The 60,948-nt window shown below is 43.2% G+C and overlaps 1 protein-coding gene, 1 non-coding gene and 1 pseudogene across 3 annotated transcripts; 1 reads left to right on the top strand and 2 right to left on the bottom strand.

Moving 5' to 3' along the window:
- Positions 1-11,153: 11,153 nt before the first annotated feature.
- LOC144141369 (arylsulfatase B-like) lies at positions 11,154-55,593 on the bottom strand. Of its 2 annotated transcripts, none has more exons than XM_077672956.1 (11): positions 55,500-55,593; positions 31,066-31,170; positions 27,342-27,501; positions 26,015-26,127; positions 24,652-24,762; positions 21,600-21,725; positions 21,188-21,311; positions 16,905-17,198; positions 14,024-14,294; positions 12,500-12,674; positions 11,154-11,469 (listed from the first exon to the last, which is right to left on the bottom strand). In XM_077672956.1, the coding sequence occupies exons 2-11, from the start codon at positions 31,168-31,170 to the stop codon at positions 11,344-11,346; spliced, it is 1,605 nt and encodes a 534-aa protein (XP_077529082.1). In that variant the 5' UTR covers positions 55,500-55,593; the 3' UTR covers positions 11,154-11,343. The 2 variants fall into 2 exon arrangements, with proteins under 2 accessions (XP_077529082.1, XP_077529083.1); XM_077672957.1 differs by having other exon boundaries at positions 11,359-11,465.
- On the bottom strand, positions 39,060-40,176 carry LOC144141761 (uncharacterized; annotated as a pseudogene).
- An 867-nt stretch (positions 55,594-56,460) lies between the features above and the next one.
- Trnag-ucc (transfer RNA glycine (anticodon UCC)) lies at positions 56,461-56,532 on the top strand. The gene has a single exon. It is a non-coding gene; the product is annotated as a tRNA-Gly (tRNA).
- The last annotated feature ends 4,416 nt before the right edge of the window (positions 56,533-60,948 follow it).

The raw sequence follows: 60,948 nt of genomic DNA, 5'->3' as shown, positions 1-60,948 counted from the left end.
ATGGAAATTGGCAAAAAATATTTCCCATGTTTAAATCCACAACAAGCACTCACCATAAAACTATCGTCCGATTTCATTGCGCCTCAATCATGTAAAATTCTCGAACATATAGTCTTCAGTCATAATATGGAGGTTCTTGAATGTTATAACATTTTATGTAACGTCAAGCATGATTTTCGTCGCGGCTTTAGTACAATAACTAAGGTTGCTGAATTTTCCCATGACATTGCCCACGCTCATGACTAAAGAAATCAAATTGACGCAATTTTTATAGACCCATCTAAGGCTTTCGACACCGTTACCCACTCAAAACTTCTTCATAAACTTGGCGTTATACTTAACAACTCGGCTTTAAGTTGATTGAATTGCAAGCTTCTTACATGATCGCTTCCAGTATGTTTCGTTTAACTCCACAAATTCGTCGGTAGTACATGTGTCATCCAGAGTTCCTCAGGGTTTGGTCCTTGGGCCACTTATTGTGTATAAATGATCTGCCTAAATATATATCCGCAATCATCCACCTCTATGCTGACGATTGCGGGTTATACAATGTTTATAACACGAATGATGATCATATTTTACTAAACGATTCTTTTGCTCAATTTTACAGGTGGTGCCAACACATGGCAAATGGATATTAACTTTACAAAAACAGTCATTTTATGTTCTAGTACACGCAGTTTCGTTTTATTCTTTAATTATTCTTAAAACGGATCTTTCCTACAGCGGGTGAACGAATATAAGTACCTGGGCGTCATCTTCATACCTACCTTGTCTTGGTCAAGGCACATTGATTATACATGCAACAAAGCCCTAAAAAAGTTAGGCTACTTAAACCATACATTGCGGGAAGCTCCACTCGAAACAAAATTGCTAACATATAAAACTTTCATCCGGCCCATCTTAAAATACACTTGTACCACCTGGAATCCTTATAAAGTATCCGAAATTAACACACTTGAATTTGTTAAGAAACAATTTCCCTCATTTTTTTCCGCTGTTTCGAATGGAGCTTTTCGCTGTCATACCACCTTGCTACCCTAGAATTACAACCACTGTCGGAGCGCCGTGAAGGCGAATGTCTTAAACTTTTACATATTCTTACGAATACCCAGCGCTACTCATTACAGAACAGCTATTTGTCGACCGATAAAATTATATCTACTAGAAATAGCAACCAACTCAACCTTGCAACTTTTCATCCACGAACTAATATATTTAGGTATAGCTCCTTCCCGCGAACAGTTGAAAAATGGAATCTAGTACCAGGTGAAATAACCTCTTCACCTTTCAAAAAAGTTTTGCAGAATTTAAATTGATTGTGGTATGTCAGTTTTTTTATAATTTCAAGGTCTTGCCGTACTTATTATCTATTAGGTCTAAACTTTATGAATCAGTAACTCTAAATGTGTTGTGTTTTTTTATATGAGTTATTCTGTGCAGAAAAGTGATTTGCATTCTATGTACCAACCCACTCCTGCGATAGCCCTACTCGGCTGCAGTATGTATAAATAAAAAAAAATAAATAAGTTATTCTGACTAAAGTACTGCCTCCCGTACTCCTCATGCAGGAGCTGCGCAGGTTGTTAGTGTAGAGCCACCAGGTTACATTGAGTCACCCGCAGCGGACATCAAGAACACACAGGAAGCATTAAAATGTTTTTCAGACTAACCACTTAAGGTCAGTTGTCTCCTGCATGTATATATTTCGGTTGGTGAACGTGGCAGAAGAGCGTGCCCACATTTCTGCTGCAGATGCGGAAGCGTCTGGTAGCCAATGAGCCTTTTGTAATTCCGATATCTGGTGACTTGATTGCCATTGTCAGAAGTGCCCGCTCGCATGCTAAATGCGTTTACCATTAATTAAACGATTTGTATTACCAACTGACTAACAACAAATTAGTTGTCTGCGTTGAAGCCCGAATGGACAAATTTGGGGCTGTAGCCTTTCAGAACACAACGAGTGTTACCATAGTGGACTTTATAGACCTGCTGGCATTGCACCTTAACTGAACGCGTGCAGTATGGCCGGATAGCACGTACGTTTAGCAATGCGGGGTTTGCAAAGGATCCTGCATCGCACTCGGGTATGTTGTACAAGCCCAACAAGATCGACGCTTGTGTGCGCTGCTGCATCGTGAAGAAGTTGCAAGGGCATTCCACTATGTGGATGGTTTCCTTGTGCTTATTGCGGGTGACAAAGCAAGTTTTCTATTTCATGTAAGGAAGGTGCTAACGACGTTTAAAAGCTACATTCGTGTTTTTGAACTGCCGTACCTACTGCCTGAAGGAACCATGCTGAGGTTTATCGACGTGAAGCTCTTTTTCACAGGTGAGCGTGTTTGTTGGAGATAGGTATGTTGGTTTTGTTTTTTTCCCTGCAAATAAGATATTCCGGCATTGTTCGCTATATGCCCCACTGCTTTGTAAAGAGAGTTGGGTCCTCGTCAATATGGCTGTGACCAGCTTTTTGCCCTCTTTCCTGCATTTTATGTTGCTATTGTTAAGATAATGCAAAATGAATGAATGAATGAATGAATGAGCCGCGCGCCAGTTAACCGTTGCTACGCTTATCGTTGGGGAACTCTCGCTTGATAAAGCGCGGGGTTGGAAAGCTATTTTTGGGCATAGCGCCGCAACGTTTTTGTGCGCTCCTGATTCAAAAAAGCTTGTTGCAGCAGGTTCTTGAAAGCTTCTTGCCAGTGTCTAGAAACAGAGGAATAGAAAATGAGAAAGTGGTAATTCAGTAGAAAAGAGTAATGATTGCGTCCGAAAATCATGTTCGCCGTACGCTGTGAGGCGAGGGGCATCTTTCCCTACTTCTGCTTTGGCAATACCCAATAACTTTCCATCCCATTTCTAAACCTCTCAGCCTTCCAAACTAGCAATAAATAGACGCGTGAGCTCGAAATTTCGTACGTGAGTATTTAGTATGGGTACCACAGTCAACACGGCCCGATATGTTTATTCAGTGTTTTATCACTAGAAAATGGGGTGGGAGCTAAACTATTGACCTATATAATTGATTCGAAGGTAAAGTTTTAATGAAAGCGCAATATAAATCTAGAGATATAAAGAATTCGGTTGACCGGCTTTGTCTGATATCTTGCCTTACATTTGTATAGTTATTTGCTGATGCGAAGTAACTGTTTTTACAAAAACCGCGAGTTACCTGACGCCTTTTAGGAGAAGAATATTTCGTTGTTTAGTATGAAGAAAACTGGTACGCATACATGCGCTCTCCTGGCTTTAGGTCTCCTAGTTTTCAGTTTAGAAAAAAATTGTAGTATTTATATATACTACAGTTGTAGTATTTATATATAGTTGTAGTAGTATTTATATATTAGTAGTAGTAGTAGAGTAGTAGTAGTAGTAGAGTTGTAGTATTTATATATACTACAACTGTATCTGACGCTTGAGGGTGGCAGCCCACCCTTAAGAGTCAGATACAGTTTAAGTATATATAAATACCCCAGAAAGTGAAGGAGAACACATTGCCCAGATAGCCGAATTGGTAAGGCATTCGAGATCTAATCGAAAGGCGTGGGTTCGGTACCCACTCTGGGCGCGTGTTTTTCTTTCTTTCTTTCGCATGTAATTAATAAAAAAAAATATTGCAACGTCACTAACAGTAAAAAAAAAGTCAAACCATTCCCCTATGCCTGCTTTGGCGTTGTAGACTGCCAGCATTTCTTTCTGTGTTTCCTAACGAGCCCATCATTTCCAAACCCTATTATCGTGCGAAAGCTTAGCGAGGGCCTCGGTTCTGGCAGCCTTGATGCCAAGGTAGCATAAGAGGGTTTCCCGCCAGTTACCCGCTTATGACAGGCTGTAGACGTTCGCGTCACGCCCCGGGGGTTGAAAAAGAAGGTCCCCTTCTCCCTGTGTTGTATCAGTGGCACTGGCTACCACCCTCAAGCGTCAGATACAGTTGGAGTAAATATAAATACGCCAGAAAGTGAAGGAGAACACAGTCGCCCAGATAGCCGAATTGGTAAGGCATTCGAGATCTAATCGAAAGGCGTGGGTTCGGTCCCCACTCTGGGCGCGTGTTTTTTTTTCTTTCTTTCGCATGTAATAATAAAAAAAAATAGTGTAACGTCACTAACGGTAAAAAATTAGTCAAACCATTCCCCTATGCCTGCTTTGGCGTTGTAGACTGCCAGCATTTCATTCTGTATTTCCTAACGAGCCCCTCATTTCCAAACCCTATTATCGTGCGAAAGCTTAGCGAGGGCCTCGGTTCTCGCAGCCTTGATGCCAAGATAGCATAAGAGGGTTTCCCGCCAGTTACCCGCTTATGACAGGCTGTAGACGTTCGCGTCACGCCCCGGGGGTTGAAAAAGAAGGTCCCCTTCTCCCTGTGTAGTCTGAGTGGCACTGGCTACCACAATCAAGCGTCAGATACAGTTGGAGTGAATATAAATACCCCAGAAAGTGAAGGAGAACACAGTCGCCCAGATAGCCGAATTGGTAAGGCATTCGATATCTAATCGAAAGGCGTGGGTTCCGTCCCCACTCTGGGCGGGTGTTTTTTCTTTCTTTCTTTCGCATGTAATTAATAAAAAAAATAATCTACATCTAAAAAAATAGTCAAACCATTCCCCTATGCCTGCTTTGGCGTTGTAGACTGCCAGCATTTATTTCTGTATTTCCTAACGAGCCCCTCATTTTCAAACCCTATTATCGTGCGAAAGCTTAGCGAGGGCCTCGGTTCTGGCAGCCTTGATGCCAAGGTAGCATAAGAGGGTTTCCCGCCAGTTACCCGCTTATGACAGGCTGTAGACGTTCGCGTCACGCCCCGGGGGTTGAAAAAGAAGGTCCCCTTTTCCCTGTGTAGTCTGAGTGGCACTGGCTACCACCCTCAAGCGTCAGACACAGTTGAAGTAAATATAAATACCCCAGAAAGTGAAGGAGAACACAGTCGCCCAGATAGCCGAATTGGTAAGGCATTCGAGATCTAATCGAAAGGCGTGGGTTCGGTCCCCCTTTGGGCGCGTGTTTTGCTTTCTTTCTTTCGCATGTAATTAACAAAAAAAATAATGTAACGTCACTAACGGTAAAAAAAAACTCAAACCATTCCCCTATGCCTGCTTTGGCGTTGTAGACTGCCAGCATTTCTTTCTGTGTTTCCTAACGAGCCCCTCATTTCCAAACCCTATTATCGTGCGAAAGCTTAGCGAGGGCCTCGGTTATGGCAGCCTTGATGCCAAGGTAGGATAAGATAGTTTCCCGCCAGTTACCCGCTTATGACAGGCTGTAGACGTTCGCGTCACGCCCCGGGGGTTGAAAAAGAAGGTCCCCTTCTCCCTGTGTAGTCTTAGTGGCACTGGCTACCACCCTCAAGCGTCAGATACAGTTGAAGTAAATATAAATACCCCAGAAAGTGAAGGAGAACACAGTCGCCCAGATAGCCGAATTGGTAAGGCATTCGAGATCTAATCGAAAGGCGTGGGTTCGGTCCCCCTTTGGGCGCGTGTTTTGCTTTCTTTCTTTCGCATGTAATTAACAAAAAAAATAATGTAACGTCACTAACGGTAAAAAAAAACTCAAACCATTCCCCTATGCCTGCTTTGGCGTTGTAGACTGCCAGCATTTCTTTCTGTGTTTCCTAACGAGCCCCTCATTTCCAAACCCTATTATCGTGCGAAAGCTTAGCGAGGGCCTCGGTTATGGCAGCCTTGATGCCAAGGTAGGATAAGATAGTTTCCCGCCAGTTACCCGCTTATGACAGGCTGTAGACGTTCGCGTCACGCCCCGGGGGTTGAAAAAGAAGGTCCCCTTCTCCCTGTGTAGTCTTAGTGGCACTGGCTACCACCCTCAAGCGTCAGATACAGTTGAAGTAAATATAAATACCCCAGAAAGTGAAGGAGAACACAGTCGCCCAGATAGCCGAATTGGTAAGGCATTCGAGATCTAATCGAAAGGCGTGGGTTCGGTCCCCACTCTGGGCGCGTGTTTTTCTTTATTTCTTTCGCATGTACTTAATATAAAAAAAATAATAATGTGACGTCACTAACGGTAAAAGAATAGTCAAACCATTCCCCTATGCCTGCTTTGGCGTTGTAGACTGCCAGCATTTCTTTCTGTATATATATATATATATATATATATATATATATATATATATATATAGAGAGAGAGAGAGAGAGAGAGAGAGAGAGAGAGATCTTGAGGTTTGTTGGGCCGTATAAAAACAGTGAAAAAAGTTGACTGACACGTTTCCCCTTTTTGTTGGCAGCAGATTCGGAGTTAGAAACTGCTTCTTCAGGGCTATATTTTAATTGCGTACATTTCGCCTCTATACAAAAACTCCTGTGAGGAAGGGTCACTTCAATCTTCCCTCCAGGAGAGGTCGCTTGTGAGGGGTGTTTCAAACAGTTTGAGAAAGTGAGGCATTCCAGTTGGCTAGAAAGGTAGAAGGTGAGGGAAGGGCAAAGAACACGGACGGAAAGGCAGCACGAAAACACAATAACAAGAAGCACACAAGCAAACACAAAATCAAAAACAAGAGTGAGTCTTGCGTGCTACGTAAATGGTGTAAAAACAGTCATCGGGAAGGGAAAAGGGGAATAAAAGGGGGGTGAAGGAGAACGGACAAAATATGGCGGCACAGGCTTAGATCTTCGATTCGGTCAAACTGCAAGGCCGCATGCATGCACGGCCCGCCCAGTCGACGCGTGGTCCCCACACCATACTCGAAATTTCCTGTGCTATTTTCGGTTTTTTTACTCCTGGTTAAGCCTACAGCAGCTCTCGTCTTGACGCCACTTCGACGAAACCGAGTGGTGTATCAAAGCTTTGCCCCGCGGCCAGCGAGCCGCGGGACTCGTAACACTAGGATTTGGTTTCGTTTGCGGCGCATTCTTCAGCCGTTTGTCTGTCAGCGGTGCGGCTGTCATAATTCAGGCCATTGTACGTCGGTGGCCCCGCGGGGCGCGCTCACAGCTCTTCAATGTTACTGATGAGACGAGTGATGGATGCCGAAAGGGTGGGTGAGGGGATGGGGCGTTCTATCATGTTTGTATTGCTTGACTTAGTCCCTAGACTAGGGTTTCCTTTTTTCCTTCGTTTTTTTTAGTTCTATGCACGATCCCGGTTCCACGCTCACCGCCTCCACCGCCCGCAAGTCCCCGATATTCCCGCTTTAGGCGCAGCTTTTTCCCGCAAGAATGAGAGGCGCCCGGATCCTCATTGATGTCATATGTGAATGCCTGGAAGTTATTTATAAAGTAGGCCTCCCTCTGCTGGCGTTCAAGGGAAGAGCGGAAGCCGGACTGCAGGAGAGTGATTCTGATATGCTCAATGAATGGTCCGGCAGGCGCACATGTTTGTAAAATGGTAGATCCGGCTGTGAGGTGACGTGGGATTTGCGATTGTTGAATCTGAGCCGGAATGCATTCTCGGTCTGGCCAATATAGTCCTTGCCACACATTTCGCAGTGCATTCGTATACGACGTTACTGGAATCACAGTCGAGGCTTTCTTTTATTCGGAAGGAAAATTAGGAAAAGTTAGATTTTGCCGTGTCGGTTTGGGTGATGGGGGCAAATTTTGCAGCGCGCTTTCCCGCATGGGCAGCAGCCTCAGTGTTGTTTCGGGACTGCAATTTTAGCCTTAACAAGCATATCTCTTAGGTTCTTGTCTTTAGCATACACTACACGGGGTGGTTCGGGGAAGGTAGCTGACAGGTGCTCACTTTGTCTGATCATGTTGAAATGCCTGCTCAGTATGTTGTTTACTCGTGGCATGTTCGCACCGTATGTTAATAACAGGGTGGTCTGCGGTGTTTCCTTGTTTTGTGAAATGTCGTTTGACAATGCTAACTGGCTGTCTGTTCGGCGTGCCCGATTGATGGCGTCATCAATTGTATTTTCTGGGTAATTTTGATTCAGAAGTGTGTTTTTTAAATTTTGCGAGTTTCTGTCAAATTCTTGGACATAAGAACAAGTTCGGCGGTATCTGTATGCCTGCGAGTATGGTATTCTAACTTTGCAATGTCGTGGGTGGTTGCTGTCAGAATGCAGGTACTGTTAGCGATCTGTGGGTTTTTTGTAGACGGTGGTTACGAGGGAGTTGCCATGTACCCGAAGAGTTACATCCAAACAGTTGATAGTGTCTTTAGATATGTCGTGGTTGAACTTGATTGATTGATGGAGACAGTTAAATTTTGAAATGAAGTCGAGAAGGCTAGCTTTGTCGTAATTCCATATCATGAATTGTCACCTTGGAAACGCCTGTAAAACAGTGATGTCTTTTGTTTCTTCAGAATGAAAGGAGTTTCCAATGATGCCATAAAAATATTGGCGTAATTTGGAGCCATCTTGGTTCCCATCGCCGTGCCAATGATATGACGAAAGTGCTTTTCGTTGAATTAGAAGTGATTATAATTTAGTACAATGGTTAGAAGTGTTGCGAGAGTTTCACTCTTTATGTCTGTTGATGGGTTGTTTTAGCCGGTAAATGCTGCCACGGTCGCGGCGATGCCTTCCGAGGGGGGAATATTGCCGCATGCCTGGGAAAATCTCCCTGTTTGGGTATGTCTTTCTGAACATTGTGTCTGAGAAGAAAAAGAGGCTAAGGTGCTACCACGGCAGCTCTGGTTGTGCGTCAGCTTCGGTGCCGTCTGCAGGTCTTTTAAACCGAGTAAACACTGTTTTTCTACCTTTATGCGTGACAATATTTGTGTACATCGAGCAGACGTCCAGCGTCTCCCGAAAACACCCTGGGGAGATGACGATACCAGCAATTTACAGTAGAAAATGGCTGGTATGTTTGATGTAGGACGGGAACGTAGGGGGGATGTCCTTAATTATGTGATTAATGAAGCACGAAATTTTTGTCAGTCACCGTCCTTCTACTGGATACAATGCGTCTGCCCGGGTGGTTGCTCTTATGCATATTGGGTAGCAAGTAAAATCGACCAGGGACAGTCTGTTCTGTTGACATAATTTTGACCATCACGGCAGTTATATTACCTTCCGTGTCATGAGATCTGAGGGTGTTGTGAATTTCACTTTCATAGAATTTTGTGGGGTCATTTGGTAGGTCATTATAGAATTGTCTGTCGCTTAGTTGTCGCATTCCCTCTTCCAAGTATTCAGACCTGTCAAGTATAACAATGTCTCCCCTCTTGTCTGATAGTTTCATAATTATGCTGCTTTCCGGTTCAAGAGAATTTAAAGCTGCTCTCTCTTCTACGGACAGATTGTTGCGCACGGGTTGGTGCTCTGCATATTTCCAGACAACATCCGTCAGTACAGCCGCAGTATACATATCTAAGTGCTGGTCCCGTCGGTCTTTTGGTGTCTAGGATTTTTATATATATATATATATATATATATATATATATATATATATATATATATATATATATATATATATGGCTACCACTCCAAGCACAGGAACCAAAAATACCTAAACATAAATACCCCAGAAAGTGGAGGGGAAAATCGCCCCGCAGGTAGCGTAGTGGTTATCGCACCAGACCGGTATTCTGGAGGTCGCGGGTTTGGATCCCAACCTGGCGGGCATGTTTTTTCGCCACTTTCTTTCTTTCCCCATTATTTATCTTTTTCAATGACCTACCAAATCCTCCAATTTGCTTTCCGAAGTTTTTTTGACTTCCGGCCCCTATTTCTGTGTTATTTTGTTATTTTCAATGAGCCTGTAATTTTCTATTCTGATTGGCTACATGCATAGCGAGGGCCTCTGTTCTGGCAGTCTTGGTATCATATGAAGCTTAAGAGGGTTCAACGCTGGTCGACCACTCTCGACATGTCGTAGACACTGGAGTCACGGCCCGGGGTTTAAAAAGACGGTCCCTTTCACCCCGAGTAAACCGAGTGGCGCTGGCTATCACCCCCAAGCGCAGGGGACAAAAATACGTAAATATAAATACCACAGAAAGTGGAGGGGAAAATCTCCCTTCCGGTAGCGTAGTGGTTATTGCACCACACCGGTATTCTGGAGGTCGTGGGTTCGGATCCCACCTGGCGGGCATTTTTTCTCCTCTTTCTTTCTTTCTTTCCAAATTATTTATCTGTTTCAATGACCGACAACATCTACCCGTTTGCTTTCTGAGGTTTTTTTGACGGCCAACACTTATTTCTCTCTCTCTCTCTCTCTCTCTCTATATATATATATATATATATATATATATATATATATATATATATATATATAAAGTTAGAAAAGGTTGCGGGTTCACAAGCTGGTGTTTCCCCAGCAATTTTCTCAAGCTGGTCATGCTCGATTTCCGCCACACGATTTAGGACAAACGGTCGAAATGCGTGGTAGAGTGACTGAATTTTGTTCCTAGGCATTGGTCAATGGCATGGACGGTATGGGGCGACACTCGAAGCGCCGAGATAGAAGTGTCGTCGAGAGCGGGGCGCCCAAAAACTCATTTTGCGAACTTCACGGCTGCACATCTCGCGAAAAAATTGTCCAGTAATTATGCAATGCCCCCAGTGGAAGACCGGTCAGTTTTCATGATTGTACTGTGTACCCACAATGAGCGGTTAATATTTTTTTGAGCTCAACAAACACAACCTCAGATTCGAGCCACGGAATTTGCGACGCTTTCCAGTGCGAAACTATCGTAGCGTTCCGTGACGCCCCCACGACCTTATAAAAGTGGCCACTGCCTTCCCCTCCTCATTCGCTCTGCAGCCTGTGAGGCGTTCTGACCCCAGTCGCTGCTTGGTCAAATTGGAGCGGGAGTTGCTCGCGCTTGGCAGGAACATTGAACCGCCAAAGCTCAATGCCTTTTTTGCACATGAATAAAGTTTTGCTTTACTGAATACATTTTGTTTTAATCCTCGTAGTTTTTTTGCAATTAAGGCTCAACTAGTTTAGTTTTCTCTAGTGGTCGCCTATATCAAAATACCATAACGAAATTTTTAGCCGTCCCGCAGACTTCGTTATAACAAGGTATTACTTTATCTATATATATATATATATATATATATATATTTATATAGTGCGAAATGTTGCGATTTGTATTGTGCGCTTTAGCGCTTAATCACCAAAAAAGCTTGGACAATAGAATTTAAAGCATCACATGAACACTACTGATACCCAGCGACGCGCATAAGCAGAAAAAACAGAAACATTTGTGTTTTAATGTACTTTCAATGGTCAGGTATTGTTGTCATTCGTTTCATATATTGTAAGTTGTTTTTTGAGTGGCCACCTTCAATGGCATCATTCACAGAAGGATAATTTCCTTGCATGGGGTATTAAAAGCTACGAAGGTAGATCACCTGTGCTTGTCGGTCAGTTTTTATGTATTTCCGGCTACTACATTTTGGGAGTGTGTTACTGACACACAAGCACAAAACTACAACCATGGTCCCCACGTTCCGTTGAGGTTTTCGGGGTACCCTCTTGGATCAAGTGGCCGGTTTCTTGCTGGGATGGATGAGGCTAAGTATTTGTCCAGTCTCTTTTGGAGGGCGCTCACTATCTGTCAGAAAACAAAAAAAAACATTCCGTCGGTTAAGGATCCATATACTGATTGGGAAAGCCAACGGTTTGTGCAAAGCTATTCAAACACTTTAATTATAATACTGACGACATTCTTCTCGCAAGGGCGTTAAATTTATGTTTTTGGCAACTAGACAATAATTAAACTTTTAAACATGCCAGTATTATATTGTCACATACAAAAGTGGTAGATGAAAAAATCAAAACTTTAGACAAAATTTTAGTATTGAATGCAAGCGGCACACTTATGAAAATCTTTCTTGGGTGGTTGGAAACAGTAAATCTGTTTATGCACCAGAGGAGGCGAAACACGTGTATATATCGTTGTGAACTCCTTTATCAAGATGTTGTATGCGAGAATGATGCCCTACGCACATACCGCAACTGACTGTACCCAAACTTAGGACATCTTTATCACACACGACGTGTTTTTGTGCAGGAGCGGGGGAAATATTACACTTCAGCGAATTCTTCGCATCTTGCTGGTTTTACGTATTCTAGCTAAAACCATTCTAAAACTTTCGAATTAAGCAAAAAAAGAGGTTGTAAGCCTAGTGCTAAAAGTCGGTTTTTTTTGGCGCGTATTCGGCGCTTATCTCTTCGTCGTTTGGTGTATACAAACACAATTTCTTCTTTGATCTAAAGTATGTTATGATTACTTTGAATGTTAGAAAAAACCTGCGCTCTTGGATAATGTGTTGTTTCGGCTACCTGATGCGCAGTAACACATGGCGATGCATTCAATACCTGAAAAACACAATGTAATGATTTATTGGCCACTGCTGGCGAAACATTTGTCCATCTAGTTTCACTTTAGAGGTAGTTGTAAAAAACGTTTACTTTGCTTTTGAATTTAATGCCTCACAAATATACTGAATGGGTGAAAGTTATGCTTTTGCAAGTACAACCGCTTTGTTGGCCTGTATTTCTACCGAGCTCAGAGAGAAATGCAGTTCGGCATGCAAGCAGAAGAGCAACACAAATTCTTTTGCTTTTAAACCATTGCTTACCTTGCTGTGCGTCGATGCCAAATTATTCAACTCACAGGGATCCTTCGCGAGGTTGAACAAGTACGGAGGCTTTGCGCTGACAAAATTTGAGTTGTTTCCGGACCGATTACACTTCACCGTCGCGTGCTCCCGCCACTTCGACGGGAATTTGATGCTTGTAACGTTGTAAAGGCACCTGTACGGCAATCGCAACGACAGGTTCAATTACATGTCCAAATTTCCTGCTACGCTAAAAAATGAAGATATTTTACACGCATTTACTTAATTTGATGCCGAATTTATCCAAATATTTGAACGCTCAAAATGACCTTGTGGAAACAGAACAGAGAAGCCATCAGCGTGTTGTATTGCTTGGAACACGGGTCAGGATCTTCACGGCCGCGGGCCGCATGGTGCTCGCGGGGCAGTAATATTCGTTCCCCAGCACGTCTTCACAACCCTAACCCCTCCCCCTGTCACTTCTTATCTCAAGGGTGACACCCCAGTTATGACCTCAAATTGGGAAACACGAAAAGAATGGACATCTTCCACCTGGCATTGTTTTCTATCTTGCCACTTAGCCAGAATAATGTCAATTATTGTCAAATATCAATGTCTACTTGCTGAACTTTTTTTTTTGGCCTGAAAAACCCCGTCCTGGCTCCTTCAGGCATTCCGCCGTGTCAGCCTCTTGCAACCATGCCGTACATCTCGAAAGGTGGCCGACCGCTGGCATACAACATTGCGAAAAATTTCGGAAATCGTGCCTAACATGCAGCAGCAGTAAATATTGGCCGACTCAGCATAGGGTGGTGGTAACGTAAACTGGGGCGAACAGAAACATTTTAAACTTATGAGCATGGCCTGTTGAAAAATGAAATAACGGGTTGTAAATAAAATGATTGTGCTACAAAGGGGGACACGGACGGAGTGAGGACACACACACATGGCGAAAACTTCCAACTACCTTTAATTGCCACTGTGTCAACTTTATAGGCTTTGCAAAGGATGACTGCGCATGCACAAGCAAAAAGGGAGATTAAACGTTCCGGGATGCTGCGGCCAAGAAAACCAATTCCTTTTCGGTAAGAGCCCGCGACGAATTGGTTTTCTTGGCCGCCGCAACACCGAACATTTAATCTCCCTTTTTGTTTGCGCATGCACGGTCGTTCTTTGCAAAGTGTATAAAGTGGACACAGTGGCAAGAAAAAGTAGTTGGGAGTTTGCGCCGTGTTTCTCTGTCCTCACTCCGTCCTTGTCCCCCTTTTTGGCGCGATCATTTTATTTAACAATGGAGTACCAACGTGCCCAGGACGCTACCCTTATTCAGATAACGGGTAATTAAAACACAATTGGTGAAGTTTGTCTCTACCTAATTTACTTCTGCAGAAGTTAGTACGCGGTTAAAAAGCACACGATCAAAAAATAACAATACTTAACAAAGCTAGCAACAATTATATGTGTGTAAAATTCCCTCATAATTTTAAAAAATAGAAAACTAATTTCCGTCCAAAAGATTTTCGGGCGCCTATTTGCAATACATACCTCAGAACTTCTGCAACTTTCGACTTTGTCATGAGGAGGTCCAAGTCAGATCTAGGGCGAGAGCCGCCAGGCGTTTCGTAACGACCATCATATTGTCCGCCGTAGTGGATGCCTAGGACAAGTTTGTATTGCTTGTATCGGAGTGCCGCGATTCTTTCAGCCGGCTCGATGTTGTACAACACTTCGTTCCGAGGGGACGCCAGGTTCAGTGACAGGTGGCGCCACATATCCACTCCGTCGAGCTGGTTCCCAAGCCGTGTCGGGTCTCCACCTGGTGAAAAGTGCAGTTTTGTCTTAATACGGTTGTAAATAGTTGTATACGGCATTGCCAACTCCGGAAGTCCCATACAAATACAAAAAATGTCGCGCACAATTTCGTAATGTCGCGCAAAAGTCCCCACGACATTACGAGCGAGCAATATAAGTTTCCCCTTTAGATTTTTCCCTAGTTTTTTGCACTAATTTTTTTTTTACTTGCACCTTGCCCTTGCGCGTCGGAGGGCGCGGGCGTAGGACGGCAACGGCCTGTGAAGGGGAAGGGCAAGAGGTAAGCAAAACACGTAATAGAAAAAAGACCTTTTATAACTTCTTCTTGTGGTAAAAACTGTAAGGGCATCATCATCACCATCACTATTGTCTTACACAGTCACCTATGACGAACGAGCCGAGTAGTCTCCTAAACGTTGGTACCGGTCCTAATAAAAACCTTAATTGGTGTATTTGACTCTTCATCAAGTGTAACCCAACCAGACAGATAGTTGTTCAAGATGTTCAGAATAAAAACTTTCACTTACTGCCTTATAAATTTTCAGGCTCCTAGCCAAAGGGACAAAGTCCTCATTTCTTTACAATATTTGTTACACCTGAGATGCTAAAAATGGTTTGTTATGAAAGGAGTAAGAAGAAAAAAAGGATGGTTAAGTCAGGTCGTGGATGAATCATTGAAAACAACCACATATCTGTATTCAAAACCAGTTCTAATGTCGTTAGACGTGCCACAATGGGACAAAAAACAAAGATGCACAGGCACAGCCTATGCAAAGTTATTTCGGTGGCACACACGCAGCCATTCTTTTCCTTACTATCAATAATCCGCAACCTAGCAGGTTAAGCAAAAAGAGTTGCGACAACCGTGAGCCAGTTGAAATGCATTGTTACGTTATTCATGTAAGGTTATATTGTTTGCGTATTTGTATTTCTTCTGAGCACGAGGACACGAGATAGATTCCCGGAAGTGGTGGCCGCTTTGCTGATGGAGGCGAAAACCAAAATCGCACTTGTGTACAAGATTTCGGCGCACGTTAAACACTCCCTGGTGGTCCAAAGCTAGTGAGCCATCGTTTACAGCGTGCCTCATTGCCTGCGTTGAGTCGGCGCGTTAAACCTTAAAATCAACCAATTTGTATTTTTTTGCTCAGTGATGCGGCATCCGAGTGGGACGACAGAAACTGTTACCTAGTTGAGCGAGCTCTAAAAACCTTTATTGGCACAGGCAACAATAGCGGCTGTGGATTCATTTATGCAATGTATCCATGCAAACATACGTTTCCGATAAGCTAGTAGAGGTTACCGGACGATAGGCAACAACGTTGTCTAAGTGGGCTCGGCTTGTCGTCGTAGCTTGCTCGCTCGACCCAATTATATGCACTCGGCGTTCTATCGTCGTGTCGTAACCCAGATGCTTTGAAAGCAAAGCGGTTTATATATTCAAAGGCGTTCGAAACTCGTGAATCACTGGGGCTTGTCAAACCTCTCCTCATTGTTTAGCCCCCCCCCCCCAAAAAAAAAACTGCAGGTGCATTTGAGACAAAATATAGGTAATAACCCGCACCGCCCGCGTTCATTTAGTTAGGAACGCTCGTTTGGTTGGTTGTTACAATAGTAAGCGAGAAACGTGGCAGTGCAACGCCGGGACATGCGGGAAAAAAAAGGAAGAACAATAATAACAGAACTCCCGCTGCCGCAGTTCCAGGCGAGGGGCACACGAGCACAGCGAAGGCGCGAATTTTGAATTGGATTGGGTGGTAGCAGTGAGCGGAGAACGGTGCCACAGCCGATTAAGGCAAATCACTGCTCTATGTTCCTACAGCTTTCACAATGAGTGCAACGGCTTTAATTTTATCTTGCGTTAATAAAGAAAGCGGACGCCGAGCAGAAATTTGCTTTACAATTGCCTCAGCTTCACAAAACGTTTTTTTTTTGTACTGGGCAAGTATAGCCTGGAGCTTGTTTGTATTCTTCTCCTGCAAATTTCTTTATAGAGAGTAGGTAATCAACTCTTATTCTTAGTGTTTGGGCAGTTTATATGTCGTTTTTGATGAGCATGGATAAGTACTTTTTATAAATATAGAAGTTCTGCCATTGAAAAGATGACTAAATATTTAACAACGCCTATATAAACAAAAATTGCCTATTGCTACGTGGGGCAGAAGAGACTAGGAGAACCATGGTTGATAATGAAACGATGTATATTCAGGATGAGACGATATACTTACAAGCGGACAAAATGGAGCCTGTGCTGGTTGTATGCCACACACGGCTTCTATTCCTTGGAGTAGTGAAAGGAGAGCGCTGCGCTACACTGTTTACTCTCGTCGCAGTATGCAAAGAACGCACATTGTTTTGTCTTTCCTGAGGGTATTTGGAATCAATACTGCACATTGGCTTTAACCTCTTTGCGAAGCAGTGTTCAGCCAAGAGACGGTGAACAATAGAGTAGGGCGCGGCTTCTTTGTGAAAAAAAGTGTCCCTGCACATGCAAATCGCGACATGGATGGTTGAAATCGCGACATGGATGGTTGTGACAAAAGCAATTTACCGTGGACCTCCTCTTTTATTTTTCTGAGCTAAAAGAGTATTTATTATTCAGGGGCATGCTTACCAGCGGCATGATAAAGTGTGGGCAACCAGTCGATAATATGCATCATTTGGTGAGACACCCTTCTCCTCTTGGCAAGAAATGGCGACCAGACAAAAGTTGGCACGAGAGCAGCTCCTTCCCAGAGGCCGCCTTTGGCACCCCGAAGAGGCCAGTTTGAGCCCCGGTTGGAGTGGGGGCCGAAAGATTGCCCTCCATTGTCCGAGATGAATACTATGATGGAGTTTTCCAGCAATTGTTCTTTGTGGAGGGCTTCCACTACAACACCTACCGACTCGTCGAGCGTGTCAACCATGCCTGTATCATGGTAAAGGAGTAAAACGCAGAAAAAAAAGTTTAAACACTTTTGATGGCCGAAAATGAAATACGTTTTCAAGTGTATATAGCTAAGGGTCATGATATATGTAAAAAAGTGATATTTACCTATTGGAAGGAAGACAACCACAATGTAGTCATATCTTGCAGCGGAGACCACAACGTTTTTATTTTTGTTGTTTCAAATTTGCTCCCGAACTTTAAACGACCAAATGGCTTGGTGTGCGTGCCATTCAGCAATTTTCAAGGATACTTCGAATTTTGTAGCTCTGACGCACTATACATTTATTCTCGCAATTACATAAGGGTGCCCTGGGCAAACCTACAAGCATATCTTAGGAAACTGGGCAACTGTTTGCTTTTAATTTAAATCGCAGCATCAGCTTTTATGTTGAGCGGAGCTATCCAGGCGTTCCTAACACCTTTCGGACAAATAGCAAAGTGCAATCAAGTAAACGGCTTGGGAGAATATTAAGTGAAGAAAGATTGGTTATTTATAACTGAGCCTACGATGTCACCGGCTATACACTCACCACAAGACAGAAATACACGAAGGAATCTATTTTAATGTGCATACGTGTCTTTTGTATCGTCTTTAAGAACAAAACTTGTGTCCTTCGCATTGCATTTTTTGCAGTTGAAGTGGTTATACGTGTGCTGCCCTTGACAGCTTGTATGAGAACTTTCAAGACGTATAACGGAACAACAAAGGCCTGCGCTTGTGTGTGATCCTTTTTATCAGGAGATTCATAAAAGTAAATTAACCTCTGGGCAAGATTTTTAAGAAGCCATGGCGAGATAACAAAAATTGTGAACCTTACCACGCCGCCATTATGTATTAGTGTATTGGTAAGCACATGATCACTACCGCTATTCTGCGCCATATGAAGCAACGATTACGGTACACTGTAAGCGTTTTTGGTTTTTTGTATCCCTCAGTTGTCCATAGTTTCAGTGTTGTCGTCCGCTTCTTAAACTTCATTTCCCTATGTCATCATAAAACGAATGCTGCTCTGCACCTGCTTCGGTGAGCCTCGCGAGGATTACCAGAGTTAGTGCTTTGTTCTTTTGAATAAGACAAAATTATTTTACGCTCTTGTTGGCTATCTTGTTTCGCTTGTCAGAGGCAAAGGGTTCTATATTTTTCAGTGTATAAAAAACGTAACTCTCGCTTCGTCAATCTTTTCTGGTTGTTTTGCTTGCCGACAAGTGTATTTTCTTGTAGCAAGCCATCTATAAGTTTCCGGAACATTTACAACGATGTTGTGAAGATAGGAGCAAAATAAATTTGTAAGAGCAGGTAGTAATAACAAATTTGCAGTTTTTTTATGGCTGACGAAAAAGCACTCAAATGGCTTAAATCCAAGAACAGCGGAACTTGAAGCCACCCGTACCAGCTCGTCATCACAGAAACGAACAAAATTATTATATCACTCGCAAGCGCCTGTCGATATCCGCCATAACCGAAAGAGTTGAAACCGACAGCCACCAAGTTGCTCTGGCAATAAACCGACCACGTTTCTATGATTCGTCATCGTAGAAACACAGACACAGCACTCGCAGGAAAGATGCATTCGAAAGCACAGTCAACGATGTGCTAACACTCACCCTCAACAAAGCAATTCCCATCCCATTTATTAACATGACTAACGACCCCCAGATCTACCTGAAACCTCTCACCACTCACTTCCCGCTGTTATACATTTATTATAATCGACAAGCACGAAAACCAATATTTAAACTGTTCCTCCTCAGGTGAAGACCCAATACCACATGTACGGCTAATAGGCACGAACACGCTAGACGTCGTACCCTTGGCAGGAAACTTGTACGTTTTTGAAATGCGCGTGTAAGTCAGTTTTATCCGCTGCCGCTATTTGGTCAAAATGTCCTCCTGTATAACCTCTGCGCGACCTTCTTCCCAGTATCGACTTTTAAGCAAACCCTACCGTGCTCATCTCCTATATGGAGACTCCCGCCACAAGCCACAACTGCAAACCGCACTTCCAGCAATACGGAGTTTACACGCTACGCTCTCCATAGATTGCCGTCACAGGCTAGTTCCTGCGCCTTGGCCACTTCACGCTCGTACCGACCAAACAATCAGAGCCCCTCGTTTTTTGCCACCCATGGGCGTCCAAGCGCTACGGCACTTCGCCGCCAAGTCTCCACATATGTCCCAACGAATTTGCCTAGCTTTCCTAAAACGCCTATCACTGCCCGAGAGCTCTTTGCGAAATAAATTTCTAGTGCTCATGATCTTTCTCCCTGCATACACTCAGAATTGGTGCCTCCTGAACTCCCCCTTTTAAAAAAACAGGCAATATCAAATCCCACCCTGCTCCTCAAATACGTTTGAGAATCCTGGTCAACATGTCAAATGGCTCTTTTTACTGAGGATGCAGCAACGCCCGTAGTTGGGTTTCCACTAGAAAAAGACCGGCGTTATTTCGAGAAAGTTTTGATGTCTTTTTTTACCTCTGCTGCAAAGCATGACCGTACATCGTTATGAACATTTTTCTCCCGCCAGCTTACAACCCCGCTGCCGATGACGTAAAACCTGCCAACTAAATATTTTTGTAGGCTATTCAGTACTCGCAAATATCCCACGTAAATACCTTTTGACAAAAAATTCTTCAGAAAACCACTTCACGAAAACACGGTTATTAGCTGGGAAAGTAAGTGGAGTCAACACCGCGTATAATAAAATTACAGCCGCCATTCTCTGCCTTCCCGTCTCAAATATCGGGTACGATATATTTTTTGTTTAAATGCTGCGTATGATGGTGACTTAAGTTTTCGAAAATTGTCTGCAAGTTGTCTTTCAGTTAGAATTTCGCCCATGGTTTTCACTTTTGAAAAGGGACAAATATTGAATTTGTGGGAAATCATTAGGCAAGTGGCACTTCCTTGTTTATACGCTTTGTTCTCACCTCTGCAACATATTTATGATGTAAATGTGGTATTTCAAATTTTTTATTCAGTCGACTTTATAGCGTCGTTTTATAGTTTTCAGGTCCAAAGGTGTTCCGCTGGTAAACACTTCAGTCATATTGCTCCATGAAAAACGCTGGTGAAACTCGCATGAGAAATATTTGACGTACTCCTGTTTCCGCCCAGTGGTCGAAACTGTGACTGCGCCAAACTGCGCTCCAGGTAGAAACATTCGTTTGCACAAGTTACTGCGAGTGGAACGTTTTGAAATTTTGGCGTCGCGTGGGCAATTGGGGTTGCTGAAGCTGTTCGCTGTTTGGTAAGTCAAAAAGCCCCAAAACCACGTAATTGAAATAACATTTTGTCGTAACCGGTCGCTGAAGCTATGAAGATGAGGCAAAACGTTACAGAATCTCAATCTGTACCAGATACCTACCAATTCTACGAGGCGGCTCCTGACTGTTTGCATAAAACAGCACTTATATGCGATTGCAATGTGACCTCTACTCGTCTCCCAGAAAAAAGCTTACTATAGAGTCCCGTTTTTGCTTTCATGCAGACAGGAGACTGTGTCTGCCGCAAGATATCGACTGCGAACCCAGACTGGCACCGTATTTCGCTTTTCCAGTGTAATATTTTAATGGGATTGTTTTTGCGTACCCTATAAAAACTGTTGCAGTTATTTTATTTGCTTGTAGAAAGACGCACGTTCAGTTCTGCCCTTGTTTATGCGCTTATGTTAAGTAAACTTTGCATAACATATGAATGCCTCCTCTGCAAATCTAGCTTACGCTTTGTGAAAAAACATCTTCTTTTTACACAGCCGTGGTATGTTTAGTTAGCCCCTCTATTCCACCATTTTTAAACAATTCGTTTGACATCGCTGTCTTATTTGGAGTAATATTTGTGTTCACTAATTTCAACGTGGCAGGTTGCAACACAAATAAGTTTGAAATTGCAATGCTGAACACTCTGCACTTTGTATTTTTGTGCCATAAAAACTCACAGATATATAATGCGGATACGTTTAAATTTACCTGCGTATAAGGTGCGATTTGTTTCTCCAATGTACGGAAATTTTTCAATATTCTCAGCTGGCGCATCCAGAGGAATATCGGATCCTGAATGAGGAGCTTGGTGAGCAAAATAAAGGAATAAAGGCTGAAACGAAGAAATCCGTAGTGTGAGCAGGAGGGCGATGAAAGCACAAAAAATACCAGACGTAAACAATACGAGACGTAAACGGCCCGAAATATTTCATCACAGACGTTCCACTCCAGAAACTGTTAAAAAATGGCTGGTTGTAAAAGTCGTGGCCTAGGTGTTTTTAATTTGAAAGAGAAAAATTAAATTTTTATCGACGAGTACTTTAGCGGTACATACGATAGGACCTGATATAAACAGTCAAATTTTGTTTGTACGCTTTAAGAGAAACCATGCAAAGCTTACCTTTGCTTTGTTGTGGGATTTGATAAGATCAACCGCTCGCTCAGTGAGCAATCCTGTAGAGTATTGGCCGCTCTCGTTTCGAAGTGGCTCTGTGCCAACCCAGAAATCCAGTCCGGTTTTGTTATACTGCCGATACATAAACCGGCATTAGCAAAGGTGAAACACAACAGAACCACATTTTTTAGCAGTCAACTCACTGACTAAATCATGAAGACTCAGAAGTGTACTCAGTTGACATGAAGTCTAATTTTTATTTTTGGTTGTTCATTTCGCTTCCCAGATACTCTTAATCAAATGTGTTTACCGTATTCTCCTTCAAGCAAGTCTAGACAAGTATGCTTTAATGCGAAGACAAGCCCGCCGCACGATTGTACAAGTCGATATCAGTTATTTTTGCCTCAAACCGATAGGTTAGATTTCGGCATATTGGGTTTTTTGCGATTCGCCCTTGACGAAATGGATAATTAGGTAATTTCGTGGGAACTTTCGACAAAAATTCCTTGCTGCACTTTTTCTGCTTTCTGAATTGAATGTGCCATCACAATGAATCCCCTTTGTTGTATGTTTCACGGCTACTTCGTCTTTGCGTATGCTTCTTAGCTTTCTTGTTGTTTCGGCCTTCTGAATATATATGTGGCATGGTGTGCTTCTGCTTCATTGGAGCATTTGGTGGTAGAAATATCTAGCTTCTTCCAGAGACTGATGGCCCAGAGTAGTTTGCAGTAGTTTTTACTACAAGACAAGGCGGGAAACATGTCGAAAAAAATATGGGCTACCCCGAAGGCTACTACGTCAGGATAATCAATGTTTTCCTTCTCCGAACGACAAGTGTTCTTGTCTCGCTCGCTTAAGGGCACCTCCTGGCGGAGCCCTAGTACGCGTGCTTAATCCCAGTGGCAGTAGCCGCTTTTCAGACGTAGGGGAAAAGTGAGGCCGCCTATGTGTCGGGCATTCGGTCTAGGAGCAGTGTCCGAATGTGGTCAAACATTGTGGCAACCTCCACCCCGGTAACCCTGATTGCCCAGGGTACGTTTAAAGGATCAACCTTATATAAATGCAAGTACACCTGCCTTATATGAACTCGTTCGCAACACCGTCAACGCCGAACAAACTACATACATGTAGTCAAAAGAGCAGGGGAAGCCGTGGTGCAGGCGTACAGCAGTAGTTTTACCCCGCCTGGGGCGGGTGTGATTTCCGTTCTGATTAAAAGTACTTAACTTTCTCCGAAGAGATAAATTTACGTTGGTAATTGGAACCCGCATGAGAAGTGTCACGTATGACTGGGCAAGTGAGATAAATTTTTAAAGTGTCTGCAGTCGGTCATTTTTCTTATCGTCGCTCCACCACACCACCAACTTTTTTTTCGTAATGAGCCAATAAGCTTTCCTTACACATGCCATCTAAAATATACTTACCCCTGAATTGCTGGCTTATGAACGGCGTTTAGACCTTTGCTTAGTGAGCCCAGAGTGCATGAAATAGGGAAATCTGACGACTGAATTAGTAAAGTTCTTTTGTTTGAGAAAACAAAAAATGTAGATTAAGCTTTAAAACCTATTGCTGCTTCGTTTAAGTGACCCACGCACTCCTGTTGTAACCTGAACGCAAGGATCTTAAGCAAGTGTTTTTGGCAACCTTTCTGCCCCCTTCAGCAGCCGCAACTCACCTTCCTGACTTAGGTTATATTTTGTTCCAAGCAATTCTGCACTGAAATTTTACAGCTTTGTTTAAAGAAGGAGGCAGTGGAAAGGTTCCGAAACGCGGCTGCTTGTTACACTGGTACTAGTTCAGACTTGTCTTATTTCATTTAATATGCTCCTGATATTCTCAGTCCGAGGAGCACTCGAACGTTTACTAAATATTGCATATATACATAACGGGGTCAATAACGGAGATGCAGATTGTCAGTTTAGAGAAATGGAAAAGAGCTTTAGTTATAACCACAGTAACACCAGCATAAAAATGTCATGTTATTGCGGAATTACAAACTCCAGTGCAATGACGACCAATTGCAGTGTAAAACAGAAAAATAATGTATGATCTATGAGAAAACTAACAAACAGAATAAGTGAGAAGTCAGAACGCGTTCACGTTAACTTCTTACAATTCAGTACTATGTTTATTGTAGTTTTATATTGATTATTATTATTACAAAAAAAAGAATAATGCTTTTGAACGCTGTGAAGGTGGGCGCCAACGAAGATTTTTCAATGTTTGGTTTTGCTATGGTGCGTATTCTCGAATTAATACACGAATTATAGTTGTTAGCTCACTTGGGCATTCTACGATAGGAAGTTGCAATTTATTCTAAACATGATTGAAGCCATCCAAAGAGGGTAAAGTGTATCCGGCAACTGCGGTGGCTTGACGTTTTCTACGTACTCGGGCTTCTCAGCACGCCGACGTTGCTTCAATTTCCCCTATCCTACCCGTGATTGAACGACAGGCAATAAACAAAGCTGTTCGGCAAGTTGGTGCGTTGTTTAAAAAATAGAGCGCGACTTGGACAACGATAGTAAACAAGGACGACGGGACAAGCGCTCACTAGCAACTAACATTTATTGAAGCATTATCTCATATCTATACAAGTATCATTAGAAGCATGCGCACAAGGGTACAATAAATAGAAGGCATCAAATAAAAACACGATCAAAGTGACGTTTTCAAAACTCCAACTTTTTCGAACGGAAAAGCAAATGTGTATCGCCGACGCACTTGTCCCATTTCTGCTTAATAAAAAATGCTTCCAACAGGTTAATCGCCACTGTATTATCACTCCTGCCGAGAATTGTAGTCTGCTCAAAGAAAGTTCTGCATTTTTCCAAAGGACTGGCAGGCCTGCAATCTTCGCATGCTGCAGGCGGCCATCCCATAAGGATATAAATCTGCTACTGCTGATAACAGTGCAAATTGTCGCCTCGCAAAAATAAACCATAATCCTAGCCATATACATTTGCGCAGTAACACATATGTAGTGAGATGATTTAAATCTATGCTCACCAATTGTTAATAAACCAACCCCTAACAATGTCAGCCGAAACAATCATACCATCGTGGCAGTGTGAGAACGGTAGTCCACCTCCGCCCCGTAAAATCCGTAGAAGGTGTCGAATCCTCGGTATGTTGGCGTATATTCCTTTGCGAAATTTCCCACGTGCCACTGAAAAGAACAAATGGTAGCATGTCTTTGCAAATTAGAAGTTTACATCTGAAAACAATCCCAAATATATTATTATTTTTTCTATTGCAGTGTCGAAATCACTATTCAGTCTCAAAGAGCACGTAAGGCGAATTCACTGCAAAAAAAAAAACAGTAACAAATTTAAATTCAGGCCTATTAAATATTTGTCCTAATTCAAATGAAGATTTTGGTGTTAAAACTGGCCTACACGTACCACCAGACGAGGCTCATTTTTTGTCCACTTTTTGCACGTCTCGTGAAGCCTGCGCTCCTTTAGGCAAATTTACCACAGTAAATTACAATTTTCTAAGCCAAAATGGCTACTAACGAAGTGTGGTATTACTACTTAAACTTTTGTCCAGGGACGAGGGAAAACTAGTACGTCTGGTGGATACGTCATTTAAAATTGGGATCGTTTGGTTTTGGATCCCTGGTGAGAAGATACACCAGAACTTGTGCAAGGTTTGAAGTATATCTGAGACCATAAAAACATGTTTTGGTGCTTAGTGGCAAATGGCATCAGGACTGCTGCGTTGAAAGATTTACAAAGCGTTCCTAGTACGTATTTCTGTGTAAGGTCCTCATCCCACACCCACAAGTTTTCGCATACTGTTTCTATTGCTTCACGTAAAGTTTGACCGTCGCTCTGACTTCAGTTGGAATTAAACCAAATCCCATAGGAATGCTGTTCTCGTCCCTTTTGTTCTGTTATTGAAAACGCAAGCGAATAAAAAGTCTTCTTCGACTACATGCACATGATACCTCCAATCATACGGGGGCCACTTCAGAAGAACATAGCGCTTCATTGATTCCTTTATTAAGGCCAGTAATACGGTTGCTATGCCACACTTTGCATGGTCTCAAGCTTAATGCAGTCAACATCAGAGGAACCCGCATTTTCACGTTTAGGGTCGCCCATCGAGATATCACATCTCGCAAACTTTGGACAGTTGAGCTTCGGCTGCTGTTTTGCTCTTTCAATGCTACTAGGAAGCAATTCACAACTTCCTAAGTTCAAACATCGACTCAGAATATGTAGCCTAACTGCCATGTCTGTAAGAGCATAAAAGGTATGTCAGAACACCAGTAGAGGGTCACCATATAAGGAAATTTAATTTAGCAGAAGGTTTTCTCTTTGAAGCTTTACAATTGAATAATTTGATGATTCTTAACGTAGACGCTTTTTGATCCCCTTACAATTTCGTTTTGTTGATAATCTTAGTCTGCTCACCTTTCCAACCATGTGTGTCTCGTATCCCAGGTCCTTAAATGTCTCAGGCATTACCTTTACTTTAGGCGATAAGCCCCAGGGCTCTGCAGCGAGGATAATTGATTGCTGCATTCCTGTAGAGTGAAATGAAAACTTTTAATATGATAACAAACATCGTCCTTGCTCGTAGGTGTCCAGCATGCAATAATGAGAAAGGAAATGGATGCAGCAGTAGCACCTTCCGTTAAATAACTAACAATACGAGCCAAAATCTGAGCTCGTAATTTGAGGATAGACAAGCAATTATCACTTTTCATGCTTAAGTATTGTAGAAGCTACTTGAAAAAGGTGTAAGATATTTTGGACAACCTGTGTGCACAGTCAAGTAAAATTGTATAAAAAGAATAAACTGCAGGAAGAGAATATACAGCCAAACCGTAACTCTCCGCCGGCTTGCCGGAATTGCTATGACAGTGCTTTCTGCGTTTTTAAAAAAACAACTTAAGGCTTAGCCTTCTTCCTTTTACCAGTGATGTTTCAGCAGTTGGAATGTTGGCGTGTAATTTATTTTTGTTAATAAAGTCCTCGCGAAAGAGAAATCACGACCATAGGATACGGCGTTTGACAACCGCTCCTGAATAGGATAGGCCAGGCAATGTCTAATAAAAGACACCGACTGCTTTCGCCATAACGCACGAATAAAAAGTGGAAAATGACATTGGCTATGAAAAAAACAAACGAAAGAGACAACCTTAGGAAATTCTGAGGTAGCCCAATGTGTGATATGCGGCAATAACTACTATCATGTGGACGTCTAACGCGTTCTAGAAATGCAGAAATTGGCACATAGGCGTGTGCCTTGGAAACGTGCCTAGGTACAGTCACATCAATAATTTCTTTACTCTAGCCCATGTAGCGGGGAGCAAACCTTTTTGAGCCTCTGAAAGCTTGCTAACCAAGCAATATTTGATAAATATATTTATTTTTTAAGCTAGGGATGTTCGGCAAAACGGTTAGTTTTGCCGAATAGGTTTTCCCGTAAATCGCATTACGTTTTTTATATTGTTCAGACAATAGCTTCGCCAAATCGAAGTACGCACGGTTTTTTTTATAGCAGTCACGTAAAACAATTGCATAAAAATAAAACTCAGTCTCGATTGTTTTGTGTATGACTATCCGTCTGCTTTTTTGTACAGCGTTTCCCCGAATTGTTCGTTTTGAAGCACATTTAGTTCATTGCTTTTTCAAAAAAGAAAACGTTCACTCTAAAGCAGATACATTTTACTAATCAAATGACTCAAAGTAGCGCAGTCCATATTGCAGGAAAGAAGGAGGAGTGAGCACTAACCTGTGTGTATAGGGTATAGCCCCGTTAATAATGCCGCCCGGGATGGCGTACATGCAGTCACGGCGTAGTGGTTGTTCAAGATAATACCGTCAGCGGCCAGGGTATCAATATTTGATGTAGGTATTTGGGGCGATCCATGGAAACTCACGTCATCCCATCCCTGTATGGAATCCACCATCAGTATATTTGGAGGGATTTTCATCGCAACCCTCCCACAGTATACTGCTGGCCAAATCTTAAGTAAAATATTTCAAGCAAATTGCCTATTATAAACTTTGAACCTAATTGCATAATCTTGGAAGACCAAGTGTTGGATTGCCATTTTACTTATGCAAAAACGGGGCCTATCCACCACGGTATACGCTGTTGGCGTACTTTGCTTAATCAGCTCAAAAGTCTGAAACACAAAACAGTAGCTAAGAATACGAGTGGGAGTTTACTAAACATGACTTGAAGCCCTAACTGAAAAACACTAAACACTTCTCCTCAACATTGTAAGTAAGGCCTAACGGCACGCTTTTATTTTGTAATTTGTCAACATGGACAATTTGAATACCTCATTATTTGTCCCAAGGTACGTCAATAGGCCCGAACACGCGCTCATCGCGCGACCTATAAGTGAAATTTTAGCTTTATTTTGGTGCCCGGTTACATTAGGACCATACTTATTTTTTCTTGACGTATTGCGCGCCCACCAATTATTTCTATACACTGTTGTCTACTTATGACTTTCTACGTATACGTGTGAGGGCTGCTTGCGCGGGTGTCATATTAGGAGGTGCTGGATAAGTAATCAACCAAATCATAGTCACTTATGGATAAGGCACATAGATGGTAGACCATACGAATTCAACCAAAAAAGTGTGTATGGGTATTACAAATACCAAGGACGTTGTGCACACAAACAATCGCGCTTACAAGCAATGGGGCACTAGACACCACAATCAGCAGCAATGTACTTCGCTTTTGAGCAACACTTTCTTGTTGGACGACAAAATATATCATTCAAACCACTTACAAAAAAACTGAACATGCCTTTGCATAATCAGAGTTCACGAATAAAATAGGACTACAATTGTGATTGATTGTGCTGAAAAAGTAGTTTAATCTTTCCGGGGAAAATATGGAGTCCTAGGCTAGGAAAATCCATATTAGTCGACCGGATATAGGAAAAATCCCCGAAGTGGAGTAAGTTTCTGCGAAGGAAAGTTTGACATCCACCTCAATGCGCCCATACAGCTACAAAATAAAGCTATGCCGCTTTCTCAGAAACATTGCAGTTGAAGAAAAATTCGACCTGGTCCTTGAGAAAGCTGTGTAGCATTCCGTCGTGCTGTATGGCTTCATTGAAGTTTACGCCAAACTTTCCTTCCCAAAATTCATCGTGATGAATTGCCTTACTCTTTATGGTTATTTATGTCTATGTTTTCTGAATACGCTCATTTATGTGTTCCACCAACACTGTTGCTGCTCACTTGTAATGGGGAGTGGAAGCATTGTCAATCAGCGAATGGAGCTTTTCTCTGCATCCTGATGTTAGAGTTTACAACTATAAAATAAAGCATCCATGTCTCTGTGTTTCTCTAATTATGACGGCTCCGATATCAAGAATGTGGCGTTCCTATGTGCGACACCAAAGCATTGCACATAAAATGAGAGCGCTTCCCTTAACGCTGCCCCTGAACACCGAATTTTATCTTTGTGGGATATACGGGGATCACATTTTACTAAGCTTACCAGCTCAAACCTGAAATATGTTGCACTCGCACCATTTTTGTGCGAAAGGTGAACTGGAGCGGCGGAATGGCGCTAAGAAAGCCGACCATTGTAAGCAGTGCAAATAAAGTCAAATTTCTAAAAAAAATGAGACCACAGCACTGGAGGATACGTGAAGAGAAAGCAAAGAAATGCGCTAGCGAAGACGTTGTCATTACCGTGGTGGTGGTACTAAATAATTACGATCTTATCGGGCTGCTGCAACACATTGCGCTAAAGCGTACGTTGTATACGCGAATAAAACACGCAGGATACTTCAATGAAACGTGTTGGTGGGCTAGTTTGTTGGTACCTAATGGGAGGCTCAGCGCAAAAAACACCAGGACGGCGGCCGACGAAAGAGGCGCTGGGTCGTCTGCCACCATCCTCGTTTTCTTTCCGCCGAGACTTCTATTAAACACGCAGGCAGTTTTGCGCAATACAGTAGGGCGGCGTAGCGAAAACTGAAAAGTTGTTTCGCACTTCAAACCTACTCCTGAGGGCTTCACTACATGGTAAAAAGAAGTGCCAAGTTATCCCATAATTTTAGGTGTAGTATGTACATCTTACAGAAACTTTCCCCTTTAGGAACCTTTCACAGCATAGGTAACCCATTCTCCAACAAAAACTGGTATCTGTGATGGATTTGTTAACGACAAAGTACATTCGTCTACTAATAATATTAGCCGTTTTAAAACACCGGGCATTATCAAAGGTTAGATTTTATTCTATTTTGTACTTTAGGCTACTAGCGACAGAAAGATTGGCTGTCCAAAAAAAACGACGTTGTTGTAGCTAATAAAAATCGATGTCCGCATTTTCATCAAGTAGGATGTCATACTTGTGTTAGCACAACCTTATTGTTATAGCACAATATTCTTTAGTTGCATTAGATAAATATTTCTGAACTGTTGACAGGAATCACGTCGAAGATCAAAGTCAGAGGTGTTTATTCAATATTAAATATTTTGCTCCGGAGTTGCGGGACTCATTGCGCATCAATGCTACGTATCTTTATTGTATACTGCTACTCTTCCGTGTAAAAGTACAGCCACCGCTGAGATACATTCCTTCCCGTGCTAGATTTTATATGAGCTTGGTGAAATAGTGAGAAGGTGTCAGTGACTATCTTCTGACGCTTTGTTTATGCAGTTGTCTTTGTGTCGTGCGAAATTTTAGCTCTTTTTATAATATTGTACATTGCAATTTCCTCGCAAAGACGCTGAAGTCATTGTTCCCAAACGTACCTAGCTAACGGCGGACTTTTACGATTACTTGGCTGTCATTATTCGCAAAATCAGCTTTAAACACTTCCGATATTTCATCTACTTTGAAGGAATGCTTTTGTTGTGCTCACCACACCCACAATGTACGCTTCTCAAAGTCTGTAAAATGAGTTTTGAAATTGTCTAAAAGAAGCCTTGTTGTAGGCCAAAGTACACATTTAAAATAAATGTAATAATATGTACGGCACCTGATACATCCGTTGCTTCTTTTGACAGGTTTACCACACCGGTTGCGTGCGGGTACAACAAAATGGTAAGAAGCTAGCTTGCAGGTCCTAAAAGCATTTTTAACTCTGACAGTCTAGGGATGTTCAAAAAATTGCACGTGAAGAAATGCCTTCAAAAATTGTTACCGCGGTTTGAGATAAGTCTGAGTAAAGTTATCTAACACGAAGCTGCAGTCGGGTGATTTAAAAGTTACTAACATCTTCTCTATTTGCGAAGAGAACTTTCCAACATACGAATTGTATATATTACAAGCTTTTGATGCATTAAGCTGTAGTGTCTACGTGCTAACATTACTGTTTGATAGCGCACGCAGGGACTATTGCATTGACCAGTAACAAAATCCGAAAGAGTTGTTCTCTCACGCCCTTTCGGCCACTGCAACTTTAGAAGAAACACAGTTTTGCTTTTTATGCAAAGTATCTCTACGTTGGGGGAAAAGAATTGAAAGCACGCACCATGTCATCTGCCAAGATGATTATTATGTTTGGCGGCAGCTTCTTGGAAAGGGAATAGCCAACACAAGCCGCAAAAAGCAGCGCTAACCTATAAAGGGAAGACATCTGTGCGAAAAAAAAAGGAATCAAACAAAGGTGAGCAACAGTAATATGCGACAATACACACACGAAAAGCCATCATCTCTAACGCTAAAAACGACGAAATATGATAAAAACATTGCACAAAACTACATTGATTTTCCCAGTAGACCGATATCACATTGAAAATTATCAATGAGGGATATCAGTGCTGGCTTCAACGGAAGTAAATAGACGTAGTAAGCAATGATCCAAGAGGCGTTCTTGGAAGCTTGGCGCGGTGTTTTAAATAAAGCTAGTGTATAATCTGGGTCTGGAGTCGAGATCTCCCCTAAAGAAAAAAAATGATCTAACACAGATTTTAAAATAGCTTATCAAAATAGCGCTAAACGAGAATGAGTATATTTGCCTGAGAAGAACGGGTTAGAAGGCAACATAAGATAGATTTCAGTTGCGGCAATTATATAGAAAATTCGCTCTGTATCAATACATGTCTTATTACTTATTCAAAAAAAATACTATGCGGACAGTCACTGGGCAAAAAAACGACAATATCATCACCCAATGGCTTTCCAGTAGGGTAAATTATGGTATTTGTTCCTACGATTTCCACGAGGATGTTTAGACAGCGCGTATAATAGAACAGCCCAGTTAACGGTTTTGATAGGAGTGGTAGAAAGCAGAATTGCAACACTAAGAAATATACAGGTGAGATTGCATCGAGATATAACTTGAGGCTACTGAGTGCAGTTTTCTGCAAACGCAGGTATAGAAAACTGACAAAAAGGAGCCCCAACGGCACAACAAAACTGAAATTACCTTACCGGTTCAGTAGGAGACGAGGCGGTACCAGGAAAGGTTCAGGAGAGTGATCTAATGATGGTTTAGTGAGAATAAGGGCTTAATCTCCAAAAAATAAAAAAAAGGCGCATAGTAAGGAAGGCGGCATACAGACAGTAAAGCCCGGTGCACGGTAGTTTAACATAACCCGCTATACCAGAGTGGCGCTTTGCCACGGTGACAACGCGGGCAATGAGGTATACTCAATGAGAATTTAACAATAAAAATAGGAGAGTGAACCGCTGGTAAGGGTAAAACTGCATATAGGAAACAAACTGAGAAGCAAAGCAAAAGAAACAAAGCAAGTGATTGCGAAAGATAGGAACGAAACATTTTCGATTTCGCTGGATCAAATTGAATGCGAAGCTGTCAAAAATATATTACAGAAATAAAAAAGCACCGTTCTTTCGTAGAAGAAAGCAAAGTTTGAGGAATATTTGCAGATGGTATTAGGCATACGAGCAAATAAGAAGTATATTTTATAAATAATAACTGTACCCAATCAAACAGAAAGATGGTAACATTAAGCCCAGCATCCATGGATATCAAAAGTAGCAGAACAGTTCCACGTCAGTTTATACGTTGTGAAGTTTGGTCATTAGAGCCTACTGAGCTTACGATCCTTGCTTTCCATGGCACGCTAGTAGCTGAACAGAAAATGGCGAAGGCCATCAAAGGCACAAAAATCTCCGTCTGGAGAAGGCAAAACCACAGATGGAATAAAGGAGAGAGGACACGTTGGCCTATTCATTCTGGCAAAAGTATTTTGACGTTTAACGGCTTTGAATGTAGCTTTACCCTAGAAAAACATCAATGCAGTTCTGATTAGTAAGAACAAAGGAACAAAATAAGTTTGGGTTTAAATACCCACGAGACTACTCTCGGCCGTAAAGAAACTTTTAGGGGCGAAGCTCTTTAGGGCGTGGGTCTGTCCATCCTCGACGTATGTATGTAGCCACCTCTAGTTTAGTTCTTGGATTGTTTACTAGATGGCGTGGATACCTCTAGTTTAGTTCTTGGATTGTTTACTAGATGGCGGTACTTGTATATGATGAAAAGATGCGCTTGGATTGTTTACTAGATGGCGTGGCTACCTCTAGTTTAGTTCTTGGATTGTTTACTGGATGGCGGGGAGCGTTGTAATAAAATCCGTTCGCTGTTGGCGCGCGCTCGGAGTCGCCCGATGGATAAGGCTGCAGATGTGCGAGCCCGCGAGGCAGAAGCGCTCCGTGAAGCTGCGCGACGCCGCCGCCAAGATCCTGCCGTACGAGAGCGGGAGGCCGAAGCGTGTCGTCTGGCTGCGCGACGACCCCGCCAAGATCCCAGCGTTCCCAGCGTCACGGCAACGGCGCGAGGACCCTGCCGTACGCAAAGCGGCACGGCTGCGGCGCGAAGAGGATCTCCAAGACGTCAGAGAACGGGAAGCAGCGAGAAAGCGCGCGTATCGGCAGGCAGACCCCGATGCAGTGAGAGCTCGTGAGGCGTCTGCAAAACGCATCAGGCGAGCTCAGCCCCAAGGTGCCGACGCGCGGTTTAAGCGAGACTTTCTAGACGTTACGTTCGGACTTTCACTGAAGAGTCACGGTTTTACCGATGATTTCCCCTCAGGAGCTTCGCCCACTCATCATCTTTCACCCCATGGATATGATGTGAATTTTTTTATAAGCTAAGTGTTAACCTAATATGCGACAGCCTAGAATTCGAACAACCAAGAAAAGAGGCTGAGTAGAGAAAAGGAAACTCTGCAAAAGATAACTGACACAACATCATATGTAATAGAGCAATATTATGATAAAATCTTAACGTGTCCCTTATAAACTATAAACAGGCGTTTTATTTATTAGGAACCGCAGCAGTGCGGAAGTAATAAGCTACCAGAGAATAGAGGAGACCTACATAACGCTCTGAGACGATATATATAAAAAACGTCTGGGCAATAAAATTTATCACAAGAAAACCAAAAAATTCCCAAAACGAGAGAGATAACGAGAGAGAGGTACGGTCTCGCCAAAAGTGCTTACATCATGTTTGGACGGGACATTCAGTAAGCTTTTGATGGAGGCGCAAAGCAAAAACGCACGTGTGTAGGAGATTTGGGCGCACGTTAATGATCCCCAGGTGGTCAAAATTAATCTGGAGCTCTCAACTACGGCGCGCCTCGTCGCCTCAGTTGCGTCGGCGGGTTAAACACTACAATCAATGAAATATTGACATTCAATAAGCTTGACAGGCAAAACTCACAATTTTCAATAAACGGTGAACTCGAACCATTTAAAACTTGAAAGCGACATAATCTTGCACAGCAAGTTTACAGAACACCAAATGCCTTTGCCACTACTCTAACAAAATTTAGCCCTCGGTAAAAAATAAATATATCAGTAAACCTCAACCAATGATAAATAATTGGGCTCAGAGCGACTCTTAAAATTAGTAACAAATTTTTAGAACAAGTGGGAGATTTTAATGACCTCAGAAGCGTCGTCAGTGCTTATCCAACCAGAAAACAAAAATCATCATTCCTATAGAAATAGCGTGTGGTCTACAAGGAAAGCACTTACGAATAATTAAAAGTAATCTATACCTACATACAAAACGAATACTAGACAACCAATGCATTCTGCTGCCAATTATATATCCGGCAGAAACTTGACGCCTTATAAAGAACTGCTATCAAACTTAGTCTTCTCATCTTTACGGGGAGCGGAGCTGGATTGGAGTAGCTCTTGGGGACAAGAAACGAGCTCTTTGGATTAACAAACAAAATAAAGAAAAGTTAGAGTTCAACATACGAAAAACATCCAGACATGAGATGGTCACGTAGTAAGACGAATTGGAAACGAATTGCCACGAGGGTTACCGACTAGATAACGAACGACGGGACTAGATGTAGGGGAAGACAGTAACTTGATGCGGATAAGGAACGAAACAAATTGGAGGCCAGGAATGTACTATACTAGCAAGGGACAGGAGCGGGCACAGGTCAATGGGAGAAGCCTTCGAACTGGAGTAAACTTAAGTAAGCTTTAGATGACATGATAATAATACAAGAGGTATCCGTGAGTGTGCCCAACTCTAAATCTTACATTTTGGTCTTTCTCGCTGACGTCTTTGTTTTCATCAAGCGGAAAAATCGGGTTTGTTCTATGGCAGAATAAATTCGCTTAGGAGTACATATTCAGGCAAAGGAATAACTCAAGCGAGGAAATTTTAGGGGCGAAGCTCATCTTGCTCTGACCCTGTCCCATGCCTCGTTGGTACTCGTTGCTGCACGGCACCAGGATGATGATTGTGCAGGATCTCCCTAGGGATTCGCCAACATAAGATTGTCCAAAGAGGGCAAAACGTGAACGCCTTCGTTACTACCGAACAAGGAGGAGAGGAAGAAGAAGAGGTTGTCGTTCGTTGCCTGCGAGCACAAGACACGTACCGTGGGTACGCGACGCAAGACGCTCTGCAGAAGGCGACGGCCAAGGTGCCTGAAACGTGACACACCGAATTAGCCAACTTACCCGTTGAGAGCCTCATCGTCCCAAAAAAGTCCTACATAATCACCAAAAACATCGACGTCGTCGACGGGCTTGTCAACGAAGCGGTGGAGAAGTATCAAGCTTTGCGAGCGAGGAGGGGTGGTTTTTGCCATGGTGTTAGAGCCGCCGGCGCGGCGTGTTAACGCCCGCATTTCCCATTGCCGTGACGGATCGCGCTGGCGCACTGCGGGCCATAGCGGGCCGCTCCGGCGGCTGCGGGCCGCTGCGAGGAAGGCGCGGCGCGGGTTCGAGCGCGTGAAGAATGAACATATTCTAGCGGACTGGCCAGTTCATTGAACTTGGTTCAAATAAGACAAGAGTAGCAGTGAAATGTATTGCTAACAGAATGGTTCAAGTGTTGTCTCCTTTTCAGGAAGTAAATAGCTTACGGCGCGATCAGTCGCAACGTAGCACGTGTTCGCAATGCAATCGAAATGTAGGATTCCTACCGAACGCAAACCTCAGCATTGCGGTTAATTACGAGCGTTTCGAGAATGTGTTGTAAATGAGTGAGATCCAAGTAAACCTGTAATCTTCGCTGTAGCGAGGTGTCATTGGTACGCACTCTCCTAGGTTGATTTCTGCAGCCGATAAAGCAGGCTAAATCCTTCGTCATTGTTGCTGTTCCAGTACAATATCAGAAATAAATAAAACAAGTGAAGACAAGTTTTATTGAACTATTTACAGCAGTGGGTTGAGCTACATGAAAGAAATAAAGAACGGCGTGCCTCATATACATAAGGTGTTCTTGGCATGTAAAACTCCCAAAACAGCAACGAATAATCCGACACATGTACGGAAATTGGCCACTACACCAGCTTAGATTTCTTTCTGAGCTCTCGCGTTTTGTTTGCCCTTTGGTGTGCTTTTAGTTTGCAGTGCTGCCGCATTCTCATTGAGATATAATGCAACATCTGAGTGATTATGTCGGTCTTGTGAGCGGCACACGGAAATGAGAAATGATAGTTGTCCATCCTTATCCAGAGTTTGCTCGTAAGAAAATTGCTTGCAGAGTGCTTCTGAAAGCAAGTTTTTGTGGCGCAAACAAGATTAAAGACGTTGGTAGTAGGGTGCAGCAGGTTTGCACGAGTCTTGCAGTTTACAAAAGCAGTTTCGGGCTTTTCTGAGGTTGTCCTCTGTGAGACAAGCCCCAGCTTACACTGTGAGCAAACCGTGTGCTTTAGAAGCTTCCTACACAAATACCCTGTCACAAAATAAACAATACAATCTTCCACACTCGCACTTGTGAACACATGAGCAAACGCATCTTCGCACTCTACAACTGCGTCAACCAGACCATCAAGCTTTCGCTTCAGCTCCTCAAGTTTAGTTTCTTGGTCACAATCAACTTGAATAGCTGATTTAAAATCCTAGAGTGCCAGAAATTGTGGTTCGTTTGCGTTCTGGACCTCACAATTCCCAAATTTGGGGGGCCTAATTAGGCTGTATATGGACAGCACGTTGTAAAGCTGTAAGAAAGTCGGCATTAACGGATGCTCGTTCTGACCAGCAGCTTGGCGAATCATTCCAAAAACTCTCTCGAGCACATCATGATTAAACTCGGCTGTTTTAACGTTCTTAAAACCACAAGTCTCAAGAAGATATTTTGAAAGCTCAATTGCAGCCAGTGTCACATGCAAGCCCTCAGCTGTTGAATCTGTCAAAAAGTCCTCACGTGATATTGTGCCAGAAACAAGCTCCCTTTCCCACGTGTTCAACCAATGCAGAGAGGAAGCTAGCACCCTTAAATCTTTACCGCCTAACCTCAGTCCCTCCTTTGGATGACTTCGGTTAGACGCATCAAACAAGTCATTGATTCTTTGCGTAAAATACACAGTGGCGTTCACAGCTTGCAGACCTGACACTCCTCTGCTTGAGTAGTATGCAAGGCCCTTAGCTACACTCCTGCTGAACACTTGCATGGCCAATATGACTCTTATTTTGTCTGTGTTAGATGGGTTCATGTGTTAAAAAGTGAGTGTTGGACAACCCCTCAGGTAGCCAGGAAGCTTGGTGTCCTCAACATACAGCTTGTCGTAGTGTGCTCACATTACGCGCCCCAGGTTAGCACGCAACACCTTTTGTTTCAGGAGGTGGTTTCTTACATATTTGACCAAATGTGTTGCATCAGAAAACACATAAACACTGCGCTTATGGTGCAAAGGATGAAAGAACAAGTTTCTTGTGCACGTTAGTTCTCACTTACACAGAACTACTTCCACATGGCCCTGTTGGTTGCAGCACCATCAAACACAAGTGCATCGACGAATACTCCTGCATGCTCAACCAGCACAATAGCTTTCACTACTAGCTGTGCGAGAACTGTCCCTCTCGTTGGTCCTTTGCTTGCAAACACAGCGACTGGCTGAGAGTAACTATCACGAAACTCACGAAAGGCGAAGACCAGTTCATGATCCGCAAGTTCACCCGAAGAGTTTGCCGCTTCACCAAAGTTCGCAAATCCTGCATACGTCATTGTCTTAGCGCTTACTGATATGTCTTTCCTTAATTGAGTTTCATCGAAAACCAATATGCCATGACGCTCCGAGCATTACTTTGTGGCTATCTTCTTCTTGAAGGCCGAAAAAACGAGTGTCAAATCCACATTTGACCCGAAGCATTGACAGGTTCTTCCGTACCGTGGTCACACAAGGTAGCGGCAAGATCTCAATGTCTCTTAGAAAAGAGTACCCAGACGGGCTTCTAATATGCAAAAGCAAGCATATCAAAATCCAATGCTCAGTGTACCGTCTGCTGTTCTTGCTTCGGAATTTGGCAGCCGACACACATTCCTTAATTCCACTTGAGGTGCAGACAGCTTCAGTGCCCCCTGCTTTTCGTAAAGCACTTCCGTAGACATGGTTTGCATATTTGCTTAGGCTTGCTTCAGATCTCCACTAAGAACCTTCAAACGTTTCAACAGGCGTTCTTTGGACCTTTCCAGCGCATTCCTTGCTCTGCGGAAGCAAGCATTCGGTCACTATTTGGTACAGATAAGAAACAAAAAAAAAGGGCCCATCTGCCCCCGAGAGGGACTCGAGTAAATGCGTCGCATAGGGGGTGGGTGTATTACGTTAACGTTTAGTGTTTGGAGACTTGGTGGTAGTGAATGCGTTGTATCAGCAGCTTCTTGACGTAGTTTGAATGAGTCAAGTATATAAGGCGCGTTCGTTGCCTCTCATTCTGTGTCGGTTTTGTGGCGGAGTCGGAAGAGCACCATGTACCTCGCGTTCCGCCCACAGGGAGTGAATGCGTTCTATCAGCAGCTTCTTGACGTAGTTTGAATGAGTCAAGGATATAAGGCGCGTTCGTAGCCTTCCATTCTGTGTCGGCTTTGTGGCGCAGGGGGTAGAGCACCATGTACCTTGCGTTCCGCCCGCAGGGTCGTGGGATCGAAACCATGCGCCGGTAAGTGATATTTTTTATATAGTGTAGGGGGAGGGGTGCGGACCTGTTGTTGAGAGCGAGGAGGGTAGCGTGATGCGGGAGAGGAGTAGTGGGGGAGAGGGCGCGCCTGCGCGCCTAGGTGTTGCGGACGCACGGCGGACGCTACATGTGAGTTAAAGAAATGCTCTGCATTAAAAACGCTTGGCCAGTTGGTTCCACTTCTGTTGTCCACCTCCCTGTTCTGACGAATACGGAGTGTGTGAGAAAATCTTGAGCACCACTTGCATGTGCTGTTGTTCCCACGAACAAGAAGGGGGCGCTTTTTGTGTCGCCACCGATTGTATACATCGACAGATGCGCTCTGTGGATGTGCCAGCGGATACACACTTGTCTTTGGCCCTCCGCCACAGATGGGCATCTCATGCAAACTTTGCAGAACCGTCTTGACATCTTGCGTTGTAGCAACGTCATCCCGGATGCCAAACGCATCGACTGATACGCGCCTTCCCATCACAACTACAGACGCATGCATGTTCTGGTCAATGTCAACAACCTTTGTTGTGACCAAATGACTGCGCTCTGCAGAAGTGGCGGCGTTTGTGCTCAGGCCGCCCAGCCTTGGACTTGAGCTCCACTGCACCTCTGTAAAAGCATAATTCCGGATTCCATTCGTGTCCCGTCTGTGATAGCCCCATGATATTGACGGAAGAACTGCGGAGGCTGGCAGCTCGAAGAAGTTAAAAACTTGTTGACGAGACCCCTCGGCTGACAGAATGACTTCCGGAGCGCCAACCTCGAATGGAGCCGCATTGGTGCTTTCACTGGATGAAGGTCCTGCATGATCAAGGTAACTGTCCTTGGGATCAACTGCTTCTTCAGCATTCTCGGTCCTGTCAGCCCGATGAAGGCGCTTTTGCCTAGGAACGTCAGCAGGCTGCCTGACCGCTGGTCTTTTCCGATGTTTTACCAGTTTGGAGAGGTGTGCTGGACGATCGGGAAATGTCGACGGCACTGTGTCGTCAGATAGGCATGCTCGACATGGGGTACTCACAAGGACGTTCCCATTGTACTCAGCCGTCCAGGTCTTTGTGACAAAGCGGGGCTCGAATTATCGCTCGCACACGTGGTCCAACGCTTGAATGATCCGAACCTTCCACGGAATGGCATGTCTCTAAAGTTTCAGGCGAGCTTCGTCTTTCGGGCCCGAAAACAGAGAAAACTTTTGCTGACAGGACTTCTAACCGGTACTATACCGCGGTACAAAGCACTTTCTTCCCATTGTCGAAAAACATATATGCGCTCACAAGTCGAAAACACTACACCTGAGGATTATTCACAGCCAACAGTGAAGTTGGAGCGACCGCGGCCCGCTAAGGGCCCGCAGTACGCCACCGCCCTCTTTCAGAAGGCACGCAAACTACGGTCGTTTCCTCGATGCGCCCGCTCCTATGGTGAGGTACGCGTTCATTCACCTTAACTATTAAACGCCATGGTCTTGGCACAGCGGCGCCCGGTTTCTATCCCACGACTCTCTGGCCGCGACGAGAAGTACGTGGCGCAATTCCCACTGTACTACAAACTGAGACGCGAGCATGGCTACGAACGTGCCTTATGTCCTTCACTCATTCAGATGGGGCGCGCCGTCAAGAAGACCCATAACAATGTTTTATGGTTTCGCCGATAAGAATTTTAGCTGCACCCCTCTCATCATCATTCACTTCGTGGAGATGGCGGGATTTTTTTGTTTCTGTTTTTCTTCCGTACGTTAGTGGAATAATGCATACTATGATTGTTTTGATATACCCCAAGACAGACTTTGTTATCAATACCCAATAACCTAAGCATGTTCGGTTTTTTAATCAAAAATTCTTCCAGGCTCGATTGTGTGCCCGGCAAGTGATGATTTATTACATGTTGCAATACCTCAAGTGTATAAAAACATTGTCTACATTGCAATTTAGGGTAGCCTGCTCTCGTTTTTTGATAACAACAAGAACGCGTTCACTCAGAAAATGCAGAATTTTCTTTTGTAGCAGCAAAACATCTGCTTTGCATCGTTATCTGCCGACTCACATAAACGGAGCACGTAACCTCGTGCTTCTTGCATGAAACATAGAAATCGGCTCCAATTCACCCTCTGAAGGTGTTTCGAAAACAACGCTTGAAACCACTCGCAGAGCAATTGCCCATGCGACGTCACTTGAATTCACACACATGCCTTTACAAAGAGTGAAACCAGAGATTCTGCCAGCCGTTACCTGGGATTCACGGAGCCGGCGTCCCGAACGCAGGCGCACCGGCCATGGCCGGGCTAGAGCGGTGGACGCCGCCGCTGTAGCCCGGACGTCCGTCGGCCGAAAGAAAATGGCGAGGAGCATCATTCGAAGGGTGAGGCAGCGTAACCTAGGGCTCTTGATGTGCTAGCTCCGGGGTCTACCCTTGCGCGTCACAAGAGCTGACACCGAAACAATTCGGCATGTGAGCTTAGGGATTGTAATTTATACCAAAATTAACTAGTTAATTTGGTAAGTTTGAGAATTGCGATGAAGCTGAGGGAACTGCTATATTCGCTTTTGTCTGAACCAGTTGCTCCTTTCCACTTTTGTAATACCTCTGACAACACAACCGAATTGGTATTCACCAATTCAAGAAACGAAGTCCCAGTCGTGGCAAGCAGTGCGCGAAAGGTAGCGTTTCTCTAGCGGCCAGATGCCTATACGAGGTCTCGAAATTTTGTTTTCCCGCCATTGCAAACCTATCTTTAACGTACTTTCGCCGTAGGAGCACTTATTCCGTTGTGTCCGGATTACCTAGGAAGTGCTTTCGAACAATTTATTCAAGCTGTGAGAAGGAAGCACGCAATCGACGCGAAGCTGACCCAAAGCATGCCCAAAAGAACCGTCGCTAAAAGAGACGACAAAGCTGGGTCTGTCCGATGCGGCCGACGGCGTGAGCGCGCGGGGCACACTGGGTACATTCGCCGCGCTATCAACACTTTGCTCCGTGAATGATAATCACCTTCAGCCTACGCAGCCGTGTTGGGAGTTTCTTGTCCCGCACACCACAAAAAAATCATTGGTTGGTAGGGTTAGAAAGCTCTGCTTTAACTTGTTATGATTAAAAACAATGAAACATACGACGAATATTCAAGTTCCACGAATGTTTTTGCTCGCGATATTACTTTTTCAGAAGTGTATTTGTCAAGCGGTTGTAAGTTCGCTGTAACAGCATGCGCAACATGGTACCGTACTCGCCCCGCTGTAAACGCAGTAAGCGACCAAGGTTGTCAGCAAGGAGTAAAGAGAATGATTTTAAAAATACGGAGCTACCTGCTTCCTGGATCACGGGCTCAACGAGTGCTTACACCTTGTGGTAAGGTGTGGGATTTTAGGTTGAGTGTGCTACGTGGAGTGTCAATATGACTCAATGTCTAACACCACATTTGAGAAAGCGCGGGAAAGTGTGAATGACGGGCGGTACCAACGACGAGAATTAAGGAAAACACGGCGGCTCGTGAAGGAGGAACGAAAAACACTTCATTTTTCTTTCTTCCATTTTCAGTTCGTAATCTCTTCTGATATCGCCGGTTTTTGTTATTTTGGCTTTTTTCTCTTCCCTTATAATTGCGCATTTTATTGACACTCTTATACTATTTTTCGTTGCTGCATTACCACGCTTTTAGCGTAGCGGTAACTGGACACTTGCTTTTCTTTCTTGCATTTGGTTTTCTTAATCTCTCCTGATGTGCCTATTTCTGTTTTTTAGTTTAGTTGGTTTTTTTTTATTCGCCTGCATTGTTGACACTGTTTAGACTATTTTTTCGCCGCTGTATTTTCTCGCTTTTTACGCAGATGTACCTGAGAATTTCCTTTTTTCTTTCTTCCATTTGGAGTTCCTAACAACTACTGATATTGCTTGTTTTTTTTGTTATTTTGGCTACTTGTGCTTCTCTTTCATTCGCAAATTTTATTTTCACCTTTTATGTTGTTTCCTTATGGTTACATGTCCACGCATGTAACGTAGAGGAGCCTGAACATTTGATTTTTTCTTCCTTAAACTAGCAGTCATTAACCTAGCCTAGTATTGCCTGTTTATGGTTAATCTAACTTTTTTTGCTTTTCTTTTATTCGCTCATTTTATTGACACCCGTTTGTGTATAGTTGCGCTACTGCGTGTCCTTGCTTTTACGTAGAGATACCTGAACACTTGCTTTTTTCTTTCTTACATTTCCAGCTCGTAACCTCTCCTCGGATTGCGTGTGTTTGATTATTCCGGCTTTGTCTTGGGTCACTTTTATTCAGACATTTCACCCTCTAGAGTAGATTTGCCCTTCTGAGTGTCCGCACTTTTCACGTAGGCCTACCTCAACCCTTGCTTTTTTCTTCATTCTATTTGCTTTTCTTAACTTCGCCTGAAATGTTATTTTATTTTGAGCCTAAAAAGACACCCATGGTTTATTGATGACTTACATTCCACGCAAGCCCGAAGAGAAACGGCCTGCCCTTCTTTGGTTAACAACAGACACACGGAAAACGCATCAGCGAGGTTACGGATTAGCCCCACTCATGCATCAGACTCACACCAACTCACTAGGTCCTCGAGACCTGTCTGTATTAGGGGGGGGGGGGAGACGGCTTTTCTGTAGCTCGCATTCTAATTACACATAAAACACTCGACACAACACGACGCAAACACTTTGCAGGAGCTTAGAAAAAGAGTTATTTGTGTTATCGTTCATTAAACATCCCCCTCGCGAGGGGCACGATCAAATGCAGAGCATTTCCGGGTGCGCACGACGTTAAGTAGTTTGCGTTACGTTAATGTTGTTGCACTTGTGGCAACTGCTGAGGAGGGAGCGCTCGTCAGCAGTTTTTTCAATGAGTCAACGTTATAAGGCGCGTTGGTAGCGTCCCATTCTGTGTCGGCTTTGTGGCGCAGTGGGTAGAGCACTATGTACATTGCGTTTCGCCCGCAGGGTCGAGGGATCGAAACCGGGCGCCGGACAGTATTTTTTTTATATACTAGGGAGGGGTGTGGTGCGGACTGCGGACGTCAACGCGGGTGACACCGTTAGTTACTGAAATGCTCTGCATTTAAAAAGCGGGGATGCTCGTTCCCGTGTTCTTGTTCCTCTGGGCGGCGAGTGGGCCTGGAGCAACCCTTTTCCTGGGCCGGTGGACCTCCGGGCCAGTGAGCGGGCCTGGCGAACACCCCGTGCCCGTTCCTAAGGAGCACGCAGACAGCACCGGTACCCGCATGCCTAGAGGTCTCAACGCGAGCCTGGGAGCCTGATAGCGTGTGCGCTTGAAGCGTGGCATCAGCGCAACCCGACGCCGGGTACGCTTGGTGGCGTAGGCTCGAGGAGCACCAACGCATCAATGGCCTCGCCCGGTCCACGATCCGAGATGCATCCGCACCTGGACCGGGGTGGGATGAGACGCCGGCGGGACATTTTCTGCACACTTTTGTGTCTGCAAATGGCCGCCTGCCCTGTGAGGTAGTCGCAAGGGTACTGTTTCTGTGGGTTTTTGCGTAATCGGAAATAGAGGTGATGATGATGGGCACCGGCACCAGTGGTAAGGTGTGGTGTGAGTGCTGGTTGGACCTCTGACCTTTACACACCACCTGGCCCCCTCAACGCCCCCAACATCACACCTTGAAGTCTCAAAATTACACCTTACACCTCGGGTAGTAGTCTGCTCTCTCTTCTTACAAGGGAGAGCGTGTCAATACAGAACTTTCTCGGTGCAGTGGTAGATTGGTCAGGAGCTGAGCTATCCTTTTTTGTTATCTAGAAGAGACACGAAACAACAATACAAAGTTTTGCACTACGGTTGGAGTCATGCATTCATTGTTCGCGGGTGCACAAGTCAGGGACTGCTCTGGAGCATATAATATCGCGAGGGCTTGTGAGTACCAGGAGAGAACATGACACAAGCGCCTGTCCTTTGTTTTGTCCTAATGTTCACCGACCTTCGTGCTTTAACTTTTTCAGACGCCGCTCGCTATTTCCCCCTACAAACTTCTGTTGTTGTTTCTATGCTCTGTATCTCACCAAATAAGATGAAATGGCAGGTTGCTGACCCCAAGACAATGTTAGTTTTTTTTTTGCAGTCATCTACAGAATTGTGTACATAGCGTCACAGAGGTTAGGAGCGTCAAGTAGCGCTGAGTATGTCCACGTACGCATATATTTGTATCATATGCATTGTTTCTATATTTTTAGTACCGCAATTCGTTTGAGAAAACGAAGGCAAAGAGTTGAAAAAGCTCACCCGCTGAAGCCGTCGCGTGCGTTGGTATTTGTTTGTTTGCAGTTGTATTAATCTTACTACGCCCCAAATGGCCCTAAAATATTCATTGTTAGACAAAGGATATAAAACTATGATAAACTAACGAAAATGTTCAGTTTTTGTATTTGTTTTTGTAAAAAACCGCAGGATTGAAAAGTACACTGTTGTGTACGTAGCACCTGAAAGGGTTAATGTGTTTCACGGCTGAGTACCATTTTCTCAAACAATATATTCTTCTCCAGTGAATGCTGTTAGATGAATTCTGTCGTTCTTTGAAGAGTAGCAGTGAACTTACGCAACATTTACACCTTTCAGTTAGGTTCAGCGGCTCCGTTCAGTCTAAAGCCGTCATGGTTATGACGTTCTTGAAGCTTCCGTTTGGAGCAGATACTCAAGCTCACCCTTACGCATGGCGAAACGCGGAGCAAGCACCGAAAAGCGCATTTGCGTATGCTAAACTTGGCTCGTTCTGTATTCAAAAGCTTACGACAACTGTATATGGCACTCGGATGTGAAGATTTGCAGTTTCACATGTTTCAGATAGTCCGCAAGGCTTCATTTAAAATTGAAGGGCGCAGAACACAAGTAGGATAGAGACACACAAGTGAGATGACTTCACATCAAGTTTATTTTTCCCAATGAAGAATAAATATTGCACATGTAGAAAATATGTTCACAATTTCGAAACAAACCACAAAAAATAACCAATATGCTCCCCTCGTTTGTCAGAAACCTATCGCTTTCTGCAAGAGCAATGGGGGTGCACCGATTAGACCATGTTGAAGATGAATGATCAGGTGTTGTTTGATGACCTCCATCGGTTCTTTGGCACTTTCCTACTAGCCTAAATGTCTCGAGCCCGTAACGTGTGCCATCAGCGTCACGTTCTCTTAAGAACTAAACGGTCTCACACCAATCTCCTGTGCCATCTCTGCCGAGTGGTGGCATCCACTAAAACTTACTGCTGTATAATTGAAATAGAAGTAAGTGATCTGTGCGGAGTTTCGGCATAACGACGACAAAAAACCCTAGTTTGGCAAGTGTGCACAATATAAATAGGGAAGAAGGCACCTTCTCGCGACAGTTTTGAGCATACGCTGTCAGGACGGTTTCTGGGGAGAGGGGACCCCGTCACTGTGTCACTGGCGCCCTAAGATATTAGAGCGGAATGCGACACGAGGTCCCAGTTTCTGCATTACAACTATTGTTTAGCCCCTACGGTTTGTGTGTAGAGGACAGGTGTACTAACATAGATTCGACAAGTAGTGCCCTAAAGCTGGATACTCCTATTTACACGCTGTACCTTATACTTCTATTTTCTACGTCAGCCGCTTTCGGGTTCTTCCTTTTACAACATTTGTATTAGAAAGAAGTTGATAGATTGGGCACCAATATTATGTCGTTTTAGCTGATTTATTTTTTTTCATATTCCCACTAAGATTGCCACATAGAGAAAAGATTTTGCGGTGCTGCGCAAGGCCCACACGATCAGAATGTTGAAATTTTTAGTCAAAATTACTTTTGTCAATTCCTTTCCGAAGCACTTCACCTACAAACGGTTTTATTTGAGGTAAAGTTCGATTCAGATTTATAAGGTACTTATTTATCATTTGTATGTTAAGATCTACGAAGAATACATAAAGTTCGAAAGTGAACAGCAGGCTGAAACCGTTCGGTGCAGCCGCCACAGATTCGCACCCCTAATATGAGGACGTCATTTTGAAGACCGTATTAATAGCCGGAGTATCTCGAAGAAGTCTGTACCTTATTGCCACACGCAATTTTTCGATGATTGCCGGTCATTGTTTTATGCAAAACAAGTATTACATGGCTGGCGACAAATTTTGAAGAAGTCGCGGCAACAGATGGCGGCCAGATTTCCACAAGATGCCACAATAATTGGTCCATTTTCAAACGATAAAAAGCAGGTAAACAATGCTCGCATTGACCCCACTTAGTTACTTTGAAGCCTCCTCAACTAATCATGATAGGTTTAAAAGAAAAATGGACGTGAAGGTTATTTTGCATGGGTGTCGTTGCGGCGCTCAACAAAGGAAGACATGCGTCGATTCCCCTGCACGCATCTAGCTGCCTCAACGCACATACTGTGTATACATTCGGGCCTTCCACCTTAGAACATCGGTTAGAGAAGTAGCCGTTTGTGCGTAATTTTTTTGAGCAAGGTGAAATTGTAGTTGCGAAGTACAGTGCCCGTTTTGCGAGCCTACGGCAAGCGAACGCGTGACTTCGAAGCATGCTGGCGACGCATGGTGATAGTTGCTGGGTTTCAGACAGCTTGCCATTGCGTGTGTGCCCATTGTCCGACAGGCTCCAGCTGGTCGTAATTCAGCAAGGGCCACTCCAATTTGGACACGCCACCACCCGCGACGGGCTGTTCCTTTCTCTAGTGTCAATGGTAAGCAATGATGTGGGAGATACACACATTTTGACGCGATAAGGTATCAGCGCAGGCAGTTGGGTAATTGGAAAAAATCTTTGACAGAAACCGCGGCAGTTCATTCGGGTTGCGTTGTTTTAGTTGCTAGACGTGAGTTTCAGAAGATTAGCACAGGTCGTTTTGTGCGATTACGTAACAGCCTGAGGCTATATCTACAGCTTCAAACGATACCTCCCGCTGCGGCGGTATTGGCAAGATTTGTCTGTTTAATGTGCGTTTCAAAGTGGTCGTTGTAAGCGAGCCCAATTGGCTAAAACTGAACACCCAGATGTGACGCAACGCAAGCACGGCAGAAGTACTGGCCTCAGCCACGGCTTCTTGGAGCAGACGAAGTTTTATCGCCTTCTTGTTGGCTCACCTGTGGCACACGATTTAAATGGGTGCTATAGACATGCGGGAAATGCCTGCAGAAGCATTCCGCCTGTCGAAAATGACTGCACGGGAACTGTGCGACTAGCTTCAAAACAAGCCTGGCCGACGGCATTTTAGGCCAGTGTCGAGGCCGAAGTGATATGCGGCCTTTGTTTCTTCGCTACAGGTGGCTTTGAATCAGTGATCCCTAAACAGGAAATGACAGCTTGATAGCCACCGAGCACACAGCCAAAACTAGGAATTTTAAACTTTCATTGGTACTTTACGAATACACCTACCAGCTTAATGTTTGTAGACATGACAAGAAGCACACGCGTAGTCAAGAAACAAAAACCCCGACCACTCACACTATTTAAACTGGGAGAGTGACCTCCAAAATTCCAACGCAGTAACGAACCATTGTAAATTTAACGCGCCGACGCAACGGAGGCGATGAGGTGCGCCGTAGTGGAGAATTCTGGAATAAATTATACCTCCTGTGGATCTTTAACGTGGGCCAAAATCGCGTACATACGGGCGTTTTTGCTTTTTGCCTCCATCATAAAAGTGGCCGCGCGGCCAGGAATCGAACCCGAGTTCATGTGGTGAGCAGCACAACGTCTTAGTCACTGATCCACCGCGGAGGGTAAAAAAGTGTAAAAAACGGTACGACTACTGAGTGTTTCAAGTTTGTACAACGATTTTCATTTCGGTAGCATGGACTTTGTGTCCAGATAATAAACTGTTACGTATGTTGCAATCTTCGCACTAGCGGATATGCTGACACAAGCTTTTCTAAGAGCGCTCCACCCCCAATCAATTGTTTACGCTTTATTGCCACAGGAATCAGCTGCCTGTTGCTGCCACTTTTTGAAATTGGTCGCTTCGCAGTGAAAACCTTCAACTGCGTTATATAAAAGTATTCTCATAATTAGATTTTCAAAATACGTTCAAATAAACATATAAAAGACAACATTCAGTAAGTTCATCACTTGAACTTAAGTTTATAAGAACCGTTGCGCTAAAGTCAACCCTAACCCGCATTCAACCGCAAGTACATCACAATATAACGGACGTAAAACGGACGTTTTCAAAACGAAGAAACCGAAGAATACCACGCCAGGCCTTTCAACGCTCACGGGTGGCACTGTGGAAGATGGGTGCTCCTCCTGGATGGTGGCGTTGACGAATTAAACGGGTTCTTCTGAAGAGACGACTGGCCCGACCCCGTTCGCGACCCGTGCATGCGCAATGACCAATAATCTTAAACCCAGCAACCAGGACCAGATGTCGCCACCACGCTGCGGACCCGTGCGCTCGCTTGTCGTTGAAAAGCCTGGCGCGCACTGTATTTTGAGGATACCTATCCTCCTTTCACGTCAATGCGAACGCTGGTGTATGCCTATTCATAAGGTTCAAGAAGGAAAGAAAATTGCGATGAGTTAAGGTTATATAAAATATACAGATAACGCTTTCTGTAACTGAACACCAATGTCTAAGAATAATGGTACACGTTTGTCCAGCGAACAATTGTGCTTTTGTGTACACTGCGTACGAAGGAGGATGTCGGTATCTGAGTTACGTTTCGTCAGCTGCAAAATGAATACATTTTTATAAATATTTATTTTGCGTGCATTGGTATCTTAATCTTTGCGAGCAACTTCCCCTCTCCGCAGAGGTAAGAGCAAGCGCTTTCGAGCTGCACAAACACTTAAGATACCAAAATATCGCAAGGGTTTCTGCAAACGATTTTTATTATATAGCTTTTAGGTTTAAAAATCTTGGAACCCTCACTCTAATGACCACGATGGTTGAACGCGAATATTACTTGATTCTGATTGTAGGGTTTAACGCGGCGACGCAACGCAGGCGATGAGGCGCGCCGTAGTGGAGGGCTCTGGATTAACTTTGACCACGTGGGGTTCTCTAACGTGCGCCGAAATATCGTACACACGGGCGTTTTTGCTTTTCGTCTCCATAAGAAAAGTGGCCGCCGCGGCCGGGAATCGAACCCGTGACCTCGTGCACAGCAGCGCAGCGCCGTAGCCACTGAGCCACCGCGGCGGGTGCGAATCTTTCTTGTAAGGGATTTCTTGGTTGTGGTCTGGCTTTATAATGCGAGGGGTAGAGGGCCTGGAGTTTCACTCGGCGAGATTTCTCAGCCACTCGCACAAAGTTAGGACATTTGTTCGCAGCGGCTTTTACTTTGACTCTTCGCAGTTTGATTTCGCACACAGAAAGCTTCCCCTTCAAGTGTCGTCGTCGTGATGGAGACTGAGGTAATATTTTTCTATCATCGCACGTCCATGCACACTCCAAATCTAAACTTCTGCGACTGTGCAGAGATGTCACATCGAATACGAGTCGGCTCAAAACGGCAAGACGCACACGCTCAAATTTCCGCACAGAAAACGTTTTTTTTATTTTACTTCACCAACAATTATCATTATCGTCCATGAAAGTTGGCTTTCCTGCCGGGCGGTTTTCACGGGACATGCGTCATCAAAGAGTAATAGAACGCTTGGGTTTAAATGTGCCAACGGGGTGTTTTTGTCTGAATAATTTGAAAACAAAAAATTGCCACATTTTTTCTTAGAATTTTTATTCAATACCAAAATAAAAGGCTATTTTCAATTGGTTAGCTGATATTTAAAATTCTTCCCGAAATGCCGAGCATGTAAAATTTCAAGTAAAAAGAAGCGCCTATTAAATATACGAGCGGAAGAGTTCGCTAAGGCTCCGGATGGGACGTTTGTTTTTCTGTTCTGATATATCACAGGCGGATATAGCGATAGAAATAGCAGTATTTTCTCTATAGAGGAGGCTATTTCCAATTTGTTAGATGAGATTTAAATCCTTCCCAAATTCCAACCATGTAGAATTCCAAGCAAAATGAAGCACCTGATAAAATATACAATGAGTGGATGAACTCGCTAAGGCTCCGGATGCGACTTTTGTTTTTCTATTCTGATATATCCTAGCCGGATGTAGAGATAGAAATAGCAGTAGTTTCTCCCTCGATTGATACGCGTGTTTTCAAACACGGTCCACATGAAACAAATACCCCAGTGTGATGTTGCAGGCTTTGTTACCACTCTCACTGCAAATAAGACAAAAATACCAATTACATAACGTCTACACTTCGCCTTCGAGAAGTCTGTGCCATCGGATTCAGCCGTAAACAATTTACACAAAGTTTTTCAGTTAGCACCAAAACAAAATTTCTGGTTTAGACAGCATTTGAAAATTATCGCGAGTTTCTCAGTCCGCCATGCATGAACACCAGTTTCCATCATCCTGCAGCAAATAACTCCGTCTAAACCCTTTTTTGCACCAACTTTAGTGAAACGCACGCGATATTAAATTATTCTTCTGTGGCCATTGGTATTTTAAAATGATAAAGAAACTGACTCCACTCTAGGGACACAACCAATTACCACTGAGTCGGAGCCGTTGAATAAATCTTCTCGCAGAGTTTTGTCCAAAGTGCTTGACGTTACATGGATGATTTTAGAACTACGGTCACCGCTAAAATCACCACAAAAAAAACGAGGGTGAAACGTTTTGGACTTTGCATTTAAAATGGCAAAATATACATTGAAAGGGACATGTGACTTGTAAAGCTTGTAATGTTGACATGTTTAGACATGCTGAATCACAACGAATCTCAACTTAAACAAACGGGCTACACAAAACAGTAGGGCGTAGAAAGGAAGTTTAACGACTTAAGAGTAAATGTGTAAAAGTCTCAAAACCAGTGCACAAAACAGGGTTCGTGTTCAGCGCGCGCAGTCACTGAAACTCTAACAGAAACAAATGGCTCATATTGGTAGCGACGAATGTTCGCGTTCTAAGGTCTACAAAGACAGAACTTTGATTCTGAAGACAAAAGAAGATAAATTTAGATATTGTTATTGACAACACTGCACATTTTATAAATTCGATATCAAAAAAAATTTAGTCACTTGTTTTTGCAACCGGGTATACTGTTTTAATCTTCCATGTGGCGTACATTGCCCCCAGAAAGTTTTAAACCGCCACCCAAGCAATCGGCTTATAAGTAAAGCGGGCGCCAGAGTGTAATAAAAACCATGCAAAGTGAGTGAATGTCATATAAACCAAAAATACGGCATCCGGCATCGGAGTTTAAAAACTTCCCAAGAACGTACAACGACCGCAACAAAACAAGGGATAAGAAAAACCTCTTCTGAATCACCCCTTACAGATGGTCAAAAAGAGAAGCTGCACCGTGCAACAGTATTTTCCAGTGCCAAGCTTACGCTGCTCCGCCCGTACTGCTGACGCCACTGCCGGCGTGGCAGTATAATTGATATTTGATGAGGTAACACGCTATGCACATGCTCTGCTGCAAGAGATTGTTTATTTATTGCGTCAACTGATGCTGTTCCAGATGTCCAGTATTTGTAGATGCCAGAGTGTAGCTAAATAAACTCATAAATTTCTCCCCACTTGCTTTTAACGCCTCTCCACACTGATTTCTCGCTCATGCGCATAGAATGAACCGAATGAGCTTATACGTACACGTGAAAGTTGGATTTTTTCTTCCAATCGGGAGAGAAATGTTCGCGTTTAACTTCGGCGTGTCTCAGATTCAACCCCCGGTTGTGAGAGTACAAGGAGAACCAATGTATTTGGCTCCAGCACCGAGCGCTTGCCTCAGAAATCAAATGAAGGACCTGGTGAATTTGTTATGGCCTCCGATTTGCTAGATAAATCTTTTCGTTAAAATTAGGGTGGTCTCAAATGGCAGCCGGGGTCTTTAAAATGCAGTCGAACAGCTGTATTCTGCGGTACCACCGAGCATCTGTCGCTGACATCAAATGGGGGATATGGTGAATGCATTGTGTCCTTCAAGGTAGAAACACAGGAAGAGATTTATAAAGATAATTCCAACTAATGGTACAGAGAAAGCAGATCCCGACGATTCGTAGCCGCCTCGGCTTACTCCCCCAGGGGGAGTAATGGGGAAACACTGCAGGGGGAGACACTGCAGTGGTGCCTTATAGCCCTTCAACGCAGTTGGTCTATCACAAAGCAGCTGGCTACAATGAGGCATGAAGTAATAATTTCAGCACGCAAATTACAAAAGTAGGAAAGCACCGTAACGCCAGTAGCGAATATTTAGGGAATACAACATAGAAGTCGCATAAAATAAAGCACAAAAAACACTCTCCCTCCATTCATACATGCGAATGTCCTAAAATGGTAGAAAAAAACCAATGAGACCACATATACACATGAAAAAGGCTAGTGTCATGGTAATGAATGACCTGGCATCTTATTTTACGGTTACGACTGGCATGATGCCAGCCCCCCGCGCCGTCCCTTTTTATTTCAGTTTTCGAATTGTGTTATACTTGGTGTTCTCCGTTTTTGTAAAAATTCTCTCGACGTTACGATTATATTGTAATGTTTATTTCTTGCACTTCTTACTTAACTTGTTCATGCATAAATAACATATGACTAGTTATGTATAACGTTTCTCCCTTTTTGTTATAATTTCCTCTACAAGCCCTCTTACCTAAAGCCCGGCTGGGCCAGTAAGGTACTTTGAATGAATGAATGAATAAATAAATAAATAAATAAATAAATAAATAAATAAATAAATAAATAAATAAATAAATAAATAAATAAATAAATAAATAAATAAATAAATAAATAAACAAAATAAATAAATAAATAAATAAATAAATAAATAAATAAATAAATAAATAAAAAAAAATAAATAAATAAATACGCAATAGTGGAGAAACGCGGGACAATTTTGTGCATGCCAAATATGAAAGGTGAAAGCTCGTGAACGCATATTATTGTTTGGGTTCTCAAGAAAGGATTGGTGAAGCCTATCTGTTGTTTTACATAGGCAGAGAAAACGAGAAAATAGAAAAAAGGGTAATCGCGATAGAGAAGAAAAGCTATTAGGATATATGGACGCGTTCCATCATGTCTGGGATGTCTCCCTGCTGTTGATTCCGCAGGGTATGCCTCAGCGGCAGCGGTAGAGCCTGGCCGCTGACTTAGCGCCGCCTAGGAAGATGCAAGGGAACGTGAAAATTGCTCTCTCTCAAAAGAGGTATGTGCTCACCGCTACTGGAACCACGACAATCGAAGAACTTACCGCAACCCTTCGAACGCGAGATTAACACGACGGACTCGTATCCCCTTCAGTAGCATAAAGTTCTCACAATAGACGACAATATCACGACTGACCTAGTATAGACCCTTTGCAAAACGGCCAAATCGTTGGCGAAAAAGCAGCAAGCCACTCTGGCAACACTGTGCACCCGCTGCGCCGCCATTAGAAAGGAAGTGAAAAGGCTGCGAGCACAGAGTTTCAATGGAGTAGCTACCGTCCACCGTTCGCTTAATTGCATACGCGTCGTGGGGCAACAGACACGTGAAGCCGTGGGCGAAAACGTGCAACCGCAACGGCGTTGCCACGACCTGCTTCCTTTCTAATGGCGTCGTCGCGTTCACCACCAGTGTTAGCACCGCTGAATTCTCAGTGTTGTCCGCCTTTTTGCAAAGGGTCTATTACATGAAAATTTGTGTTGATTCTCTTTAAGTGTTTGGCACAATTGTCCACTACACAAACTAAGCAGCCATGTGATTCTGTGTTTCATTAGGGAAAATATCTTTACAAAAAATTATATATCCATACACACACACACATACACACACACATTAGTATATATATATATATATATATATATATATATATATATATATATATATATATATATATATATATATATATATATATATATATATACATACAGGACGAAATGCCGGCAGTCTACCACGCGAAAGAAGGCATAGGTGATTGGTTAGACTTTTAAACAGTCTAACAGTCTAACCAATCGCCTATGCCTTCTTTGGCGTTGTAGACTGCCGGCATTTCTTCCTGTATTGCTAGATTGAAAAAGGCTGGATCCCAGCCGAAACGTCGTATTAAATATTGTTATGTTTTTTGTCGTGACTCTAATTTAATATACTATTCAGCTGCCAAGCGCTGTACTGTTTTATATATGAATTTATATATATAAATATATTTATGTGTGTATATATATATATATACACACAAATATATATATATATATATATATATATATATATATATATATATATATTTATATATATATATATATATATATATATATATATATATATATATATATATATATATATATATGTATAAATATATATATCTATATATAAATATTCGAAGTATTGCTCGAGATTGTTTCTAAAATCACATCGCAATACATTGAACAGATAAGTTTAATTTAATTAAATTAATTTTTTACACGTTGACCTGCATGCGGTGTATTAAGGTGGTATTCAAAATGGAGGGAAAGAAACTTACCTAAATAAAAAAAAAACAGGTTGCATTTAAATTAGCAGAGACACTATTTCATCGCGAGTTCTGCGGGCCGTTCTTGTGATCACTATTTTCATAGAAAAACCAAAATTGCTTACTTCAAGATTCCGCAAATGTTGAATGAAACGTGCACAAATCACGGCACCGAGTTGCTCCCCACAGTGCGCTGCTCCAAAGTGTGTAAAAAGGTAATCCGGGTATATGCTCTTTCAATGAGCAAATGATAATAACTACGCTTGTTTTATGTCCTAAATTTCATCGTTTCCTGTAAATCATTTCCGTCGAGCTGGCGCTGTTCGCATCTGTGTAATTGCATGTGCAAGGGCAACATAGTTGTAAAAGGCCATTTCTCCGAACCCTTTTTAGAATTTTGCTTGGGAGTTAAAAACAACTTGTGCTCATTTCCGTCTAAACTTTCCGCCCTCGTATGTCGACTGCAATCACTATTTTTATACTTATTCATCCAGGTGTCGAGATTGGCGGCCCTTTGTCTGGATGAACTGCTGGGACCGAGCAGGCATGTTACAACCGAAGTTCAGCCTCCGAATAAAACCACTTTTGCATGTCGCGTAAGTGATTTGTAGCGTAATATATTCCATTATGGAAGCACCCTGCTAAGAGGACATAGACAAAAAAACTTATTTTTACAGTTTGGGGCATCACATTTATGAATGCAGCCGATTTTCCTTAAAAGTTTTTATGCAGAACGTTGTACATATATATATATATATATATATATATATATATATATATACTATTATATATTACTATTAAATTATATATAGTATATATATATATATATATATATATATATATATATATATATATATATATATACTATATATATATACTATATATATATATATCTATATAAATATATATATAAAAGGGGTTCCCGCCAGTTATGCGCTCATGACAGGTTGTAGATGTTCGAGTCACGCCCCGGGTGTTGCAAAGAAGGTCCCCTTCAGAGTGAGAGTGGCGCTGGCTACCACCCTCAAGCGTCAGATACACTTCTAGTAATTATAAATAGCTTAGAAAGTGTAGGGGAATACAGTCGCCCAGATAGCCGAATTGGTAAGGCATTCGAGATCCAATTGGAAGGCGTGGGTTCGGTCCCCACTCTGGGCGCGTGTTTGTCTTTCTTTCTTTCTTCCGTAAATATAAAAATAACGTTAACGTGATTACTGTAGTAAAAAAAGAGCTTAACCACACCCCTATGCCTCTTTTGGCGTTGTAGACTTCCGACCTATTTTTCTGTATATATATATATATAAATATATATATATATCTATATATATATATATATATATATATATATATATATATATATATATATATATATATATATATATATACATATATATATATATATATATATATATATATATATATATATATATATATATATATATATATAATATTACTTTGGAGAAGGTAGCAGCCTCAGACCTTTGGCAACATTTCGACCAGGCGACTTTTCTTTGTCAAGGCATCAGGGTTCATCTCTGGCACACTGTTTTATAGATACAGCTTCAGTTGGAGAGGGAGGGGGGAGATTGTTAAGAACGGGGCCTTAAGGAGGACAGCAGAGTGGGTCAACAGTCGGTTGAAAGGAGCGAAATAGTGAGAGAGAAAGGGAGGTGTGGTTATTGTGATAGGACCCCGCAGTCGAGAAAGAGGGAAGACTACGCGAGAGTCGGAGAAAACAGAGGGGAACGGTTATGCTGGGCTCCGGTGGGGCTGGGCGACCTCAAAGGAGGCTTCCGGGAAGATCGTGGACGAGAGGGGCGTCTTGGGGGTGCATTGCAAGGTTACTGAAATGTGTGTAAGGGAGAAAACTCGTAAGCAGCAAGAATTCCGACGAGGGAGGTCAGTGTTCGCAGAAGAATTGAAGGGGTATGCACGGGTGCAACTCACGCTGACTTTGCGGTAAATTCAAGGACTTCTTTTCTCTTTTCTTTCTTTTTTCTTTCTTTTTTTTTCCTTTTTCCTTTTTGCGTGTGTGTGTAAAGCAGGTAGTAAGAGGAAATGCCGAAGGTCGAAGGAGGCGAGTGCGCGTGGTATGTCGAAATCGGCTAGGAGCCAGACAGGAGAAAAAGGGCGGGCCGAAGAGAAAAGCACGGAAATTTTATTTAAGGATGAGCTTTGGGAATGGGCAGGCAGGAATATTGCGAATGGAGATGCCCACTTCTTGTAAGAGCATTATTTTTCTGTTTGATTCAGATACCGTAACATTTCTAAGCTGCCTTTCGAAGCATTAATTCCATCCGGCTCCCGGCAGTTGAATTTTCGGATTAAGTACGATTCTCTGTATTTCCGGTCCCTTAGAGACTTAAAGTTTGACTGCAGAATATAGAGCTCGAGATCATTGAAATTATGGTTCGGCTGGTTGAAGTGTTGCGCGACTGCTATGGAGGCACTGTTATAAGTGTCGGCCTGATGTCCATTCAGGCGTAACTTTATAGGTTGACTCGTTTCTCCAATGTACGGATTTTGACAGAATGAGCATCCTATCATACACACAATATTACAAGAATTGCCAGTGAAGCTTGGATTAATCTTGTGAACGTATTGGCTCGCAGTGCTGTTGACAATGCAATCTGACTGCAGGTGTTGGCAGGTCTTGCATCTAGGGTGGAGGCAAGGGCTGATGACTGGTTCCTGGGAAGCGCTGATTTTGGCATGCTATAAAATGTCTTTTAGGTTCTTGTTTCTTCTATAGGTAACTCTTGGGGCTTCCGGAAACGTCTTTTTGAGTCGGTCATTACTGGCTAGAATGGGGTAGTATTTCCGCAGGATGTTGTTTATGTTAGAGAGCGCGTTTGAGAATTTGGTTATTAAGGCTGGTGGTCGGGTGCTTTCGTTTCGACGTTGTTGCTTGAGCACTTCGTTCCTTTCTAGCTTGAATGCTCTTCCGTAAGCCATATCCAGCGAGCTGACCGGGTGATTCCTGCTTGCGAGGGTCGACTTTAGTTCATTAAGGTGTTTTATGTAGCCTGTTTTATCACTGCATACTCTCCTTTGTCTGGTAGCCTGTCCTACAAAGATACCTTCTTTTCAGTGTCGTGGGTGATAACTGTGTAGTGTGGGTACTGTTGCCTGTCCGTTAGTTTCCTATAAAGTGTGGTTTTCAGTTTACCATTGGCAAGAACAACAGTGGTGTCTAGGAAGTTCACTTGTTTATCCGAGTATTGGCAGGAGAACTTATAGTTCGGATACGAAGAATTAAGATGCGAAATAAAACTTTCTAGGGCTGTGCGGCCGTGCTCCAAAATTATGAAGATGTCATCTATGTATCGAAGATAAACCTTCGGCTTGAGGGGGAAAGAGTCTAAGAGGGAAGCTTCAAGTTGTCCCATAAAAATGTTGGCATAGGTGGGTGCCAAAGGAGTGCCCATGCTGGTTCCAAAAACTTGCAAGTAGTAAGATGAGTCAAACTCGAAATAGTTGAGAGTTAGAACTATTTTTAGTAAAGTAATGTAGACTTCCAACGCATGTTGGCGCCGGTTTTATGCTAAGGCCTTTGATGTAGCTTCTTTTCCCTCGGTGATGGGAATGTTCGTATAGAGGGCGGAGACGTCGGGGGTGACCAGAAGGGCGTCATTGGGTATTGGCCCACCATCGTTTATTGCTTCTATTATGCGGAGGAAGTGTGGGGTGTCCTTAACAAATGAAGGAAGAGAAGTCGGAATGTCTGCCAAATGGTGATTCAGAAACACAGACAATGTTTCCGTGGGGTGTTGTTAGAAACTATGGACCTTCCCGTAATGTCAGCTGAGAACAATGCTTCTGTGCGGACTTTATGGAATTTTGGGAGGAGGTAGAAACGTCCTGCTTGCTTGTTCGTCGGTCTCATGAAGTTTACTTTGGTTTTGGTGATTAATTCTCTGGCCAACAGATCTGTGAGAGTGCGAAGGATCGTTTGACTGTATTCGTTGGTGGGATCATGGTCTAAAGGCTGGTAGTGACCATGGTTGTTAAGCTGCCTTTAGGCCTCATCTTTATATTTTTCCATTGGTAAGATGACAACGCTACCTCCTTTGTCTGCAGGTTTAATGATTATGTCCGTTCTGGCTGCTAGGTTATTGAGAGTGACTTCTTCTGAGGGAGTCAAGTTCTTGCGTTTATTTGATTTTTTGGTTGAGATTAATATTTCTTTTGATACTGATTTCATACACAAATCGAGTTCTGGAGATTCCTCGGCATCTGGCGTCCAAGTGCTTGGTGCACGGAGTGCGCGGTCATTCATTTCACTATTGTCTCGCTTATCGGAAAGAATTCCTTCAGCCTCATTCTTCGGGAGAACTCGGTGAGATCCTTGTGTAACTCGTATTCATTCATGTGGTTGTTGGTAGGGCAGAAAGTGAGGCCTCATTCTAGGATACTTTTTTTCGGTTGCCCATAATGTTTCTGAAATATCTATAACGTTGCTGTTACACATGACTGGGGAGGCGGATACATCATTCTGTTCGGGAACAGGTGTCATTTTGCTGTTACTCCCACTGTGGGAGCTAGATTCTAGATTTTGATTATTAGCCGGAGGGAAAAATTGCACCGTAGCAGATTCTGATGTGTTTGCGGGGGACGTCAGAAGATTTAGTGCCACGTCTTCAGGCTTAGCGAGGACAGGAGGTTCAATGGTGGAATGTGTGTCAGGCAAAAGGAGCTGGTCACATTCAAATTTATTTCTTTGTTTTATGCACAGCTCGTGTTCCTTACGGTTTCTAAAGGCATCAAGATCAATTTTCTCTTGCTCAGTGAGTGGTATGGGTACACACACATACACACAAAGAGATAGATAGATAGAGAGGGAGAGAGAGAGAGAGAGAGAGAGAGAGAGAGAGAGAGAGAGAGAGAGAGAGAGAGAGAGAGAGAGAGAGATGGGGGCCGTCCATACACAATGCCAAGGAGGGCAAAGAGGCGACTGTAGTTTTATTCTCATTGAAGCAGATGTAGTTTTTAAACTGTTTAAAAGATAGAAAGAAAATGGAGAAAATCTTGCCAACCAGGTGCTATCCTTAAACACGGCCTCCTTATAACTGGTCTGGTACGATAACCTAAACCCTAATAGCGGGGATGTGGTACCATGTACAATCTTGGGTATTTAGTTAAGGTAATCGTTTTCTATAACTGGGGGTGGTAGCCAGCGCTCTTCCGACCAATCGGTGCGAAGGGACCTTCTTTTTTACACGAGCCGTGACATTAGGTGGAAAATTTACGAAACTTTGCTGCCTTTTTACTCTGTGAGGAATCACTGCCAGCGAAACTAGGCGCCGTAGCAGGAGTGCACGAAAGAATGTGTTTCGTTGTGATATGGGATTAGGACTCTTTTTAGCTATACTTCGTAGATAAATCATCACACTCTCTGTGTATCGAACATACCCAAACCACACAACTACAGAAGTCTGTATAACATCTTTTCGGGCCCACTGACATACGCTTAATACCTCCTACCACGAAACCGGACTCTATCCGATGAGCATATAAGTTCTCTGAAAGAATGCACCCCCCCCCCTTCCACCTCCGCTGCCCCGTGCACGGATA

This window comes from Haemaphysalis longicornis, unplaced genomic scaffold (genome assembly GCF_048455015.1).
Source record: "Haemaphysalis longicornis isolate Haplotype H1 unplaced genomic scaffold, Haemaphysalis longicornis Haplotype H1 scaffold_6, whole genome shotgun sequence".
In the NCBI taxonomy this organism is placed as follows: domain Eukaryota; kingdom Metazoa; phylum Arthropoda; class Arachnida; order Ixodida; family Ixodidae; genus Haemaphysalis; species Haemaphysalis longicornis.
Note: the sequence above shows the minus strand (reverse complement) of the source record. Positions and strands in the feature narration are given on the sequence as shown.

Excerpts from the sequence above, each read along its gene's own strand:
- LOC144141369 (XM_077672956.1), bottom strand. The coding sequence starts at position 31,170 with ATGTCTTCCCTTTATAGGTTAGCGCTGCTTTTTGCGGCTTGTGTTGGC. Across the intron at positions 17,199-21,187 it reads AAATCGCACCTTATACGCAG|GCATGGTTGACACGCTCGAC; the intron begins GTAAATTTAAAC and ends ACCATGATACAG. Across the intron at positions 14,295-16,904 it reads CACACTTTATCATGCCGCTG|GTGGAGACCCGACACGGCTT; the intron begins GTAAGCATGCCC and ends ACTTTTCACCAG.